Here is a 63514-nt window from a genome sequence, read left to right as displayed (position 1 = left end):
ATGATGTCAAACTTGTAACAGTAGAAGAACCCTTTTTGGTGCTATATAGAACCATTTTCATTTGGAGAATGTGCAGTAGATGGTTCTATATAGAACCTTTTTGAAAAGGGTTTATATAGCACCAAAAAGGTTCTTCTACTGTTACAAAGTCAAGCTTGTAACTTGATGATGCAGAGAACCCTTTTCATGATTAAAGAGTTCTCTGCATCGTGAAAGGTTCTTCAGATTGATGGAGAATGTGCTGTAGATCCATCCATCCATCATCTAAACCGCTTATCCTTCTGGGTCGCGGTGGGGTGCTGGAGCCTATCCCAGCTGTCATTGGGCAGAAGGCAGGATACACCCTGGACAGGTCGCCAGTCCATCGCAGTGCAGACAGACAGACATACACAATCACACACACACTCACACCTAGGGGCAATTAGCATGTCCAATCAGCCTGACTGCATGTCTTTGGACTGTGGGAGGAAACCGGAGTACCTGGAGGAAACCCACGCAGACACGGGGAGAACAGGCAAACTCCACACAGAAATGACCCTGGTCACCCGGTCGGGAATCAAACCCAGGCCCTTCTTGCTGTGAGGCGACAGCGTGCCGCCCGTGCTGTAGATGGTTCTTTAAAAAAAAAAAACCTTTTTAAAAAAGGTTCTGTTTAGGAGATAACACCCAAAGTTTTCCTTTTCAAAGGATTGTGAAAGAATTTTAAAATGGTTCCTTTTGAAAGAATTTTGCCTACAGTCATGATTTCCTCAGCACATCACTCCATCCCTCATTCTGTGAAATAAACTGGATTTTCATCATATCACTGTAATCTGTAGCTACTCAAAGTTGGATAAACTACATTACGATGGTTTAATCTCTTCTATCTCCCTTTATCAGCAGCTGTAGCGCTGTCTCCATTAATTCCAGCAGCAGGAGATGAGTCAACAGTAGAAAATTTGAGGTTGTGTAATCATCTCTGTTCATACATCACAAAACTCCAAATTCTGCAGTATTTGTGCATCAAAATCTAAAGTTTGTTTCTGATAAAGTGGCCAGTTAGTGGAAGCACAAGGTAGGTGTTTCTAATTTAGTGGCCAGTTAGTGGAAGCACAATGTATGTGTTTCTAATAAAGTGGCAATTAGTATACATATGGTTTTACATGTTCTACATAGTAAAAAGCCCTAGTAAAATGCCTTTTAATTATGTGAAGGTTCTTTAAACTTCACAAAGGTTCTTCACATTTGCACATCTCATTTATAAAAATGGCTAATTACAGAACCACTCATTGAATGGTTCTTTAGGGAACCATCGGTGGTTCTTCAATGACATTTCTACAAGGTAAGTGAATGTAATACACTGGACACTCAGTGAAGATATCGCCCTGAGTGCGAAGGGAAATTTGTAGATCTGTGTCATGATATTCAAATGAAGTGACAGGTAGTAAAACAGCAGTGTTATACTGAGCACTACTGAACGAGTGTCTCAATCAATCCATCTTTATTAGAGAGGAAAGAATGTGAAGAGAAAATAAAGGAAGGGAAATGAAGCTTATTCCAGCAAAAGTTCCACAAAGGAGAGATTACACACAGTAACTCAATACAACTGACCCAAACCGCTCTATAATTCTCTATTCACTCATTAAATTGGTCCTTTTATTCAAGTATAATGATGTTAATTGCTGGAAACAGTTCTAACTTATATCTTAGGATATATACTACTATATCTTAAAGTGACAATTAACATTAATTTTTCATAGTTACAAGAAATTATTACAGAATTTACTTAAAGATTCACAAGACAAATTAACACAAGTGAATGAACCTCAAGCGTGCACACACACACATATTTATCTAAGCCACTTATCCCAGCAGTCATTGGGCAGAAGGCAGGATGAATCTCAAGCAAACATTATGCAATATAAACTGGCATATTTTGAGCAGTTCAAGCAACCAAATCTCTCACAAGACTTTATAAAGTGTATATAAATATAGTTTATTATGTCAGTTACACATGTTCTATAACACATCTTATTCTTCAAATATTACTGCACTATAGCATTACATGGCACTGAACTTCATTTCTGAAAATTAATAAAGTAATTCAATCTGAAAATGAATTAATCAATCTTTATAAGAACCAATCAAATCAGATAAACACTACCCCTTAAAGTTTGGAATCACCAGTTTTTATTAAGATAAATTCTAAAGTTTTCAAATAATTAGCACAAAAACCTAAATAAAAATGAAGAAATGGGGTTAAAATAAAATGAATACCCAGAATGTATATTTGGTGATCAAACTTTTGAGGCAAATCAACAAATTTAACAAAAATGTATTGCAAATTGATGATTGATGATGTTCACGATATATTACTTAATCTGTTAATAACTTCTTTATAGTTTAGTTATATATAATATCAAAAATTTTAGCTGAAAATGTGATTCCAAATTGTTAAACAGTGGTGTATAGCTTTAAGCTAAAAAGTGCTGCATTTAATTTACTTAATTCAATTGTGTACATCATTTCAACACAAATAAACACTATTTTGTCTTTGAGATTACTTACTTAAGTAAGTAGTAATTGTGTTTCTGACCAATAACATTTTGTATCTCCAAAACCTTATAGAAGTTTCAATGTATGTCAATGTAATGGGTTTAATTAAAGTACTTTTTTGACCACTTCTATTGGTCCATATATCATTAAATTCTCACACAATGTAAAGGACAGCGGCTGCACTCATACTGTGTATTAAAATAAAAATTGAAAAAAAAAATTGAGTTTTGTTATTTTGATTATCTCCAAATTATTTCCTGTGCTTCATATTAATATTTTGATTATATGAACTTTTTTGACCACTTCTATCGGTCCATTCATCATGAAATTTTCACAAAATGTAGGGGACATTTTGTGTAGAAAAATAAAAAATGAAGAAAAAAACAACTTTGTTTTATTTTGATTATATTCAAATTATATCCATTGCCTCATGTTCATTTTTTTTTATTATATTAACTTTTTTGACCACTTCTATCGGTCTGTTCATCATGAAATTTTCATAAAATGTAAAGGACAGTGGTTCCACTCATACTGTGTAGAAAAATAAAAATTTAAATAAAAATTGAGCTCTGTTATTTTGATTATATCCAATGTTTTATATTCATATTTTGATTATATGAACTTTTTTGACCACTTCTATTGGTCCATTCATCATGAAATTTTCAAACAATGTAAAGGACAGTGGCTGCGCTCATTCTGTGTAGAAAAATAAAAAATGAAATAAAAAGAGCTTTGTATTATTTTGATTATATGTAATAATGTACGCATTTGAATCGAGCAAATTCAGCACAGGTTTTATGGCGTCATGATGGCATTATTGGGCACACAGTCTTCGTAGAAGATCTGAAACTTCTTGTCCACGAAGGTGTTCTGCTTGAGGAAGTTTTCCAGCTCCTGGACGGAGATCTCGTACACCTCCGAGCCCCTTTTGGCATTCAGTGCGCGAGAGGCAAAAGCAGGAAACTTGGATCTCTCCTCGAACGGGGCGTTGTGGTCGTAGTCGATGCAGCAGTAGGCCGACCACAGGAAGGTGGGGACAGCCAGCCGATCGATGTTGTGCCTGCGGATCATATGGCCGGACGTGGTGACTCCGGTCACTACGTAGGCCGTGCCGCGGCAGTAGTTGTTGAGGCGGCGGCGAATGGTGTGCTCGTGCTGCTTCCACAGGCCGATGTTGAACTCGCGGATCTGTGGCACCACGTTGGTGAGCGTGTAAGTGGACGCTTTGTCGTCCGGGTGAGACTGGTGCTCGTCGGGGTTCAGGTGGCCTCTCTCGAAGTCCACCGTGTTGGAGTAGTCCTCTAGCACCGCCTGGGCATCCTCAAAGCTTTTGTGCAGATTGTCTGGAGGAAACGGCTGCATTTCGCCAGAGCCCGTCTCTGTGGAGAGCTTTAATATAAAAAAAAACAAAAAAAACATGAGCATTAGGCTTATTATTCAGTCCTAGAGGGCACATGTTATAGAAAAGAGTGGGATCCACTATGGAACACGTTTCAATGTGTAACACTCACTCTCCAGTCAGTACAGTCCATATATGGGAACTATGCAGCAAAAACAGCCTGTTTTGAATTTGCTGCTTTTGTGATGTCACAAAAAACAACTCATATACAAGCGTCCACCAATGCAGCTTATTGCAGTTAAGCTCCACCCAAAGTGCTTTTAGAATGAGGCACAATACAGAGCAACCAATTAGAACTGAGTGCATTTCTGTAAGTCAAAGCATGCATCGCTGTTGTTGGAACAAAACCTCAAATTTCCAAAACTTTACAGGAGAAGGAAAAAACCTACTTTACTTTTAATGTAAGTCAATGGAACCAGACGTTTACCAAGTCATTTTGGGTCATTTCTGTTGGTCCATTCATCATGAAATTTACACACAATGTAAAGAGCAGCAGGCATTTTCAAACTATGTCAAAAACTGAAAAATGGAGATATGAGGTTTCATTCCAAAAGCTAACATATGGCTGTCCAAAGGAAACCATGTATCTCCATTTTCATCGATGTAGCCAGCTGTCCTTTACATTGTGTGAAACATTTCAAGATGAATGGACCAACAGAAATACTCTAAAATCACTTGGAATGAAATCTCTTTACATTGACTTACATTGAAAGGTAAGAGTGTTTTTGCCTTCTCCTGTAAAGTTACTATTTTGGAGATATTTGTTCTTCTTTAGACAGCGATGATATACGTAAATATCAAAATAATACAAAAAATAATACAACTATTATACTGAGGCTCAGTTTCCCGGACAGGTAATTAAGATGCAGGGTGTCATGAGGCAAATGAGTCCCCAAAAGAAAACTTATTTTCATATTTCCCACTATTTACCCATCTCCGAAAGACCCCTGTAGGCTCACTGGTCGTTTCTGGATAGGAAATAAAATGTCTATATTTGTGTTGTAGTCATGGCGACCCCTGGTTCCTATCACCACCACTGTAAAGACATCTGAACCATTTCACACCAAACCACTCTGAATCTCTCTGTTTGCTTTTCTTACTATATAATTATGTAGGGAATTAGGAGAAATTGGTGGACCCCTTTAAGAGCAGCACTATTTAGCCCAAAATGCCAGTGCATTTTAGCACTGTCAGTGTTAATGGTCCAGCTATCATATGGACTATTACAACTAGGGGTGGGCAATATGATGATATTTTATCATTATCGTGAAAAATTATGTCACAGTATCCTTTTAGAGCACATTGTGGATATTGTCAGTACCTAAAGAACCCTGACTAACTATGTTCCATTACAAAGTGAGCATAATCAGGCCTGTTTAATTGGATTTAGTGCAGTGTAGTATGTAAAACACTGAATAAAAATCATTTTAGTTGTAGGTTACTTATTATTTTCATTATTATGATATTTTATATGTTACACTACAGGTTCTATTTTGTCTGTTAGCACTTATTAAATCTCAGAAACACTTAATATTGTGATGTATATCATGTATCGTGAAAATGTATTGAAATATTGTGATATAATATTTTTTGCCATATCTTCCACCCCTCATTACGACTGACAGTGCATTGCTGAATAACATGGGTCCTAAACAGAGGCCTCAGAAGAGCCGGAACCCACACTCAAGTAAAAGTATCATTACTGTTGATCAATGCACTCTCAAAAACATGGTTCTTCAAGGGTTCTTTGGTAAAGGGAAAAGTTCTGTTTAGAACCATGAGTTCTATATAGAACCATTTCATGCTTAAATGGCTCTTTGCATAGTGAAAGAGTTCTTTAGTTTGATGGAGAATGTGTTGCATATGGTTCTCTATAGAACCTTTTTGAAAGGGGGTTCTACATAGCACCAAAAAGGGTTTCGTATTTGTTACAATGTTAAGCTTGCATACAATAGAAGGACCCTTTTTGGTGCTATATACACTCCTAAAAAAAGATGGTTCAGCAAGGGTTCTATAGAAAAGACAATGGTTCATATAGAACCATGAACATATGCTTAAATGGTTCTCTGCATGGTGAAATTGTTCTTCAGATTGATGGAGAATGTGTTGTATATGGTTCTATATATCACCAAAAAGGGTTCTGCTATTGTTATGATGTCAAGCTTGTTACGATAGAAGAACCCTTTTTTGGTGCTAAATACACTCTTACAAAAGACGGTTCTTCAAGGGTTCTATAGAAAAGACAATGGTTCATATAGAACCATGAACACATGCTTAAATCGTTCTTTGCATGGTGAAATGGTTCTTCAGATTGATGGAGAATGTGCAGTAGATGGTTCTATATAGCACCTATTTGAAAAGGGTTCTATATAGCGCCAAAAAGCGATCTTCTATTGTTACAATGTCAAGCTTATATCAGTAGAAGATCCCTTTTTTGGTGCTATATAGAACCATTTTCAAAATAGTTTTATATAGAAACATCTATAGCACATTCTCCATCAATCTGAAGAACACTTTCATGACACAAAGAATCTCTTAATCATGCAAAGGGTTCTTTGAGTGTTCATGGTTCCATATAGAACCATTTTCTATACTAAATGGCCCTTAAAGAACCGTTTTAATTGTAAAGAAATCATTTTAAGTGTGTATATGGTTTTAAATAGCACCAAAAAGGGTTCTGCTATTGTTGGAAGCTTGACAACGTAACAATAGCAAAATCCTTTTTGGCAATGTGTAGAACCACATTCAAAAAAGTTCTACACAGAACTAAATACAACACATTCTCCATCAATCTGAAGAACACCATGCAAAGAACCATTTAAGCATGGAATGGTTCTATTTAGAACTCATTGTTCTAAACAGAACCATTCCCTTTATTGAAGAACCCTAGAAGTACCAGCTTTTTGAGAAGGTGGTGAATATCACTGATGCGGCGGCTCTTTCAGGGACTCACTGACCTGTGGCTCATACATCCACGGCACGTCCACTTTCTTGGAGCCGTCTGACCTCTTGAAGGTGTAGGCGGAGTAGACGGGGATGTGGTCCACCACGTCGTACAGAGTCACGTACCGAGGCTTGCCGTTGTAGCGCTGGCAGATCTTCTTCAGGCCGTGGTCCTCCAGCCCCCTCGGGGGGAGTCCCCATGTACATGAACAGGCGGCACTCCGGGGAAAAGTCCGCCTGCACCTCAGCGCGCGCCGCCGCCGCCAGCAAGAGGCAAGCGAGCGCCTGCAGGAGAAGCGCGCACGCGGCCATCACATGCACCCAGAAACGCGCTGCAGAGCGAGGCGACAAATGCCTGCTTGTGCAGTAACCGGCCCGTCATAGTTCGCCCTCTCCCACTTTCTCCGGAACGATAAGCAAATAAGCACAGAGCCAGGCTTTGGTGCAGAAGATGTCATGTCATACTGACCGCCAGGTGGCGCCAAATACGCAGTTACACTTTCAAAAGGCCTAAAGTGGCGTTCCAATAAGCGCAGTTCCCTTCTACAACACTTGATTGGTGCGCACTCGTGTTATATGCACTATCTAGGCGCTCTAGGATACAAGTGTGCACCAACTAAACATGCTACGTGCAAGCTCAACATTCTAGAGTGCAAGCGTGATAAGCACTAGCACAGCCTTGACTAGAATACAAGTGTGCACCAACATGCTACATGCAAGCTCAAGCATTCCAGAATGCTTAGCTGTTGTTCTGTAATTATTTCTGGCATGTAAGTGTGTTCTAGAGTGCTTAGCTAGTGCATTTTTGTGTTCTAGAATGCAAGTGTGCACTAGCTAAGCTTTACACGCTAGAAAGAATTCTAGAACACTAGCTAAGTATTCCAGAACACAGGTGCACCTGTGTTCCAGAAGGCTTGGCTAGTGCACACTTGCATTCTAGAAGGTTGAGCTTGTAACATATGTGATTGCGTTCTAGCGTGTGTAGTTGCTGCACGTTTGTATTCTAGAGTGCCTAGCTAGTGTACCTGTGTTCTAGAATGCTTAGCTAGTGCACACTTGCATTCTATAAAGTTGAGCTTGTAACTTATGTGCTTGTGTTCTAGAGTGTTTAGTTGCTGCACGTTTGTATTCTAGAGTGCCTAGCTAGTGTACCTGTGTTCTAGAATGCTTAGCTAGTGCACACTTGCATTCTAGAATGTTGAGCTTGTACCGTATGTGCTTGTGTTCTAGTGTTTAGTTGCTGCACGTTTGTATTCTAGAGTGCCTAGCTAGTGTACCTGTGTTCTAGAATGCTTAGCTAGTGCACACTTGCATTCTATAAAGTTGAGCTCGTAACTTATGTGCTTGTGTTCTAGAGTGTTTAGTTTGTGCACACTTGTGAAAGTGCCCTAGCTAGTGTACGAGGGTGCAGGACGCAAGTGCGCCTATGGGAACACAGCCAACTGAAGAACGAGGATTCGAGCGAAAGTGCCGCCTCATTGGACAAACCTGCGTCACGTGGTTCACGTTGAACAGCCATTTTTTTAAAACACAAACAACAAGAGGAGTGAAGAGACGAATTCACGGCGAGTTCAGCGACTCAGAAAACAAACAAACAAACAAAACAATCAATCAGTTCGGTATAGCGCGGACACGGAACAGGTGCAGAGGACACGCACGGACAGGTCGTATTTGTTTGTTACCGCGAGGCGTCCGCGTGCAGACGGAGGAACACCGTAGAGCGGAGAGTCGAGCTGGAGAGAAAATTAGCTGGCTAGCTAGCCTGCTAATGCTAGCTAGCTAGCAGGCAGAGGATCTTTCTTTGCAGATTTTTGCTTATATAAGTAAAGAAATAAAGTAAAGGTAAGGTTGCGTTTCGTTATAACGTGTTAGTAAGTGATGTTTTGTATGTCTCGGTCCTCTGTTGTTGCGAAAGCGCCGTGCAGCGTCTCTCAGTCGGAAGGCCTCGACTGAATCCCCGAGATAAATTTTGGAGAACGGCCGCTTTAGAGCGAGCGGAACGCGGCTGCTGTGCGCTGTGTTTTTTGTCATTCATCCCCCCCCCGTTTGTCGCCATTGTGTGCTATTAAAAACACGTCTAGAGTGCTTTTTGAGGTTTGTAAACTACTATATTTCTGCTAATTAAAAGAAAATTTACCGATTTTTCAACATATTTGCATAATTCGGTGTGTGAGATGTAAACAGAGTGATTCAGAGTGGTTTGGTGTGAAATGGTTCAGATGTCTTTTCAGTGGTGGTGATAGGAACCAGGGGTCGCCATGATGACAAATATAGACATTTTATTTACTATCCAGAACCACCAGTGAACCAACACGAGTCTTCTGAGTTTATATGGAATGTTGATGATGGAAAATAGTGTGAAAATCTGAAATAATAAGTTTTCTTTGGGGACTATTTTGCCTCACAACACCCTGCATATGTATTCCTCCATCATGAATGAATTTTAAGATCTCAAAACTATCATAAAACAGTGTCTCAGTCATGAGGCAGTGAATTCATAACCATTTCATGTAGTAACTTTCTGTGAGGGAGCTTTTAGAGGTGGACGTCTGGTTCCTATCACCACCACTGTGAACGGCTCTGACTCGGTAAGTTTCTCTAGAGTAGAGTTTTTCACACCAAACCACTCTGAATGACACTGTTTACATCTTAAGAGTTTAGTTTTCACCACAAATTAAAAGAGGTGAATCGAGTTTTCACCACTGTGTCGAATTTATCTCACAGTTTATCAACCTAAAGAACCTGAGAGAAAGGTCAGGCTACAGGCTAAGCTAATGCTAGCTTTAAAGTTAAAGGGGAACCCCTCCGAATTTCCAAAATTTCTATTTAATTAAATGGTTAAGATGTAAACAGAGTCGTTCAGAGTGGTTTGGTGTGAAACGCTCTGTTCTAGATAAACTTACCGAGTCAGAGCCGTTTGCAGTGATGGTGATAGGAACCAGACGTCCCCCTCTAAAAGCTCCCTCACAGAAAGCTATTACAGGAAATGGTTATGAATTCACTGCCTGATGACTGAGACGCTGTTTTATGACAGTTTTGCCATAAGTTTTTTGGCTTAACGTGTACTTTAGTCTGTTCATGGTGGAGGGGTACATACAGGGCTTAGAATGGCAAAGTAATTTTTGCCAGTCATCATTCTGTCATTGTTAACAAGTAAACACTGGTTCATTGTTTTTTTTGGATAATAGATATGTATATACCGAATGACAACCACTCTGAATAGGGCTGAAAGAGAAATCCATTTTTTTATCGAAAATGCAATTTAACAGTGGAATTTTTTAAAACCACAGGAGCTGCAGTTTTTTTTTAATTGAAGTCTACATTATCAGAAACGCTGTCTTTTTAAAAGGGTTTTAAATGGGGAAATTTAACCTTATAACACAGACTTTGTGAACTGCCTGTAGATAAGTTAGGCCAATTAGATCCAACCAAACCCCTGGGTGTTGTGACATCATAACCACACCATAACTCACACACTACATTCAAGGTTGAAGCCTCAAGCCAGAAAAGGTTTAAATTGTGCTCTTGATGGCAAAAAAAACAGGTCGGAATCTTAATTTGTAGAATATAAAAGCAGTTTAACTTGCAGTGGCAATATTAGTTAGAAGAATTGCGATTGGATGTTTTACCCAAATCATTCAGCCCTAACTCGGAATGACTTTGTTTGCATCCAAACCATTTAACTGAGCTGAAGTTGTGAAAAATCGGCAGAATTCACCTTTAATTTATGGGCAAGGCAGGTACATTTCGTACACTGCGATCAATCAAAAATTGCTTCACATAGGAGAAAATATAGACATAATTCTTGAGCTGAAAGCAGCTCAAATAGGAACGTTTTCAGGCTGATTTAAAGTGTCCAGTGTTGGGGCTCTTCTAATGCTCTCTGTTAACTGGTTCCATTTAAGAGCAGCATAGTAGCCAAACGCTGCTTCTCTATGTTTAGTCTTCACCTTCGGCAGGACTAACCAACTAGTCCCTAATGATCTGAGAGTTCAGCTCGGCTCGCATCGCTGCAGCAGATCAGATAAATATGCTGCTCCTGCACCATTAAGACATTTATAAACCAGTAATAGCACCTTGAAGTGTATTCTGTAACAGACTGGTAGCCAGTATAAGAATACGTATGCAAAAATGTATAATGCAATTCATCTACGTGGATATTTCCTGCATTATCTCGCCACGTCAGTGCTGGTTGTTCACTCCCCACCACTCTTTCTGTTTGTCGTCCTGCAGGTGACAGGAATGCTGAAGGTGTGTCTGTGAAGGGTCAGCCGAAAAACGAGCAAGAGAACAAGAACTGGGGGAGAGCTTTGAGAGAAACTCCCAGCAATAGTACAGCGGAACTGCTCTGAAACACTTGCTCTTATCAATGCTGCCGCAGTTTACTTGCAAAGTATAGTTACATTTCTGAAATACTATTTCGTTTATATTTTTAAAAGTAAGAGCAGTTTGGGTGGCGTTCCCCTTTCTGAAGGTGATTGCATTAGTCTCGATATTCCTCCACCCCTCTCTGCTGTTCCCCCCTGAATTTGGCAGCTATTAATCCACTCATATAGAGCTCTAACCAAGCCCACCTCAGCACACTGATACAGCACCACTGCGTCAGCTTCCCCAGTCATCCTGTTCCTGTTCAGTCCTAGCGTTTGGACAAGGTAAGAAAAGAAACGTTGGAGTAATAACCTGCTGGTGTGAATATAAAGTCTGAAGAAGTTCAGATCATATAAAACTGTTTCTCTAATCCATACAGTCCATTAATGTAAACTAATCTCTGAACAGCCCGTTTTGAATTAGTTGTTTCGGTGGTGTCGGAAATTAGAATGTATTTACATACATCCGCCAATTCTCTCACTCTTAAAGGGCCCATATCCTGAGAAACTGACTTGTGTTTTAAAATAAAGGAGTTTGAAATAATTACATACTTGTTCAGGTTTCAAAACATACTATTAACTATTGTACATTCACCGATCAGGCATAACATTCTGACCACCTCCTTGTTTCTGCGCTCATTGTCCATTTTATCAGCTCCACTTACTGTATAGGTGCACTTTGTAGTTCTACAGTTACAGACTGTAGTCCATCTGTTTCTCTGATACTTTGTTAGCCCACTTTTACCCTGTTCTTCAGTGGTCAGGACCCCCATGGACCCTCACAGAGCAGGTACTATTTGGGTGGTGGATCATTCTCAGCACTGCAGTGACACTGACGTGGTGGTGGTGTGTTAGTGTGTGTTGTGCTGGTCTGAGTGCTGGAGCTAAACACCTCAGGGTCACTGCTGGACTGAGAATAGTCCACCAACCAAAAATATCCAGCCAACAGCGTCCTGTGACCACTGATGAAGGACTAGAGGATGACCAACACAAACTGTGCAGCAGCAGATGAGCTATCGGCTCTGACTTTACATCTACAAGGTGGACTGACAAGGTAGGAGTGTCTAATAGAGTGGACAGTGAGTGGACACAGTGTTTAAAAACTCCAGCAGCACTGCTGTGTCTCATCCACTCAGACCAGCACAACACACACTAACACACCACCACCACGTCAGTGTCACTGCAGTGCTGAGAATGATCCACCACCCAAATAGTACCTGCTCTGTGAGGGTCCATGGGGGTCCTGACCACTGAAGAACAGGGTAAAAGTGGGCTAACAAAGTATCAGAGAAACAGATGGACTACAGTCTGTAACTGTAGAACTACAAAGTGCACCTATATAGTAAGTGGAGCTGATAAAATGGACAATGAGTATAGAAACAAGGAGGCCATTATGCCTGATCAGTGTATATGTGCACAAATGTTCCAAATGGACAAAAATTAAAATGTGAAAACGTAAACTTTGAGCATTGAAGGGTTTGTTTTGCTCTTTGCAGGAAGTCGGCTATATTTGTAATACAGATGAATCCACTTCTGCTTTTGTTATGTGCCGTATGCTCAGTTGTGCTGCAGATTTGTTTGTCAGGATGTGGCTTTAGGCCATAGTTTCACTTAAATTTGTTTTATGTCAACAGAAACCTTTTGAGCCTGTTGGACGTGGAGAATATGACTGCTGAGACGCTCAACTTCGGTCCAGAATGGTAACTTTTTTTCCTAAAAAAACATCCCTTTCTTTATTCTTCTACAGCTTTCTCCACCATGTTTCTCGCTTCTTGCTCAAGTGTTCGATAATATTTTTGTGCGTGTGCTTCACTTCCCCATCGTAAGTGTCTAAATGAGGAAGCAGATGTTTCCTGATGTTCAGCATTTTGATTTAAAGAGAACTGATTGATTTCCCAATGACACAGAGAGGGTGAAGAGTGCAGGGGGAGGGTGATCGTTGTTTGTATAGCAACTTTTCTATTAGTTGCACTGTGTAAATGTGCTTTATGCGTGAGGAGACGAGTTGTGCGAAAAAGCTTGAGCACCCTGGTCAAATTATGTTTCGCTTGAATGATTTTCTAAATGAGAAATATTAGAGAACACGCTTCTGCACATTTTAATGTGCAGTTCCTCTTTATATACTGGGTTTAATATATCTAGGGAAAAATAAAACATAACGTGTGCGAAAGTCGTATTGTGTGTTCTTTTAGCAAATAAATAGAAATTGTTCACTTAAAATTAAAAGAAAAATGTCATAGTTAAGGTGCCTATACAGGTAGTGTTAACTTATTTTGAATCAGAAAACCAGCAAGACAGTGTAAATTGATGGGGTATTTTAGCTGATCCGACTGTATGGGGTGAGCAATACTACAAAAATATCATATTAAGCTATTTTTTAATTGGATATTATTTTTTTTGTTTGGTTAGAGTTCTTTATGCACTTAAGACATCCATAGTGTGCTCAGGAGAGAATATGGTTTATCGCATGAACAGCTTCCCACAATAGCAATAAAATATCATAATAGTACCCACAAAAATAACAAACATTCGTAATAAATATATGGTAGGATATAATACGTATAAATAAAGTAAGTATATGTCAAATACAAACATTAACTTACGTATTACTGCTGTTGAACAAAACCTTGTATCTCTAAAATGATGACAGGAGAACGAAAAAACGTGACGTTAGTCAATGGAACCAGCTCTTTTTTCCAAGAAATTTTGGGCCATTTCTTTTGGACCATTCGTTATTAAATTAACACCCTACGTAAAGAGAAACAAGCATTTTCGATTTTTCAAAAAGTGGAAAACGACAAAAATAAAGATAAAAGGTTTCGTTCCAACAGCAGCAATTTAAGTACTAAGTTTATAATAAGATATAATAAATGTCTTTGTTCACGAGAAGCATAATTCTTGCATTTACGACAGTAAGTAAAAAGCTTCGGTTGAAATTAAATAATACAGTTTCATAAAAGTAACCATGAAAGAACCGTGTTTGTAATCTGGAGTTAAGAGTACTTGGCGAAACCTGATGATGGCGAAGATAACTCTGATTTTGTGTCCTCTCTCAGGCTCCGTGCACTATCCAGAGGAGGGAGCATCACGTCCCCTCCTCCTTCCCCAGCAATGCCAAAGTCCAAGCTGGCCGACTACCGCTATGGCCGCGAGGAGATGTTAGCACTTTATATTAAAGATAATAAGGTGAGAGGCGACACTTCGTCGACAGAGACAAGCAGGGTAGCGCTGTCCTGCTGCCTGTGCTTTATGTGCTGTCCATTCACTCTGTATTGGTGTGTTTAGGTCCCAGAGGACATGCAGGATAAGGAGTTTGCTGCTATCCTGCAGGACGAGCCTCAGCAGCCCCTGGCCTTAGTGCCGCTGACGGAGGAGGAGCAGGTGAGTTTTTTGGTTTGATCGACACCACTGTGAAACCAGGAAGTCGAACAGTATGACAGTATTTTAATAATATCATGGTTAAATTGTACCAGTAAACTCTTTTAAGCATATCGTGGACATATTGTGTGTGCTTATTTACATAAAGAGCTAAATTAGGCTTGTTTAACCAGCTTTACTGTAGAGCACCGTATGAAAGTGTTCAGTGTAGTGTTTTAATATTTTTTATATTGTTAAAGTGTTCATTTTAAAGCTGTTATTTGCTGCTACTGATATTATAAAGATATCATTGTGCATCCTTAATATCTTTGGACCACCCTGTATGAATTAGAAAGATCAAACACTCAGGGTAAAAAAACAGGAGGTAATAGGTAAACAGGAGTGGACAGCGTTGAGATATAGTGGAAGCTGCACCGTGCATTATTCAACTCGCTGTTCTCAGGTGAACCAGAGACCACGCCCAGCTTTCACACTTAAACAGGCATGCCAAACATCAAAAAAAAACAAAAAAAAACAAGTGTGTAAACGTTATAAGGTACTCCTTTATTAGTCCCACAACTGGGGAAACTCACAATGTTACAGCAGCAAAGGGAAAGTAAGGCACTCAAGAAAAAGAATTATCAAGAAAAGAGTTAACAAACAAGGTATTAAACCTAGTTATTACTTAACGAGGTTACAGTATGGTACTTATTACTTTGTACATATATATCGCTGTTTTTGGAAGAAGACCATCTCCACATTTGACGTTTTTTAGTTTTTGACATCGACATTGTCCTTTACATTGTGTGTAAATTTAATGAGGAATGAAATGACCCAAAATTACTTTGAAAAAAGTCTGGTTCCATTGACTTACATTTAAAGTAAAGTATGTTTTTTCCTTCTCCTGTAACGTTTCCATTTTGGAGATATGTGGTTTTCTTCTGACAACAGCAAATATACGTAATACTAGAATAAATAATAATAATATAAAAATTCAAAGTAAAATTCCATTCTTCATAAAATTAACAATATAAACATTGTTATTAAGTGTATAATAGGGTGTAATAAACATGTCATGTATAAATAAATATATATTTAATATAAAGATGTATTTTACATATCAGTTCTGTCAGAACAAAACCTCATGTCTCCAAAATACTTTACTTTTAATGTTAGTCAATGAAGCCAGACGTTTTCCAAGTAAATTTGGGCAGTTTATTTTGATCCATTCAGCATTAAATTAACACACAATGTAAAGAGAAACAAGCATTTTCATTTTATGTCAGAAAGTGAAAAACAACAAAAACGGGGATATGAGGTTTTGTTCAGACAGCAGGAATTTACATATAAAGTTTATAATAAAATATAATAAACATCTTTATGAGAAGCATAATTCCTGCATGGTCTAATGATTACAGATATCATCCACAGCAGTGGTCTGCCTTCCTCTGGAGTCTAGTTCCAACCACAGTCTACAGTCTATTCAGCTACTTCACTTCTTCCGAAGTCTGTGATTCGCTGAATTGTGTCTGTTAGTGTTATGTAAGCGTGTCAGATGCAGGTTGGAACTAAACTCTGCGTGAAAGTAGATCTACAGGAGGAGGGTTGATGGCCTCTGCTCTGCTGCTTATGTTGGTGTATGTTGCTCTCAGTCAAGTGGTCTGTGACCCCTTTTCTGTCCACAGAGGAACTTCTCCATGTCTGTGAACAGTGTGGCTGTGCTGAGGCTCATGGGTAAAGGAAGCGGGGCAGCTCCGGCCGGCGTGTCCCGAGGCCGTGGAAGCACCCGAGGAGGGCGAGGTGAGTCTTTCTCTCACGCAGACATACAGGTACCTGAACAAACTGCTGTAAGGATGTGTTAAGACACGTTTCCATGTTTTTTTTTGACTGCAGGGAGAGGACGAGGCGAGGGAGGGTTCTACCAAAGAGGCGTGGACGAGGAGCTGGGCTTTGGCCGCAGCCGAGAAATGCACCGCAGCCAAAGCTGGGACGACAGGTTTGTGACAGGAGCTTTACTAAGCGTTTGATGGCTGCAACCAACAATTGTTATTGAAGTTAAAGCAGCACTATGTAAGATTTGTTGAAATTGAAAGAAGTATCATTACTGAGTGAAGAGAATATAAACAGGCTAAAATATGGTGAGTGAGCGCCGCTGTGAGTCGCCCTGTAAAACCTGAAATAATCATGTAAAAGTCTGAGGCGTCGGGTCGGGAGTTTTTTCACCACGTTGTTTGTCGTTATGTATTAACGTCACATACGCAGGCTCAAAAAGAAGATCTGGCTCGATGTTCAGGTCTAAAGTAGATATGTTGGCAATAATTGATAATTCACTCGCATGCTTGGAAGACACGTCCTTCACCAAGTTCTGACTTTGAATTAATTTGCTCTCCAAATCTCCAAAACGTACATATATGTACTTTAGATGTTATTCAGTTTGTTGATCAATTAAATCTGTTTTCTGTGGTTTCCATTCACTTTGCTGTCACAGCGCTGCCACCATTTATAGTTCTACCTGTGCAGCAAACGTTTTCTTATTTAATGATTAAACAAAACACTGGAACCTGTGGCTGAAGGATCAATTGTTGGTTACATCAGAATTGCAATTTGAAAGAGCAGTTTTCAAATCGCAAGAGCTGGGATTTTATTTATATTCTATATATTGTCATTGTCCAAAAGAAACCAAGTATCTTCATTTTTTTTTTTAGATTTTTCTGGCATTATTTAAACACAGAAGTCTCTGTTTACATTGTGTGAGAATTTCATAATGAATTGATAGAAATGCTCAAATTATTTAGAATAAAACAGCCTTATGGTAACTGGTAAGAAAAGGTTTTTTTGTTTTCTTCTCGAATAACTTAACATTTTTTTTGTCAGAAAAAACACAATTAGATATTTTCCTTAAACTTTCAGCCCTAGTAGAAGCCATCATAACGTAACTGCAGTCTCTACAAATAATATTTAAAATTAACCTAGAGCCATTATAGAGCTCTTTGTAGTTTTGAGTAACAGCTATTTAAATTAACGGCTGCCTCACTATATCAGGTAATTGTTGCAGCCCAAATGTTTACTGTAGTTATTGGAGATGCCACAGTTTTGCATTGATGGCTCTTTGTGTACTCTAAACAAGGATTTTGAGAAAATGGATTGTTGCCCTGTTTTGTGAATGTTTGTATGACTTGTGTGCTGTGTTTCAGGGGCGAGCGGCGCTTCGAGAAGCCCCTGCGGCGGGACGGGGTGCGTGGCGGGTTCGAGGACGGAGGCATAGGCAGGAAGGACTACACTCGCTCCGACAGCGATAACTGGCGCACCCTCCGTGAGGAGCAAGAGGAAGATGGGGGAGAGCCGGGGGGCAGCTGGAGGGTGGCAGGCGCCCGCCGCGACGGTACAAACACATGCACACAGAGTTATAGGCTAAGAAGGTAGATTATGTGTATTATAGAGAATTTACTTCTATGATGGTTGCTTCTAAAACCTAAAACGAGAGTCTTTGGGTTTCCTTGGATGACATGTGTGTGAATGTTTTTGATTTTGGTAAATATTCATGTTTATTTATGTAGCGCCTTTCATACACTGCTGTCATTCAAAGTACCTCACTAATGAGAACAGAGTCAGAAAATACAGAGTTGTTTACAAAAAATGAAATAAATGAGAATAGAAATTAAAAACACAGTTAAAACATGATTAAACAATAGATTTAAAAGAAAAAAAATCATTGCGCTGAGATCAAATTAGAAATTAGGATAGTTAAAAACATCAAGTTAAAAGTTAGATTAGGATTAAAAAAATATACAAAAAGGAATAAAAACAGGCTAAAATGTGGTGAGCAGGTGCTGCTGTGAGTCGCCCTACAAAACCTGAAATAATCATTTAAAAGTCAAAGGCGTCAGGTCTGGAGTTTTTCACACCTGTCGTACGTCTTTACGTGTTAACGTCACACACAGGCTCAAAAAGAAGATTCGGCTCGATGTTTAGGTCTAAAATAGATGTGATGACAGTAGTAGATAATTCACTCACATCTTCGGAAATTTATTTGGTCTCTCAATCTCCAAGAAAGTTTGCTTGCTAATGTTATATCGCTGTTTCTCGGGAGGTTTGCAGTAAACACGGACAGCATGTAAAGTAGGGAAAAATATTGTTTATTTGGAGGCACACCAGACAGAAAATCAGCACCACTTGCACAATAGCTCTAAATTAAAATTAAGAATATTGGATCTAACTTGAGGCCAAAATACAGAATCTAACACTAACGTCTGCACTTGTGGTTTTAACATTGCTTTCTTATTGATTGGAAAATGACGGATATCTCAAGCATTTAATTAGTATTTAACTGTTTGAGTTTGTGTAATGAATTGAGGTCTTAAGTGTGCATATTGTTTTATTTCTTCGTGCTTGATATTTTAATTCTGCCCTGTAAGACGGGGGTCCCCGATCTGCCGGCTGGCGAGACCACGGAAGCGGAGAAGGCCGGAGAAGGAAGTTTGACTTTGACTTCCGGGATGGAGATGTCAGCCGGCGGAGGTCTGGAAGCGATGGAGGAGAGGAGGACCGAGACGGGCTGCCCGAGTGGTGCACTGATGAGGAGGAGGGAGAGATGGGCACCTTCGACTCCACGGGGGCTTTCATGTGTGTCAAGGTGGGTCAAGACAACTCACTTTTCTTCTTTTTTTCAGTTTCAGCTGGCTGAGCTCTCTCACCACAGTCATTAGCTCGAAGAAGGAAACTGACTTTAGGCTGGTTTTCCACAGTGAAACTAACACGCAACTAGTTGAACTTTTCAACCACACAGTAAACCATCTTCTCTTTCATTTTCTTTTACACTGGTCCGGTGAAATCAGTGGTTCGATGTTATGTCTGTCAACATGATCACATGATATGTTATTAGTGTTTGTTTGCTGAAACTTGAAGCTGAGATGCTTGCAGCTGTTGCGGCCGAGTTTCAAATGACATGCAGGATCCTTTACATTATGCAACTCAAGTGCAATTTAGTTTCAAGTCAGTTTTAAGCAACTAAAGTTGCATGAAAATTTCATTGAGTAAAGCCAGCCTTAGCTAACATGACCTAAAGAAATTGTAGCTACGTCCCAGGTTGAAGTGGCACAAATCTGATTTTTTGCCCTAATGTGACTCAGATCTGATGTTTTCAGAGTTGTGTGAACATGTAAATCTGATCTTTACAAATCCGACCTGAGTCACTTTCATATGTGGTCCTTTTCCACTGCGCTGCGCCATCATTCAGCGTTACCATGACAGCAGCGCCAAACAGAAGTCAAAGCCTGTAAACGGTGGAAAAGCAGCTCATGTCACCTTTTTCTCCTTCGTCTCGCTCTAATAATGAAGCTGAGAGCTGATCAGAGTTAATTATCTTCTCAGCGAAGCTCGTTCTGCTCGTTAGTTTGTGCTGATGATGCTCGTGATTCATTCACGTGACGTTACTGAGTAGGATGAGCTCATGAGGGTCATTTCAGGACGCCGGTTCGTCACATTAATGACAGATTTGAGTCACTTACCTAAACGAGTGTGAACCATCGTGTCAGAGAGATCGGATTTGAGCAAAAAATCGGATTTGAGAAATGAGGCTTGTAATGTGAGTGTAGCTTATGATTTAAGTGTTAAGCAGTGACCTTAGCTTATGGTGAAGTCATTGTATGTGGATTAAATTTAATGTTACTATACCCATGTGATTCTGATGCCTTTTCCGTGTACTTTAGAAGTCATCAAGAGACGCGATCCCTGAAGACCAGGAGCTGGAGTTCGAGGCTCTAGAGGAGGAGGAGGAGGCTGGCCAGGAGAAGAAGGACAGCTCTGTTGAGAAAGGTGAGATGGAGCATGTTATGTTCTTGCATTCCCTGCCAATTTGGAGAGGTCTTCTGATTTATGTGACTCAGAGCACTTTTAGCTCCAGAATAATCCAGTCGTAGTCCAATAAAAATAGCTTGCAAGTCTTTTTACAGTGCATCCACAATGTGTTGGCAAACTTCACGAGACAGTAAAAAATATTTCTGCATTTTTATTTGTCTTAACTTTTATTACACACTTGCATAACCACAGCCAGCCTGGCTTTATAGTTACCGAACAAAACCTTAGGATGTAGTAAGCCTGGGATTTAAAGGGAACATTTTAATTTGACCTATTTTAAAGTTATGTACTTTATGAAATACGTTATGTTCTTTGCGATCTCTCTCATTCCTGCCTCTCTCTGTGCAGAAGATGCTGAATCTGCAGTACTTTCGGAAGGAGGAGACGTGAAGGCTGCTTCTCCTCCTGCTGCCTCTGCTTCTGCCCTCTTGCAGCCCTCAGAACAGGAGACACCCATACCCCCCATTACACTCCCCTCAAAGCCCAGCTTCCAGATTGGTGAAGGTATTCAGATCTGCTTAAAAAAAACAGTTCAGCCTAAAAATCTAATTTACACAGTTTTCCCACTTCAGCCGAAGCAGATTTGGTGTAAAGTTTGCTTCCTTAGTTGTGCGCTGGAGCTCAAGGTTAATTTAGTCAACAAGTAGTGGAAGATTTTAGCCACGAGTTTCACACACAACACTTGCATATGTAATTTCTGACAGTGTTGCATACTTTTATTGGCCATAGCCTGGTTAAAAAAGTGGTAACAGCCATCATGAAGCTTGATTTTGCTTTGTTGGTCACTTTAATGTAGATTGTAAATGAAAGATAATGTGGATTTCACTCAAGTGTCCAGATTGCCTCTGAACTGAAGGAATGTGTGTTTCAGATGCAGCTCCAGTAGGGGGCAGCAGTCAGCCCAGTCAGAATTCCTCAGCTGCTGTGGTCTCCCCTCCCCCCACCGCTGTTACTGAACTCCCACCACCAGGGGGAGACACAGAGGAGGAGGACGGCATGAAGCACCTTCAGCAGGTCAGTGAGGCTCTACATCCTGCCTCCATTTTAGATGGTTAAGGTTGTTACTGCTGCATTACTCACACCATGCATTTTACACATGAGAGGCAGGATAGAAATGGATGCTTATTAGGCTAAAACACTGGAAATAAAACACTTCTTACAGGGAATAAAACTTTTTTTTCCTCAAAATCTCAAAAAAATCCTCAAATTCAGAATTGTTCACAGTGGTGGTGATAGGAACCAGACGTCCACCTCTAAAAGCTCCCTCACAGAAAGTTCCTACATGAAATGGTTATGAATTCACTGCCTGATGCCTGAGACACTGTTTAATGATAATTTTGAGAAGATTTTGGCCAAAAAACTGTTTCAGAGAGGTAAATAGATGGCTTTGTAAGACAAAGTAGTCCCCAAAGAAAATGTTAACCACCATTTTACCGTCATTTGGTTCTTATTACCACAACAAAACAAAACAAAAAATGGCAGTTTCTGATTATGTTTCTCTGCAACAAACCATTTCACATCAAGCCAGTCTGGATGACTTTTTGTTTGCATCGGAATTATTGACTTGTACAGAAAATATGAAAATCTTGGTGTGATTTTTCCATTTAGGCTGATTAGTGGTTTACCATGCTGCCCTGCAAAGGCAAAGAAAAGTAACTATGATAACAAAGAAACTAAGAAAGACATCCCCCAAGTTCTGTTGTAGTGTACTAAAAGACTAAAAGGGCCATATTAAAAAATCTCAGTAAATCTGTGGGCTGTGTTTTTATTTCATTTTCTCTTAACATGTTGCTGTTACCCGAATGGGCCGTTGTTTATTCAAAACATGCCAAAACTGTGAAAGCAAAATAGGCTCTGAATTCTTATTTAAATTTCAATACTTAACAAAAATGATTCAAAATAAAAATGAATTGTTTTAGGTAGTTCTTTTAAAACCGCATATTCTCTTGAACTAGACACCAGACATCTCCTCTTTTTGTGTAACCACTGGCCCATAGATTGCTGTTGGGGAAGGGGGTCAAAACCCACACTGTGTTGCAGAGCATGCTGGGGACTGTAGTGCATCCCAGGGTTAAACGGGCTACTAAGAATAGATAATTAAAATCATTTTGCGGGCCAAATAGGACTGTGTCCCAGGCCTGACTTGGCCTTGTGTTTGACACGTGGGCTTTAAAGGGTCCATGTCATGGAAAACTAATTTCTTTGTTTGTCTGTATTTTTTCTTTTTTTTTTTTCTAATTAGAGTTTGCTGTAGTATGTAAACAGTTTGAGTTTCAAAATGTACCATTTATTCCCAAGTTCATATAGTCCAGTGCAGAAAAGTCTGTTTTGAATTAGTTGTTTTTCTCATGTCACGAAAAACCAACTCGTTTACAGATGTTATCCATTTATTCATTGGCCAGTAATGAAAACAGCCAGTTTAATTCTAGGGGATAAAGAAAGGTTGTAAAACGGTCATGTAAAAATGAATGATGGCTGTTTTTGGTATGTAAATCCACACGACCTCGGGGACAAAAATAAAATCGTAGGAAATCGACCCTTTTAAAACGAAGCATAGCTGAACCACAGATTGAAACGCAGACACTCCGTTTTGATCATAACTTGGCTGCTGTGTTTTGCTCTTGTTTGGCAGCGCAGCGAATGTGACCTGTGGGCCCTGTTTGTTTTTTTTAGGAGGCTGAGAAGATGGTTGCATCTCTTCAGGACACTTCTCTGGAGGAGGAGTGTTTCACACAAGCACTTCAAGAGAGCCACAGCGCTGCCGCTCACACACACTCCCACCCTTCCTCGCACACACACTCCCACCCAGCCACACACCCTCTTTCTCACTCTGCCAGTGCCTTGGCACTGAATCACGAGTCAGCCATGAAGTGGTTTTACAAAGACCCTCAAGGAGAGATCCAAGGTAAGCAGACACCTGCACAGTTCTCTGACTTCTATTTTTTTTACTATGCACAACTTTGTGTGAATAATCAAAATTTTCCACTTAAGAAACTAGATATCCAGTTTAATCCTGTTTAATCCTAACTTTTGACCACTAGATAGATACTAAAATTTGCACGGATCACTCAAACCACCAAGCCAGTAAATCTTGTGGCCAAAATGAAGAATTTGTTTCCAGAATTATAGAAACAAGTTTATCATTTATTCATTGTATTTTCAGTAAACAAACACGTCCAACCTCATTTTGCACTTTATTAAAAATTAAGTTTTTAAAGAAGTTACATTAATAAGAATGTTACTGTCACATTCACTGTCGCTGTGGTTGCGAATTAACTTTGACAATTTATAATTACCTGCTACATTAACTACAAATTTTTTATTTTTTTCTTAGGGCTTGTGCTGTATGTTAAATTACGTTTCAATAAGCTTTTCATATTGAGTCAGATCCCAGCACTAAAAGGACACTTTCCAGCTGCACGCTTTCACTAAAGAGCGTTAGAAGAGGCTCCCGTTTGGCGTATATTAGATTTCACTCCATTTCAGAAAATTTAGTTTAAATCCTGATGGTGCCAGGAGTTCAAGAGAGCTTAATTAGCTCTGCTTAACTAGACTCAGTGCTGCGCAGCATGTGAAACGTTGAAAAAAGGGTTAAGTCATTCTGCAAATAGATTTTAACAGCAGTTTTAGATTTTGCGCTGCTGGTGAGGTCTCACTTCTCCAGCTTGTTAAATATGGAGAGGTCCTCTGAGTCTGAGTGTTTCTCTGCTCTTCCTCCAGGCCCTTTCAGTCCAGTGGAGATGTGCGACTGGTTCCAGGCAGGCTACTTCCCCATGACCCTGCTGGTGAAGAGAGGCTGTGACGAGGGATTTCAGCCTTTGGGAGATGTTATTAAGATGTGGGGACGCGTGCCTTTCTCTCCAGGACCTTCACCCCCTCCCCTTCTGGTGAGAGAGAGAGACTCATACACATTGGCTGTTATTCATCAGAGTTGCATGCAGTCAAATCTGGTCGTAAAAAAGGAGCGCACACAAATTTTACAGTTTTGTTGTCCTTCAGTTTTGCCTTTGGCATACAATCTATGTAATCGAACAAGCGTCTGATAAAAGTACATATAAATTTGTGAAAAAAACTTGGTTTGATGTTAATAACCAAAACTTTTATCGTTATCGTTCATAATACTATCAATGATACAGTAATACTGTGCAATGCAATTAATACGAACAACAAAAGTAGACAATACTAATTTGAGCACACAGCAATTAATACAAAAAGAATGTACTTCGTGTATTTTACATTCATTTTGGTATAAACAAATGCTGCTTTATTCTGCGCTTTTGGTTTATGCTACTGACTCCACCCATAAAATAAACAGTCCAGTACACTATCAAGTCATTAAGGATCGTCTTTTTTATGCAGCTGTAACGAATAAGAGCCACTTTGTAGTAAATTGTAGTACATAAAGCCAAAATGGTGCTTTAATTTGGGTTTATGTGATTTAGTGTCATGTGGTATTTTATTTGCTGTTTCAGGGCAACATGGACCAGGAGTTCCTGAAGAAGCAGCTGGAGCAGGCGGCCACTGCTGCCCTCTACCAGCAGCTCCATGTGAGGTTCCAGCACTTGAACAGGTAACTGTCGACTTTACAGCACTCAAACAAATATATATAACGAAAGGCCAAAGCATGGAGGAGATGATGGATTGTTTTAGTTGTGGCTAGTGATATCATGACGAGAATGAGAGTGAATGAAATTTGGTTGCTGGAAAGTAAGATACCGTCATAACTGTGAACAGGAAAAAATAAAATCTTGCGATGGCATGGCACGCTGCTGCTGTATTAAAAATTAATTTATAGCTGTGTTGAGAAGAACAGTATAGAATATTATGCCTAGACGCTGCTAAAATGACCTTTTCCTCCAGTTTGGGACCTTCAGTGTTGCTGTCTGAAGCTCTGTTTCTTCAGAGGTCAACACTGCTAATGCAGTTTTGCTGTTAATCACCAAGGTTACCCTCCAAGGTTAAACCTGAAGCAGCATTTTTCAAGTCTGTGATGCAAAACTGATCGCTGCCATTCCGTTAGAAATGAGTGTAATTTTGCTTGTGACTCTTTAATTTCTTTAATCTTAGCTGATTTATGTATATTTGTGTCTCTCTGTGTGTGTGTGTGTGTGTGAACAGGTCCGTGTCTGTGCCGGAAGCCGGGTCCATGTGGGACTTGCATACCTCACCCTCACAGCCACCAGGTAAACATTACCAACCCTTAGTCTGATTACTTGACCGAAGCAATCAGACCTCCTTACTGTATTACAGTAACTCCTCTGCGAGATAATGCTATTTGCACAACTGTACAGATGTTACATTTCTGCAGATGTTTATACTATTCTGTAATATTCTGTGTATAATAGTTTTGTAGTATACGTCATCAGATTTGCATGTGCATAGATGTTCTTGTCTGAATATGTACAGATGTTCACACTTGTCTTTAGCTCCTCGATGGTTTTTTATTATTCATTATTCTTTATTCTATTTATCATATTTATTTAAATTTTCCCTAGCAGTTAAATTCTTGTTAATCGTCTGTTTGCGTGTCTAGTTTGTTTAGTATGTCATACGTGTGCGCTCACCAAGACAGATTCCTTATATGTGTGATACGTGGTGAAATAAAGTGATTCAGATTCTAAAACTGTCCTCAATCTGTGCTCTACAGGCAGTGAGGCTGGTCTGTGGGACTTAACCATGAGTAACTCATCTCAGGGTCCAACTCTCGAGCAGCTGCAGAAAGTAAGTGCTTGTTGTTGTTATTAGTATTGTTATTATTATTATTATTATTTTTATTACTACTGTTATTGTTCTCCTCCTTATGTTGTCTCTCTCACTTTCCTGTAGTGATTATATTGAAACTAATATTTTCTTTTTTTCCATTATTAATTTCTTTTTCGTCTTTATTTTCATTTTATCATATGTGCTGCTTAATCAAAATTGTCTGTGCACGTGTGCGTCAGCTCCAGCAGGAGAGGCGTGAAGCTGAACTCAGGGTGAAGAGAGAGGAAGAGGAACGGAAGCGCCGAGAGGAGAAGAGAAGGCAGCAGGAGGAGCAGAAGAGGAGAGAAGAGGAGGAGCTGTACAGAAGGAAACAGGTGAGTGCTCTTCACTTGAGTGTCTGATTAAATTGTAAGTATGGAAACTGTTGTGGGCGGTTATCTTCTGTCCGTAATATGACCCCCAGCCCAGCACAGCTTCATAACCATAACTGTAACGCCATCAATCTAGGGATGTAACAGTACAGCGAAATTACGGTTCGGTTCACACTGCGGTTTGGACATCATGGTTCGGTACGAGTTTGGTACAATGGGAAAAAAAGCAACAGGAACGACTGAATGCATAAGGCTGGCTTTCGATTATTTTGAACCGACAGTAGAGCAAGTTACAGTTTGTTCCACCTACTGTTGTCTAGTCCCTCCTGAGGTAACTTTGGTACAGCCAGGTCACTCACACTCGACGGGGAACGTCACTGATGTTAGCTGATCTGTGCAGTGATGGTTCAGCTTCAGTGGTGATTCTAAAGTTTGGAGCAGAGAAAACAGAAAAAACTAGAAAGATAAAGTTCGTGAATAAGCTTTAAGTTGGCCTGAAAAAGCCAGCTAATCGTGTTAAAACATTAAAATGGTGGAAGACTGTTGATGGTTTGCTAAAATATTGCTAACCGGATGCTACAGTATCCAAGGTGGATGGTAATGTTTTGCTAGGTGCCACCTTAAATGGAGTTCCACCTTAAATTCGGTGCCACCTTAAATTTAGTGCTATTTTAAATGCAGTTCCACATTGAATTCACTGCCGCTGTAAATGCAGTTCCACCGTGCCAACTTAATTTTAGTGCTGCCTTAGATGGAGTTCCACCTTAAATTCAGTGCAGATTTAAATGCAGTGCCACCTTAAATTCAGTGCAAAGCAGTTCCACCTTAAATTCAGTGCAAAACAGTTCCACCTTAAATTATTTGTGCTATTATTACCTTAAATTCTGTGCCACCTTAAATGTAGTTCCACCTTAAATTCAGTGCCACCTTAATTTTAGTGCTAACTTAAATGGGGTACCACCTAATTTCATCGTGTGTGTGTGTGTGTGTGTGTGTGTGTGTGTGTGTGTGTTTTTTTTTGTTTTTTTTTTATATATAATTCTCTCCTCTTACTTACCTCAATAGCTGCCTTTCCCAAATCCAGCCCCCTGTTCAGACACATCGAACTCGCGCCTCACAGCTGATCGGGGGTCAGGAGTTATGACTCTGCTGCAGTTATGAATCCCCGATACACTAATTCTTTTGTTACGTTAGGGACAGAAATGGTCCTCTGCGACCCACCGCTGCTAACGCCCTACAACTTCAGGTTTCCAAGGGGAACCTGTGCTTGTGAAATTTGGCTCTGCATTGCATTCATCAGTCTTCACACATACCATGCATTGTCCATAAGACTGCATGTACTGAACCGTAACGTCCTCACTGTTACACCCCTATCGTTAAAACAGTTTCCTAGTGTCACCCTTCAAAGCTGCTCTGGTGCTGTATTCTGCTTTGATTCTGCAACTGTAGCCCTCTTTTTCATATACAGGTTTTAATGGCAATTTCCAAGTTTTCCATAATGGCTTTCTTGATTAAAAAAGTTATTATTTCTACTGCAATGCTGTAGTACATCCAGTTTGAAGTATCATTTGCAAGCAAACACAGCTGATAATTCATCAGACTGCACTGCAGAGCTCGTGGGACAGCTTGGAGCTCCAGTTCCCCACGAGAGTCTCAATAACCCAGAAGCTGTGGAACGAGAGCGAGAGGCTACATTCACAGAAAAAATGGAGCCATTGACTGTATATGATACATTTCTAAATAATCATTGGTTGAAACATGTATTAACAGTGCTGTTCTTGCATGGATGTTTGTGTTCAGCAGCAGTGTCGTCAGCAGGAGCTCCTTATGAAGCTGCTCCAGCAGAGCCAACAGCAGCAGGCGGCGCAAGGGGGCTCCGGCTGGAGCGCGGCCCAGGCAGGGCCTCTGTCTCTGGGCAAAGCTCAGGGGAAGAACCTGGGTCTGCTGGAGCTGGAGGCTGAGAGGCTGCACAAACAGCAGCAGCAGAGAGTTCAGCAACAGCAGAGGGTAAATGCATAGACCGCTGTATGTAATGAAGTCAGTAGAATGTACTCTCTTTGTACCTCTTTCACTTTTTAAGCTAGAACCATAAAACTTTTAGGATCAGGATCGTAGAGTCTGTGCGAGAACAGTGCACTTGTGCCTTTGTTAAAAATGTAATCTCACTCCTTTTCTGTCTGCAGCTGGCGATGGGTCAGTGGGGTGACAGCACTGTGGGGATGTGGACAGGGCCAGGTTTGGAGGGAAAAGTTGGCAGTGCCAGCGCCGGAGGCATGGGCATGTGGGACGAGGCGCTGAAGAACCAGGCCAACCACCGCAACATGGGCATGAAGAACAGCCACAGCAGCCCCTCACTCAGGTAAACGTTTCTAGCAGGCGTTGTGATTATTGTGAAGTAGTTTAAACACCATGTTTTTAAAGTCATTAACGCTGTTCTTGTATATTAACCTTAGCTTTTGTAGAACTGGGTAAGACCGTCTGTATTTTATCACACTGTTTAAGATTAATAATTAGGACTGAGTATCAAAATTCAAAAGATTTATTGTGCCAGCCAGAATACTTTGGTATATAAAGTATGTAGAAAATTTTCATGTAATTCAGTACCACATTTCAGTACTTTAACATAAGGTAGTAAGTTTCTAGTGATTGGCTGTCTAAATTACATTCCATACACACATTATTAATGTCAGCATATGGCTGAAATATGAATTTTTATGTAGAAAATGCAATTTGAAAGAGTGCATTTTCAAATTGGAAAATCTGCCATTTTAATTTAAGCATTTATTATCAACAGTGTCACCTTAAGTTTAAGGTGGGGGCTTTTCACCTAATGAGATGGAGCTTGTGAACTGCCTGTAGATGAATTACACCAGTCAGGAGAATACCCATATGTTGTGACATCACAGCCCCAGCTAACTAACAGTAGCCACATTTACACGTAGCCTAATAATTTGTAAATAATCTGACTAATAGCTCAATCGGAATAGAATACGTCCAAGTCTACGCCACAGTCGAAATAGGTTAGTCTGATTGAGGCCATTTGGAATATAGTCTCTATCCGAATGATCGAGGTGGGTAATCCTGTAAATAATCTGTTAAATAGAAGAATAATATCCGTGTAAACGCCTGTATCTGATTACATTCCCTATCGGAAAGTTTAAGTCCGTTCTGATCATGTTCGTCTCATCATAGTGAAAGTTTATACCGTTCAACATGGCGGAGCAGAAACTGGTCTGCAGAGGAGACGAAGTTTATGCTCTGATCTTTAAAAGACGGCGGTGGGACGGACGTCCAGCTTATGTGTCTCAGAACACGACGTCTTCCTCTCGGCTTTCTTTAATAAGGACATGTGAAGGACGTTTTCCTGAGTCTCACATGATTTTAAAGCAATTAAAAACACAAGCGCTGCTCACTGCTGCTCATCTCACTTAGTAAAATTACCCAGTTCCAGCATCTCACACTTACCTCTGGTTAAAGTCACACTTTGATTATAATTTAAGGAAAAGTATTGTAGGAATGGGGTTGTTCAGGCATTAAAGTTGTTAAACTGTATGACTGAAAGGTACATGGACACCTGACTCACACCTATATGAGCTTGTTAGACATCCCATTCCAAAACCATGGGCATTAATATAGAGTTTCACCCACTTTTGTGGCTCTAACAGCCTCCACTCTTCTGGGAAGGCTTTCCACAAGAATTTGCCATTTCACACATGTGCACTTGACAGGCCTGTTCTGTGAGTTTGCGAGGTCTGCTGCTTTGAGGCTGAGCTGTTGTTGCTCCTAGATGCTTCCATTTCACAGTATTAGCACTTACAGTTGGCTGGGGCAGATCTAGCAGGGCAGAGATCTCGCAAACTGACTTGAAGTGATGCAAGGATGGCATCCTATGACATGTTTAAAGTCACTGAGCCCTTCAGTATGATCCACTCTACTGCCAGTGTTTGACTATGGAGAATGCATGGCATGTCCATAATTTCACAATCCTGTTAGCAACACCTAAACGCGTTAATTAGGAGGGGTGTCCACATTCTTTTGGCCATGCAACATATCTGGTTGGTATCAGTATTAAAAACTTTTGAATGACATCCAGTCCTAGTTAAAATATTTTTTACATTATGTTGCACTCTGAAAAGGTCAGTATGAGAATGCAGGATGTTCAGATTACACATAGTATTCAAGGCTGTACTGTTACTGTTTTGCTGTAGGTTTTTTTTTAGTACCTAATTGTCTTCAAGGATAATAAAATGTGGGTCAATGTGATGAGTCAACATCAAAAACAAGCATTAAACTTCTAAATATGACATTTTTTCCTATGAAAACAAAATATTTGTGTAATTATAATGTCTATTCATAGTGATCAGTACATGCTGAACCGTCGGAAGCGGACTGAGGAAGAGGAGCGGCTGCTGAAGCTGTTGCAGGGGATGAAGCCTCAGGACGGCTTCACCACGTGGTGTGAACAAATGCTGCACGCTCTCAACACCTCCGCCAACAGCTCCTCCTCTGGGGATGGTAATGCACACACTCTCTGAAACCGTCGGGCGTTTTCTGAATTCTGACATAAACGCATTCGAAATACAAGTAACATTGTAGACTCAAAACAATCCGCAGCATGAAAGAATGTCTTACCGAAGCTGTTCTTGTGACATTTTGGAGAAATTCTGGTCACTTTAAGAATTTCTCAGTCCTGGTCCTGGAGTCTCTCGTAGATTTGAATGATTTATAAAGGAAATGCGTAAATAAAGGAGAAGCTGGAAAACAAAAAAAAAATCATGCAACACATGAACAGAATAACTATAGTTTGCATAAAAACTGCCCTGCTTAAGTCCCATTATCACAGATATCAGCCCAAGGCTAGGAACTGATTGAGAATTGAGGTTGATTTATTTATTTTTTTTGTTTCTTTTTTTGTTTTGTTTTGTTTTGCAGTGGCCACCATTGTGGCGTACCTGAAGGAGGTGGAGTCGCCTTATGAGGTGCACGACTTCATCCGCTCATATCTGGGCGACACCATTGAAGCCAAAGAGTTCGCCAAGCAGTTCCTGGAGCGCCGTGCCAAGCAGAAAGCCAACCACCAGAGACAGCAGCAGCAGGTGAGGGAGGGGATGAACGTTTGCTTTATCCGTCCTGTGTAGTGATGGTTTATAGAATAGGACAGATTATAACATTTCAGAAAAGCATATGTTCGTTTTTTGGTTAAAAGAATTATTCTCACTTGTAAAAAGTCAAGAACCCTTGAACAGTAGAATTGATTCTTGGTGAAACAACACATTTTATAGTGCATTGAATTGTAAGTTAAAGAGCCATAATCAAACCAAATCTCGTCTCCGTAGCTGTCGAAAGAGGTTGCCGGGCTGAATATGAACTTCCCATTGCAGGTAGGTCCTCCTCTCAGTCAAATATGCTTTATGACTGTACTATAGTTTTCAATAAATAGAAAGTCCCACATAGTTTTTATGAAGCCTGTTTTTCTGTCATTTTCCCTTTTTATAAATTTATGTGGCTATCTATTAATTAATAACGAATCATTTAACTCCTAAATGTAGAACTTTTGTTACCGAGTGTTGGTGCTTTTGAAATGTGGCTGAACCATTAAAGTCCACGTTGTTGTTCTTATTTGTTCACAGTCCATGTTCCAGGCAGCCCATGTGAATAAAAGTAGCAGCATGTATGACAGTCAGGCAGCAAAGATGAAGAAGAAACCCAGCATGATGCTGCATTCTGATCCCAGCATCCTTGGTGAGTGGGACCGTGGTACATCTTTCACACTAAGGATAATCGTTCCAGTCTGATTTGACAGTCGGATTTGTGAGGCAGTATCAAAAAATACTCTTGTTTCTCAACATAAGCCAGCACATCAGAATAAGAGCTTCATGTAGGAGAGCTGTTCTAATTCTGCTGTGCTCTGCAGCTTCATCAGTGAATGTGTTTCAGACTACAGATGTATCAGTTTAATGTAGGCTAAAAATGTAAGCATGTCAGAGTTTTGGGTTATTTTGAGAAAGTAAAGTATTAGTTAAGATATCAGCAGTTAGGCCCAATCCCCTTTTTTATTTTTACGCCTACCCCTTGTTTTTAAGTGTCACTTTGCCCATTGGAGCTAAGATACAAGGACAGACGGTGGCCCTGGGCTGCTGTCCATTTTGGAAAAGTGAAAGTAGCGTGATGAGCTTCGTCTATTCATTCAGAAACTGAAATTTTGAGCTGTTTTTCATTTAACTCAATGTTTATAGCTCAGTTTGAGCTGCTTATAGAGATTCTGATCCTTTTAGCAGTCTTGAACAAGCTCTGTTGGAGCGCAGCTGCTCTGTTGTTTTGGTTGTTGTCAGTCAGTTTTTGTTCGTGGCTAAAGTTTGCAAAAATTGGACAGAGGGCGAGTAAAACTGAGTGTGTTTACGTGCACTTAATAATCCGATTACTGCAGAAATCACATTTTGTCAGTCATCCAATCAGCGCGTTTACCTGCTCTTGGGTAATCAGTTAATGGGGAAACTCCAGGTCTACATGAGTCAGGCAGTAATCAGATTTCTGCTTTGCGACCAGCCAATAAACTCACAGAAGAAGTGATGTAAACATAACGTAAAACTCAAATTTCATGGTGCAGTTTTAAACATCGAGCCACTTTACCTGAAAATATGGACATACGTTATGTAGAAAATAAAGAATATTTAAATTCTTCCTTTTGTCAAGCATGTAGTCAGACTCATTTATTTCCGGTCTGTTTTCACACATGCGCGGACTGAGAAATCTGAAAGAAATCAGACTAAGACTTTACATGCGCTGAAATCTGATTACTGAGTTATCCAGGCTCTTTGAGATTTCTTAATCAGATTTCTATGATCAGATAACTGCAGAAATCCAGTTATGATTATTGAGTGCATGTAAACACACTCGCTGTTGTGTTTTGAATGTTCTAAAAATTGTTTGGTGTGCAAGATCAGTTATACATGTCTTCAAATTAATTTACCGTCATCCGATTTAGTCGCGTTTGGTGTATAAAGGCCTTTAGACTGTTTGTTTTTTGTTCATTTAAAAAAAGACTCATCTAAAAGTTACTTCACAGGCCTTATTATTATTATTATTATTATTATTGTCACATTTTTAATTATACCGTAATTTCTTCATAATATTTCCTGTTTGCCTGAGCCTTTTCTCCACTGTGCTGAAACTGACCGTCTCTGTCCGGCAGGCTATTCGTTCCTGGGCTCCGGCGAGCGGATGATGCTGGGCGAGATGGAGGCGGTGGAGGATTACTGATCCAGCAGAAGAAAACAAAAAACCTACTTGAGTCTACCTGAGGCCTTAACCTGGAGCAAATTAGCAGATGAATGTGCACTGCTCAGCGAGAGAGAGAGGACGAGCCACACACGTCTAACACTCTCCCTCTCTCTCTCTTTTCCTCTCTGTCTCTCTGTCTTATGTTCTCTTCCTCCGCCACCCAGCGGAGGAGTGAATAACAGGAGGAACGGAGGGGACGGTGTGTTTCACACCTCTTTCAGAAAGCACCTTAACTAAGCTATTGCACTTTATTACCAGAGTTTCAATATTTGAAATTTTGTGTGAATCTTTTTTCTTTTTTTTATAATGCAAAAACGTGTGAATATATTGTTGCATATATTATGTGTAGAGTATTTGTATACAAACGTGAGCGAATACGCATCGGGAAGGTTCGGAACGCCTCTATGTGGAGCACAGCTGGAAGGCTGGTGGTGGTGGGAGGGGTCACATACACACACTCTGGCGATATAAATCCTGTTGAAAGACAAACACTGTTGTATTTTTTTCTTTTCTTATGAAAGGTAAAGCTATAAAAATATGAATTTGAAAACTTGAAGATTTGCACTTGTTTTAAAAAAAAACAGTTTAGATTAGTGGTTAGTATGATTGTAATCGAGTGCAAGTGTGGTAATGTGAAGAAAAGTCTGCACAAAGTTTATTACCGACATGTATAGAAGAAATGCCATGTTTTTATTTTGTTCAGTGGAGATTTTGTACTTCGTCAAGCATGTATACTAAAGGTTGTACGTGTGCGTGCGTGAGAAGCGACTGTGCGCGATAGCTCACTTGTAAATAGGTTCAGATTGGACAGCAAAACATTGCATGGCCAGCGTTCTGAGGCTGGGGCTGCAGTTCCACCCACGGCCTGCGGGGGCAGTGTTTTGCATGTTCTGTCTGTGGTGCTGTATCGGCCTTTTTGCCTCTGTTTTCGGAGGCGGTTTGGGTCTGTGGGAGCATGTTGGATATTTATAGTGTAGCTTTTCTGTTTTTCAAACACCATAAAACTGTGTAACTGCATTATCACTCCCTCTTTATGTCATTTTTGTCATTTTTTTTTGCCCCCCTCCTCCATTTGACTCAGTGTGGATCATTCTCGGCGAGGACGAGATGTGAACTTTATTGCCTTTTGTGCAGTACGAATGCGGATGTATGTGCTGGTTTGATGGCTGGTGTCCAGTCAGTCGCCATGACGCTGTGATCTGTATGTACGTGGGTGTGTGAGCGACTTGCGTTACTATTTTCATTGCTGTCGGGGGGGAAAAGAGACAAGAAGAAACGATAAGAGATTTATTTTTTTATCGTTACATACAAAGTATTTGAACTTCTATAATTTGGAGCACTTTTGAGGCTGCTACCTTATTGTATTTTTGTTTTCTGTGTAATGTTGTTTTATTCCTTTATTTCCATTGTTTTTGCCTCTTTGGGAAGTATATTACAAATGAATGTATTCCTAAACAAAGCAAAATGTATAACGGAGGCCAGACTCCACCCGTCTCTCCACCCAAGCGAAGGAGCGCGAGGAGAAAGACGGAAAGACGCGGTGGTCAGTGAAAATACGGAGTGTCTCCTCCTGCTGTTTCTTCCAGAAATTTTCTCCAGCAGCGGGAACACGGCACATCCGGACCTCCGGGCTCGAGGAGGGTCTTCATCCTGGCCTACAGAGCCAAGGACCTGCGGGGTGTAGCATTAGACTTACTGATGTTTGTGTTTTTGTTTTGTTTTCTGACAAATTAAGGATTTGGTTCCTTTTTTTATTTATTCTTTATGCTTTCTGTCAAATTTTGAACTTAGATATTTTTTTTCGAGAGAAATTAAGGATTAAGTCCTTGTTTTCTTTCAAATCTGCTGAAATTAGATTTTTTTTTCATTTTCTTAAGACTTTTTGCTACTTTCTGACAAAAAAAAATATTTTTTTCTTTTTTTTCACATTTTTTGTTTGTACCTTTTGAATTCGGCCCAGTTCTTCACAAAAGACGAGAAGAGACGGACTCTTGAAGACGAGGGCCGAGGAGTTAGCGGTACTTAATCTAGAGGAAACAATCCATGCTTTAAGCGTATTTTGCTCTTCGTCCTCGCTCTCGACCCTGGATTATATTTTTGCAAAATAAAGAGGAGGTGACGGAAAAAAAAACAGCCGATTAAGCTGAACGCTCCTCAGGAGGTCGAGGTCGTCTTGTTCTCACCTCAGAGCCTCTGTTTCTGGAGAGATGGACTTGAGTACTCTTTGTCAAATGAAGGAAAATCCTACACCATTCCAGAAAAATGGTTGGTTGAATGTTTGACAAAAAACCCTTTATAGTAGAGAAAAAATATTTTCAAATTGCCTTTCAGAAAAAAAATTAGCGTGTGGAAAAAAAACTGCGCTCGTCCAGTTGTTGAGCCCAGAGCCTTTAGACTGGTCAGAAACATGAATGTTTGGATTCGGACGCAGGAAGAACTTCCAGCCATTCCACATTCGTTCTCGTGGACTAAATCCCAGAGACTGCGGTCGTCAGTTTCATTCCTCGAGGAGGAGGAAGATTTCCACAACGCCGCGATCGGCTTACAGCATCGCAGAAGATGTGGATTATAAACCCCCTCAGGACCCGAGCAGGAAGATCAGGTAAGACACCGTCTTCTTAAGGTTTATGAGAAGCTTGTTTATGGAAAGGTTTATTGGGACATACTGATTTTTATATTACTGTATTTATATGGAATTGTATGTATTTTTTAATGTGCTTTTTATTCATATTTAGCCTTTTGTAATTGAATGCCTTCAATATATATATATATATATAATACACACACACACACATACATCTCTGCTGTCCTCCAAAATGGTAACTTTACAGGAGAGGGAAAAAACCTACTTTACTTTTAATGTAAGTCAATGGAACCAGACTTTTTTCCAAGTCATTTTGGGCCGTTTCTTTTGGTCCGTTCATCATGACATTTACACACAATGTAAAGAACAACAAGTACTTTCAAATTATGTCAAAAACTGAAAAACAACAAAAATGGAGATACAAGGTTTAGTTTATATATATATATAACTAATGTTTGATATGCACAAATGATTTGCACAGTTTGTAGGTGTATATATGTGTATGTGTGTATATTTATATATTTAAAACTGCAAATGGACAAAGTCAATGATACAAATTACAACTTTCTACAGGTTTTTTTTTATTTATTTGGAAAACATAAATCTAACCTCTTATTTAAGAAACAAATGCGAAATACACAATTACAAGCACTTTTCGCTGTACAAACAGCTCCTAACAGTGTTCATTGTGGAAACGCGCATCACGGTAGTGATGAAAATGCGATTTGTCATGCAGCCGTAATTTACAGAGAACCTGTGAGTATTTGTGATTTTGACTGGACGCCTCATCATAGCTCATCTCGTTTAGTCTCGCGGGATCAGGCATGATCTCGTAACGATAACACGTTTTGGGCCGACTTACTAAACTTTGGGTGCTGGATTGTGGTGAAATTTGCCGCTAAAAAAAAAAAATAAACCCCTTCTAAAAAAACCGTGTTCCTCCAGTCCGTACTCATCATTCAGAGAACAGTCATAACACAAGCAAAACTAGCGTAGAGCCGTCGCTAACAGACCTGTTTTCCCTTCTAAGAGAATCTGTTAAGTTTTACAGACGCTACTCGTTTAGTTTTTGGGGAGCTTTTCAGCTGCGCTAACTTAAGTTACATCCATGTGCGACAGACTCTGTTAGATGATAATACACCAGCGCCACCTACTGTGAGGTCCACCAGCACAAGGTTTTGGATTGATTCAGAAATTTCTTACATAATTTGTCCCCTCGTTAATAATTATCTACTCTTAAAAAAGATTGTTCTCCAAGGGTTCTTTGGTAAAGACAGTGGTTCTATATAGAACTGTGAACACTCAAAGAACCGTTTCTATGCTTAAATGATTCTTTGTATAGTGAAATCGTTCTTCAGATTGGGGCAGGATGTGTTACGGTTCTACATAACACCAAAAACGGGTTTTTCTATTTTTATAAGCTTGACATCGTAACAATATAAGAACCCTTTTTAAAAAGTTCTCTGTAAAATGTGCACAACACATTCATCAGTCTGAACCATTTCACTATGCAAAGAACCCTTTTAGCATGTACATTGTTCTTTGAATGTTCGTGGTTCTATGTAGAACCATCTTATTTTAAGTGTACGTTCCCCCCAAATTTCTCAGGTGATCCCCGGACGTTCTCGTTACGAGATCACGCCTGGCCCCATAAGCCTGAAACTAAATAAAGTATAAAATGTTTTTTAACCTTTTTTTTTTGTTATTTATATTCATGTTTATTTCTGCTCTTGTCTCAACAGCTCCCTTGTGGGCGTGGCCTCTGCTCTGAAGCTCCACTCTGCCCTCCGGTGGCCGATGGATATAAAGACTAACGCCAGGATTCAGCTGCCATTCGCCCAGCATGAGCGAGACTGAACCTGAAGCCTCTCTCACTCGTTTCTCTCATACATGCTTTCTTTCTCTACTTCACCCTTTCCTTCTCTCCTTTTACAACATTCTACCCCCCTTTTCTCTTCATCTCTCCTTTTTAGACTGGTGGTTCTCAAACTGGTCCTCAGCCACTCCGTGTTTTTGCTGTAACCCAGCTCCTGTTGCACCTGTACGAGGTAGTCAGTGCTCTGAATGACTTGATTCAGGTGTTTCAGGAAATGAGCGAGAGCAAAAATGTGACCCGGCTTGGGCGGGGGGTGCTGAGGACCACTGCAGTAGACCACTCTTTTGAGACTGTTCCTGGCAGAGTGAAGCTATGAGAGCCCTGTTTACACCTGGTTGTTTTGTGTTTTTGACTTGCATCAAGAGTTTAACCACATGCATTTACACTTAGTAATCAAATGCGTCTTCAGTTAGATTGAGGCGTGATTTCTGTTTGTGGCGCAGTATGCAAATCAGGCCATATGCAGCCAATCACCTGTGTTGTTATTAGTTTTTCCTTTTCTATTCGAAATATGGTTATCACTTTAAAAATCTCAAATTTCCATGGCGCTATACTTTCCTCATGTCGATGTTTACAAGAAGACGACCGTGTAGAATAATCAGCCTCCTGTATTAGTCATCAGAGTCATGAGCCACCTGCGTTAAAGCGTGATGTATTGTAGCGAGACAAAGTAAAGTTTAACCAAACCGCTGCTTTATTTTAACCAGCTTGGACCAGGCTGCACGATCCGACTCGGAGGAGGAGCTCACATCTGAATTGAATGCCTCTGTTTAGTATCAGCGGTCAAGGAGGCTTTGTTTTTCCATATGCAGAGCAGCAAAGGGTGGACTCGTGATTGTGTCTTGGTGAGACAGATGCATTTGCATCTGGTTAAAATGTTCCTCCTCCTGAAGTGGTTTGAGGGATCTGTTTTAAATGTACAGGGAGATTCACTCGAAAGAGGCCCCGAATATTCTGTAATAACTCTCTCCAGGACGAAGCAATCTGAACAAAACAACACGCAATGAGCTCCTCAGTATATGGAGCTTCTAACAAGCCGGGATGCCCCTGCACTGGAGCGATGAGGTAGGCGCCGGACAGCCGTCGCCACATCTAACCTCCGATAGCAGCTTCCGGGTGCATAGCCCCCATACGCCTTCATGTGTCTGGCAGAAAACGGAGATCACTTCCAGCTTCGCATGTAATGCAATCGATGACATACATCAAGGTATGCAGAATATTTCTTTGGTTCAGATTGCTTCATCCTAACGGGGGTTACAACAGAATATTCGGGGCCTCTTTCGAGTGAATCTCCCTGTATCTTGGGTTTACACTTAGATTTTTATGTGGATAATCTCTGTCTGGATATCTCATGTTTTAGACTACACCACAAATGAGTGCTGATAAACCGATGTACAAACAGTGCAACCACGCTAAAGTTCGCCCCTTTAGAGTCAGGAAAGTTTGTCACATCTTAAATGAAAATGTTCCTCTGTCCCCTCTCGTTTTATCTAAGGTAGTCCAGTTTGTTTTCAAGGCAGTGGACACAAAGGAACAGCCATCTTTTTTGGGATCAAGCCCAAAGGCTGCCTGACTCAGTCAGCTGCATAAGACAATGATGATGTGGCCTCAGGGTTGTAACCTGCTAAACAGGTCGTGGACCAGCTGGTACTGAAGAGTGAATGACTAATGTTTTCCAAATTTAGGTCGGAGGGCCGAGCGTACGCGACACGTGAGACGAATGACTTGGAAAAATTAGACTAAGCTGAAGTGACGACTTGTTCGAATTTCTCGTTGCACCTTAAGTGCTGCAGCAGGTACATTCAGGCCTGTGCAGGTGCCAGAATGTAATTGCGGCTCCATTTAAGGTGGATTGGAAAATCGGATCTAACAAAGCTCCCTAATAAGAAACCAACTGGTTGAAATTCGGATGTAAAACAGCATTTAGCCCCGGGCCGGCCGAGCTAGCGTTAGAAAGCAGTATTGACAGGTTTATAAGAAATTTTTTCAGCTTAGTTTTTATTTTGCGCAGTAGAAATATTTACTTTAGAAGTGGTTCTTATTAAAAAAGTGACAGTCACAGAATAATTACTGCTACAAAAATAGGTTTACCAAAAAATGCGTACCGTAAAACTAAAAATTTTAATTATACCATGATATTAATTTTTTGTAATACCGCCCAATACAAACCAGGTGTAAACAGGATCTGAGAGTGTGTATTTGTGTCTGTGGAGAGGCTACATGCGCACAGGCGTGTGTGTGTATTTGGCTCTGAATGCCATGTAAATAATGTAAATGATTAACGTCCCTGTCTCAGTTTCAGTAACCTCAGTCCTTTTTTTTCTCCCCTTTTGGTTTGTTTTTCATGCCTTAACTGTACAGAATAGAAGTACAATGGACAATTTTAGCTTAACTCGCTAATCCGCACTCATTAGATTAAACAGATTCTCTTCTGTGTACAGTGCTCATCTCCAGTATGTGTTCCCCACTCAGCAGAGTGTGTGTCTGATTCTGGAGCTGGAGAACACCACACCGTGCTGTGGAACCATACTTTCACGTTGCTCTGTATGTATTGTTCCTCTGTTTAACGTGAAGCAGTTTTTGAAACATACGGACTGATGACTCCTGATGTATTATCAAGTTTGAAAGAGTAATTTTAGCGTTAAAAATAAAGACTGATATAGACCTCCCTCTGGAAGAGCCAGCAGACGAGAGGACGTCAGAGAGGAGGGAGGAGAGCCTGGTGGATAAGCGGGAGTAGTTTTTGTGTTTTTTGAGAAGATCAAAATATGTTAAACTGATAATAAAGTTTTTAAGTGGTGGATTGTGCTTCTGTCGATTGTGTTTCTCAGGTTTGTTACTCTGGCCCGGCTCCTGATGGGCTGATGTGCTGCTGCACAGTCAGGTACAAAAACTGACCTAAAGGAGAACCCAACAGACCTTGGGGTTCTAGTTCCAGTTCAGTTTTGGCCTGTGAGAGACAGCTAGAACCATCATAACCACTTTCAAAGAGAATTGCACCAGTTTGTCATTTTCAATCGGTGCATAACTGAGTGTGTGAGATGTAAACAGAGAGATTCAGAGTGGTTTGGTGTGAAATGGTTCAGATGTCTTTACAGTGGTGGTAGGAACCAGGGGTCGCCATGACTACAACACAAATATAGACATTTTATTTATTATCCAGAACCACCAGTGAACCTACACGAGTCTTCTGAGTTTATATGGAATGTTGATGATGGAAAATAGTGGAAAATCTGAAATAATAAGTTTTCTTTGGGGACTATTTTGCCTCATAACACCCTGCGTATTATGTATCCCTCCACCATGAATGGATTTCAAGGCCAAAATCTTCTCAAAACTGTCATAAAACAGAGTCTCAGTCATCAAGCAGTGAATTCATAACCATTTCATGTAGTAACTTTCTGTGAGGGAGCTTTTAGAGGTGGACGTCTGGTTCCTATCACCACCACTGTGAACTATTCTGACTCTGTAAGTTTATCTAGAACAGAGCGTTTCACACCAAACCACTCTGAACGACTGTTTACATCTCAACTGTTTAATTATGCTGATATTTTGAAAAAGCAGTCAAATGTCACCTTTAAGGTTCTTCACGCCTGCACGTCTCATTTACAGATGTGGTTCATCCATTGAAAGGTTCTCTAGGGAGCCAAAAGTGGTTCCCCAAATACCTCTTTTTGGCACCTTTATTTTTAAGAGTGCCCTGAAAAAAAGCAATGCATGTAAATGTGTTATATTTCTACATAAATGGAATATATTATGAGGCAACATTGTCGGCTAATATTACTATTAGGTAATAATTGCGTTGATATATCTATTACATTTGAAATTGCATCAGTTTTTTTAGTATGTAGTCTCATGTGAGAGTACATAGTTGTGCCACACAGTTGGGCAATATGATATATGAAATTTGATATTTGTGATAAGATGCTTTTGCTAAAAGATGTAAACAGAGTGATTCAGAGTGGTTTGGTGTGAAATGGTTCAGATGTCTTCACAGTGGTGGTGATAGGAACCAGGGGGCGCCATGACTACAACACAGATATAGACATTTTATGTGCTGCACTCTCAGAAAAAAAGTACTAAAGCATCACTGGGGTGGAACCCTCAGGGGTCCATCTCAGTACCTTTAGTCAGGGAACATAACTGAAACATAATCCACTGAAATGATATGTTCTAAGCTGTACTGACTCCACACACCCCGTCTCGTCTCCAGGCTTTTATTTTACTGTTCTGTTTAAAACATTCGGTTATGAAAAGGTACAAATACAAACTTTTCACCTGGAGAAACTTATTTAAGGTTCACAATCAGACCTTAAAACCACTGTTGGAGCTTTGAGGGAACATTTACACTGTTTGTACCTTGATGAACGAAAAATGTACCTGAACAGAACCTTTATTTCTAACAGGGTACATATCAGTGATCTAACTATGAAAGACTTTTTCAAAATATTGGTGGAATTCCCCTTCAACAGACCAAAATCTGTAGCTGTAGCCTAAACCCTGACAGAGTGCATCCAAGCTTTTATAGGTGGATGTCTGGTTCCTATCACCACTACTGTAAATGAGTGCTACTTGATTATTTAGTCTAGATTTAAGCCTTTGATATCCGGCCACTCTGAATGACTATGTTTACATATTAGTGATCTAACGATTAACTTTTTTTTTTAATATTGGTGGAATTCCCCTTCAACAGACCAAAATCTGTAGCTGCGACAGAGTAAACAGTCCCAGAATGATGCTCAGCCAAAAACAAGCCTGTTGATTGGCCACACCCTCATTGCCTGGCTTTCACACTTCTTGTTGGGTTTCATTCTGTTTTTTGCCCTTAAACATCATAAACCTTCATACTGCAGCTCTGTTTACTGCATCTTGACCTCCGACTGCCTCCTCGCTGCACTTCCTCAGGGCAGTTTGTCTCGTTTCAGAGAAAACTGAAGATCTGTCTGTCATGTTTGGATAAACATTCTCATGTCGTGTCTCCTCGTCTGATGAAAACATATCTCTGCTATGCATTAATATCTTTATGTTCCCTTCCTTCACTTTTTATTACTCATTCCAGATTATCTTCACGCAAAGTTGTAGTTTCATATCTCATTTTTTTTCATGTATAATTTATTTCTAAACTGCTTTAGTTCTTATTTTCTCTGTGATTTTATATACAGAATCATTGAATATCCCTGATACCGCACATATTTTAGAGGAGTGAATGAGTTCAGTTTACAGTGTCTTTGATAATCTATAATAGACGACTCATGAAAAGGACCTCAAACAGACATTAATGAGAGTATTTTAATGATTATTTTTCAAGGTGAAGTATAGTTACAGTGCATTGAGAGGGCTTTTAAAGAGGAGCTCCACAAATCTTTTAACATTTCTGTATGATTCAGTGTGTGAGATGTAAACAGAGTGATTCAGAGTGGTTTGGTGTGAAATGGTTCTGATCTCCTGGTGGTGATAGGAACCAGGGGTCGCCATGACTACAACACAAATATAGACATTTTATTTACTATCCAGAACCACCAGTGAACCTACACGAGTCTTCTGAGTTTATATGTTGATGATGGAAAATAGTGGAAAATCTGAAATAATAAGTTTTTTTTGGGGACTATTTTGCCTCACAGCGCCCTGAATATTGTGTATCCCTCCACCATGAATGGAGTTTCAGGCCAAAATCTTCTCAAAACGATCATAAAACAGAGTCTCAGTCATCAGGAAGTGAATTCATAACCATTTCATGTAGTAACTTTCTGTGAGGAGCTTTTAGAGGTGGACGTCTGGTTCCTATCACCACCACTGTGAACAGTTCTGACTTGGTAAGTTTCTCTGTACTCTGAACGACTCTGTTTACATCTTAACCACTTAATTACACAGACAATTTGGAAAAAAATGTGTATTTGTGATTGTGAATCTACTGCTAAATACAAAAAGCTAAAAGAAAACATCCTTTTTCAATCAAAACTTAAAAAGAAGTCTTACTTATGACCAGGACACTTTCCTAAGTGACTAATCCCACTTGTGGGGCCACTTGTCGCTCTCTAAGCGGCTGCATATACACCAACACTCATTGTCCATTTTATCAGCTCCACTGACCATATAGTGTCACTCTGTAGTTCTACAGTTACAGACTGTAGTCCATCTGTTTCTCTGCATACTTTGTTACCCTGTTCTTCAGTGGTCAGAACCCCCACAGAGCAGGTACTATTTGGGTGGTGGGTCATTCTCAGCACTGCAGTAACACTGACGTGGTGGTGGTGTGTTAGTGTGTGTTGCGCTGGTCTGAGTGGATCAGACACAGCAGTGCTACTGGAGTTTTAAACACCTCACTGCTGGACTGAGAATAGTCCACCAACCAAAAATATCCAGCCAACAGCGTCCTGTGGGCAGCGTCCTGTGACCACTGATGAAGGACTAGAGGATGACCAACACAAACTGTGCAGCAGCAGATGAGCTATCGTCTCTGACTTTACATCTACAAGGTGGACTGACAAGGTAGGAGTGTCTAATAGAGTGGACAGTGAGTGGACAGTGAGTGTTTAAAAACTACAGCAGCACTGCTGTGTCTGATCCACTCATACCAGCGCAACACACACTAACACACCACCACCACGTCAGTGTTACTGCAGTGCTGAGAATGACCCACCACCCAAATAGTACCTGCTCTGTGGGGGTTCTGACCACTGAAGAACAGGGTAACAAAGTATGCAGAGAAACAGATGGACTACAGTCTGTAACTGTAGAACTACAAAGTGAAACTAATTTGTAATTGTAATTCTACGTTGCGTCCACAAGGCGGCGCCGGCGCTGTGGCGCTGCAGCACTGCAGAGGGTTTCTAGCGCGTCAGAGCGGAGAGAGAGTCAAACAGCAGCTTTTACTGCATTCATTTAAACTCTGAGCGCTGAAATGATGAGATTTTGAGTGTTGAGCTGCACTTTCGGTGTGTTTATCACACAAGTTAAGCCTGAAATGATATAAAAACTGAAATAAATCAAATATGTGCACGAGCTGGGGGGTCTGAGAGGGGCAGAAAGTGGACGGTGGGCAAAAAAAAACAAAAAAAAACAGGCTTTCTTTCTTCCTTTTTTTCTTTCTTTCTTTGTTTCTTTCTTTGTTTCTTATTTATTTATTTTGAGATATGCTCCACTGTCCAGCCACGAGCGCGAGGCGGAGTCTGTTCTCGTTCTCTCTCTCTCTCTCTCTCTCTCTCTCTCTCTCTCTCTCTCTCTCTCTCCACGCGAGGGGTTGAGTGAGCTGAGCTCCTGACACGAGCTCTCCTTCCTCGCGTCGCCCTCCGCGCTCGTGCTCGCCGCGCTTTTCCTTTGTGCGTCTTTTTTCCTCCTTTTTTTTTCTTCCTCCGGATGAAACCAGGATGAGTCTGAAGGCGCCGCGTGGGGCAGAAGATCAGCTGGAGATGTGAAGGAGAAGAAAAGTGCAGCAGCACAACTTCAGTCCTCCGGTCTTCATCCAGGAAGAGGCTGGAAGAATAAACCGTGGAGGGATTTTTCCACCCCAAAAAAGCAGGGAAGCTCCTTTTTCCCAGGACAGAGGATGGATCGTGGAGAGAGGGTCCCTGTTTTAGGCTGCTGCAGCTGCTAGTGGAGTATTTCCCCTCTGAAACGCGCACAGCGGAGCTGGAGAGCATCAGTCAGAGTGAGTGCGGCACTGAGGGATTCAGTGGAGCTTCTCGGCTCTGGTCGATCAGACGTTCTGCCTCTTTTTTGCCATGTTTTTGTCTGCTTTGCTTCTTTGGATCCCAGTGAGCCCCACTTCTCCAGCTTGCTCTTGAATCGCTATCCCTTGTCTTTCACTTTCCGACACTCCTGAAGCCCTCGAATGATCCTGCTATGAGTGAGGTGTCCAGAAATGTAGCTGAATACAAGCACTACAGTGTCAAGTCACCCACCTGCAGCCTATGCAATAGAGTTTGGGGGTCCGCTGGGCTGCTCTGAGCACCTTCCCACTGGCTTTGGTCTTGTTTTTACTCCTGCTGCTGCTCAGATGTGGAGGTTGAAGTCAGGCCATATCTTCACACTTTGAAGGAGTCCTGTAACTTCACCCCTTCCTCCTTTTTTTTGGTCTCTGGACGCTCCTCTCCTCGTCAGAGTGTCCTGCTGGAGGGAGATGGGCGCTCATGCTTTGGGATTTTTGCTGATTTTCCTGCTGGAGCGCACATGGGTCGAGGCGGGCAACATGGAGCCCATCTACTGGAATTCCCTCAACAGAAGGTATGTGATTGTGCCACAGGAGCCGTGATCTGTTTCAGGAGGAAATGAAATGGCACAGGCACTTTCACCCGGTCCCTAAACGTCCTTCAGTAACTTATACACCTTTCCTGAGGTTCCGTAAGCTTTAATGGGGATTTCCAACAAAACAGAGTGGTTTGGTGTGAAATGGTTCAGGTGTCTTTAGAGTGGTCGTGATAGGAACCAGGGGTCGCCATGACTACAACACAAATATAGACACTTTATTTACTATCCAGAACCACCAGTGAACCTACACGAGTCTTCTGAGTTTATATGGAATGTTGATGATGGGAAATAGTGGAAAATCTGAAATAATAAGTTTTCTTTGGGGACTATTTTGCCTCACAACACCCTGCATATCATGTATTCCTCCACCATGAATGGATTTCAAGGCCAAAATCTTCTCTAAACTATCATAAAACAGTGCCTCAGTCATCAGGCAGTGCATTCATAACCATTTCATGTAGAAACTTTCTGTGAGGGAGCTTTTAGAGGTGGACGTCTGGTTCCTATCACCACCACTGTGAACAATTCTGACTCTGTAAGTTTATCTACAATGGAGCGTTTCACGCCAAACCACTCTGAACGACTCTGTTTACATCATAACTGTTTAATTATGCTGAGATGTTGAAAAATCAGTGGAATTACACCTTTAAGGTTCTTCACGCTTGCACATCTCATTTACAGATGTGGTTCATCCATTGAAAGGTTCTCTAGGGAGCCAAAAGTGGTTCTCCGAAGAACTCTGAAAAAAAGCAATGCATGTGAATGTGTTGTATTTCCACATGAATAGAATATATTGCAATATTATTAGCTAATATGATTACTAGGTAATAATTTTTGATGTAATATCTAAGTTATTATAATTTATCAGATTAGAATAAAGAAAATTCCATCATTTTTTAGTATGTAGTCTCAGGTCAGAGTATGTAGTGGTGCCACACAGGTGGGCAATATGATATATGAAATTTTATCATTATGTGATATGTTTTTCTGAATTTACAAGGCCTTTATCCTGCATTTCTGTCATATTTTAGTTTTTTCTACAATTATGAGATCCATTTATAACATCGCTGAAGCTTTATGCACCAAAAACAGTCATAATTCAATTTCATGTGTCCGTTTTCCAGCCTCTCTTTATCACTTAGGGCTCAAATCAAATCAGGCTGTTTTTGTCACCGCGCCTTTAAGACTGCTATATGTAAATGAGCCACGTTCTGATCTCATTTAAAAAGCAGTCCAGGATGAAACACTCCTTATAACTTCACAGTGAGTGGGCGGAGTTAAACTGCTGTAGGCTGAATAGGCGGATATATGTAAATGGGTTGTTTTCCGTGACAAATACTTTTTTCATATTCGTTTACATTTTCTTAAATGGACTCTTTGGACTTGAACAGCGCTTATATGAAACTTTAACTTTAAATACTACATCAAACTCAGTTTTCTAAGATTTAGGTTCTCTAAATGACGCCTGATTAGTCCTGTTTGAGGAAAAACAGAGCAAACTGGCCGCCTCAGACTTGACCAAATCTAGCGGAAAATGTAATCAGCATGTCTGGACACATTTGTTCGTCTCTCTTTGAAACGCCTGCATGAGGAAGAGAAGAGTTTTCCATGTAAACAAACCACAAACTGCACATTTAAGCTCGTTTGCTAGTTTTCATACTCAATGCGGTTTAGAACGCGTCCACTTTGTCCTGAAACTGAACGAAAGGCTCCGTACATTCAGCCCTGAGAGAGTAGGGGTCACTTCATGCCCCACTGCTTCTTCGTTATGCCGCTTATTGTCCTGTACGGGCAAAAAATTTATGTTGCCCCTCAGGCATCAAAATCCCAGCAGGCTCCGCCTCCTCTGTGGGTCTCCACACAAGAGGTCACATCAGTGAAAACAAGTGCCCTGGACTGAGACTCTGCTGTCCTTTTCTTCTGAAATGAAAGGTATTAATAGTGATTTTGCCCCCCCTTTGCTGCAGTAACAGCCTCTAGTCTTCTGGGAAGGCTTTACACTAGAGGGTGAACATTGCTGTGAGGATTTGATTGAGCATTAGTGAGGTCAGACACTGATGTTGGATGGTCAGTTCTGGGTCACTCCAGCTCATCCCAAAGGTATTGGATGGAGCTCCATCACCCTGTTTCGCAGCCCAGTGCTGGGGGGCTTTATACCCCTCTAGCCCACGCTTGGGCTCATGTGCTGCTGCTCTGGAGTGACCCATTCTATTGGTCAGCGCTTTCCTATAGAGATTATACAAGATTTCTGTGCACAACTGGACGACTTGTTTGTTTGTTCACAGTTCATTTAAATAAAAATCTAAAAATGGGCATTTAAAGACAGTAAGAGGCTCAAAAAGCCAGCAGATACAGATCAAGGAGTTTATTCATTCTTAAAGACCTTCCAGGTGCTTTCTTTCAGTTTCTTTGCAGTTTCAGTGATTTGCTCTGGATAAGAGCATCTGCTCCAGTAGAAGTCTCTCAGGCCGAGTCCCATCTCTTATTTTTAACCATACCCCTTGTTTTCGAGTGCCACCTTGCCCCTTGGAACTGAGCTACAAGGGGTAGTGGTTCTGTAGGTGACCCTGCCAGTCTGCAGTGACAGCAGAGGAGGGTAAAGTTCAGCTCCTCACTGCTGGGCTTTAGTTACATTTAGGGCATCATATGACTTCAAAGAGGGGGGCAATTATTTATTATCACCCCCCCTAATTCTTCAGTGATATGAAGCTGAAGTCAGATATTCGGCTGATTCTCGTTCAAATTTTCCTGTTCCACCTTAAATGCACCTGCACCTTACATGCCACAATGTAACTGCTTCACCATTTGAGGTGGAACAGGAAATTTAGCTAACTAGCTACTGAGACATCAGCATAGCACTAACAATTTTTTAAGCTTGTTATGGAAGAAAATACCATAATACACTGAAACGACATTAAACTAAGATAAAATGATGGTTATCGTAATTTTTCAGCCATCTTGCCGGTTTGGAGTCTCTTTAAAACCTCTGTTTGGAGGGTCATGTAGCCCCAACACTCAGCCCTACCCCTCCGTTTTGCACGTTCACATCTAGGGGTAGGGTGTCCCGATTCTTGTTGAGATAGAGGGGGAGGGTGAAGTTTTGGGGCTACATGGCCTCCAAACGGAGGTTTTTCAGAGACCCCAAACAGAGATTTATGAGAAAAAAAGAAAAACCGGCAAGACGGAGAACAAGAGACCAAAGAAACCCACAAATGTGAGAATTTTCTCTGTTAAAAACTATGATAACCATTGTATTTTCTTAGTTTAATGTCGTTTCAGTGTATTATGATCCTTTTCTTCATAACAAGATTAAAAAATCGCTAATAGCATGCTGATGTCTCGGTAGCGTGTTAGCTAACTTTCCCGTTCCACCTTAAATAGTCCAGCAGTTCTGACGCCTGAAGCACCAGACTGTAACTGCTGCTACATTTAAGGTGGAATGGGAAAATTTGAACAAGAAGCTGGTGAATATCTGACTTCAGCTTCAAATCAGTGAAGAATTAGGGGTGGGTAATAATAAATAATTGCCCCCCTCTTTGAAGGCATATGATGCCCTAAATGTAACTAAAGCCCAGCAGTGAGGAGCTGAACTTTACCCTCCTCTGCTGTCACTGCAGACTGGCAGGGTCGCCTACAGAGCAGCGCTGGTAGCTGTTAATGAAGTGATACTCTTTTTTTTTGAGGGTTGTTTCTGTTTCATAGGGGAAGATCTCAACCACAACCCTGTAATTCAGTTCCAAGGGGCAACACTCGAAAACAAGTGTCAACAGTTTCACATCTCGCTGTCCACTTATGGTCAGATCACTCGAGAGGGACGCTAATACCAAGTGTGAACAGGGCCAGAGAAATTTCGTTTTTCTAGCTTTTTACTCTGTTTGTGTTTCTTCATTGTTAAGGATATTTTTTCCATATCTGACTCGGCTTAATGATCTTCAGGTCACACATCTTTAGGATCATTGAGATATTTTAAACATTTGAAATTTCAAAGCCAGTTTAAAGGAGAGGAAAGCTGGAGAGGAAAGACTTGAATCGACTGAGCCAGTGTTGGTGGGGAGACTCGCGGCGCGAGTCGTCGGGCAGCCGTGCCGGGTGAGATGTTCTTCAGGTACCTGAAAAGGTCAACTTGTTTACACACGGCCCATCAGCCAGGCCCTTCGGCCAGACGCGCGCTAACCTGAGCCTTTTTTGCATTCCTCCTGTGACTCGTGCCTCTGTTTGTGCTTGCAAATGCAGAGGAACTTCAGAAACGCCTGTAGCTTAAGGGCCCGAGTTCAGCCCAGCAGCATTCAGATGCTGTACTTTCTGCAGTTTTTGAAGTAAATATGTGATTAGAATGATTTAAGTGTACCTGCTGGTTTGAGAGCGGATGCCTCCGCATCAGAGAGAGAGATATTGATGCTCGATGGGTCAGGGAGGGCGTCACGCCTGGCTGTGTTTGAGGAAGCGAGCAGCGCTGCTTCTTCTTCTTCTTTTTTTTCTTAAACGCTCGGTAAACGAGTGTAAGCGTTTGTGAGTGCAGGCTGTCTCTCTGCATCGCTCCAGGGGAAGTTGTTGTACAACTCTCCGCCTCAAATGCACATTAAAAATTAATCCTTCACAGCCTCGCTCAATATTTAATGAATCAGTTGCTAATTGGAGGCAGATAAAAGCTCGTTTAACTGGGTTAAGCGTTTCGAATTAAAACGTTTTAAGGAAAGGGAAGGAAAAAAGTAAAAAAATACCAAACAGTGATAGCAGAGTCTGCCTTGCTGCTTTGGAGAGCGATTAAGAAAGGCCTGTTGGACCTGGGATTCACGCTGCCTTGTCATATTCCTGAAGATGCTTGTCATATTCGCTCTTGGATGTCAGGAAATGTGCATGTTTGGGAAGCGTGTGCTACTTTGACCGCTATTGTTAGGTACTTAGTAACTCAGTAACTGAGCCTACATTCACTGCCAACCGTAGATATCTATACCTGGATGCCGAGTTGTCTGTTATTCTCTATCTGAGGTGATACGTCTGAGCGTCCGCCATATTGGAGAGGTCACGATCCGCTTGTGAACAAATTCACTTGTATTGAGAGACGAAGAGTCTCAGGATTAAATCAGCCACAACTTCCTTATTACTCAACCGATCTTCACCAAATCTGTTTAGTTATAATCCTCAGACACAGATTAATCCAGGCTGCACGGATCTGCTCTCGGTATCTTTTATTGCATTAATAACTGATGGTGATAATTAGCCGTCCAGACCAGCAGGAAAGTATTCAGTCTGCACCTGACGTTAAAAACAGAGTTTAGCACGAGAAACACAAACATACACATCAGCAAATCCATCAATGTGTGAATCACTTCTAATCTTAATCCACATAAACATAAAATAAACCCCCCAAAACACAATAAGAGGGACGAAGCTGAAGTTCGCCAACTTCTTGTTCGAGTTTTCTCGTTCCATCTTAAATGGTGCAGCAGTCACTTTCTGAGCCTGAAGCTGCACCATGTAAGGTGGAATGGGAAAATTCAAACAAGAAGCTGGCGAAAAAGAAGCTGACTTCAGCTTTGTAGTTGGAAAGATCACGGCTATCGCAGAACTTGTTGTGTGTGTTTTTGGAAAATTTACTTTGGCCGCTAACATTACCTACCTAGCCGGATTTATTTTTCCAACAGTTTTTTCAAGTTGCTTGGAGTGGGAAACATGGAAGATATCAGGACGTTAGAGAAAACTTTGGTCGCTAACGTTAGCTAGTTACTTCTTTACTATCTTCCTTACATTTCTAATGTAAGCAAATGTCTACGTTCTGATCGGTGACTACAAAATTAAGTCGCACTCAGAACAGTAAACAATGCTGAAACAGCCCTTTCCCCCATCATCAAAGATCAAAGATCGGTAACAAGTCGGAAACTTCGGTTTCTGGATTGTTTACGGAGCTTCCTCCTGTAATTATGACTTGAAAGCAGGTTCGTACGGGAACTCGTGTTTATGATAATTCCAGCAGCACATGAAGGCAGCGTTGGAGCTGCTCTTACAGTCAGAGAGGCGTTTGGTAAACTAAAGCTGATTGCGAGGTTTGAGTGGGAAAAGGCTGCTGTTGATTCCGGACGGGACCATACACCATGCTTTGTTTACTCGTCCAACTGCGGAGGACAGTTTGCATCCCAAACATCTCCAGCAATGAATACCACATGGCCCACTTTGCTGTGTGTCTGTGTGTGTGTGTGTGTGTGTGTGTGTGTGTGTGTGTGTGTGTGTGTGTGCTGGCGGGTCTAGTCTCAGGTGTGTAGGTGTCAGCAGCCGTGAGCTGATTTGCCTCATAACTATAATTCAGGGATGCTTTTCTCCAGAGGCAGAAAGGCCGAGCAGATGCTCCTAAAGCTGTGATTAAGGCTTAGAAGACTGGAATTCTACAACTAGAATGGCTGTTTGAATTATATATAAAAATAATACAAAAATAATTATACACTTGTTGTGTTTGGGTGTGGCTTAAATGTCAGAATGATAGATTTAAATGTTTGATTATGATTTATTAGTTAGACCACATAGGTTTAAACATTTAACAGTAACTCTGTGAATCCGGCGAGGACGACACTGAAGAAAGAACGTGGCTCCTGCAAGTTCGTCCCCGTTTGCAACGGTTACATCATTCTATTAAGCTCAGGGTGTAGAACCGGTGCTGCCTGTGTTCCACCAGAGCCGGTTTAATGGGAGCCTGGTCACTTTCTAATTCTCCTGTTGTCAAAAATATGACTGCATAAAGCTAAAGGGGGCCTGTGAGGGAGTCTTCAATGAATGGGGTGAATGGAGCTACTGAGAGCTGATTGGTTGGCATTACTGCTACTGAGTGCTGATTGGTTAGCATTACTGCTACTGAGAGCTGATTGGTTAGGATTACTGCTACTGAGAACTGATTGGTTAGCATTACTGCTACTGAGCACTGATTGGTTAGCTTTACTGCTACTGAGAGCTGATTGGTTAGCATTACTGCTACTGAGCACTGATTGGTTAGCATTACTGCTACTGAGCGCTGATTGGTTAGCTTTACTGCTACTGAGAGCTGATTGGTTAGCATTACTGCTACTGAGAACTGATTGGTTAGCATTACTGCTACTGAGCGCTGATTGGTTAGCATTACTGCTACTGAGTGCTGATTGGTTAGCATTACTGCTACTGAGAGCTGATTGGTTAGCATTACTGCTACTGAGCGCTGACTGGTTAGCATTACTGCTACTGAGTGCTGATTGGTTAGCATTACTGCTACTGAGAGCTGATTGGTTAGCATTACTGCTACTGAGCGCTGATTGGTTGGCAGTACTGCTACTGAGAGCTGATTGGTTGGCATTACTGCTACTGAGAACTGATTGGTTAGCATTACTGCTACTGAGCACTGATTGGTTGGCAGTACTGCTACTGAGAGCTGATTGGTTGGCATTACTGCTACTGAGTGCTGATTGGTTAGCAATACTGCTACTGAGAGCTGATTGGTTAGCATTACTGCTACTGAGAACTGACTGGTTAGTATTACTGCTCCTGATTGCTGACTGGTTAGCATTACTGCTACTGAGTGCTGATTGGTTGGCATTACTGCTCCTGATTGCTGACTGGTTAGCATTACTGCTACTGAGTGCTGATTGGTTGGCATTACTGCTACTGAGAGCTGATTGGTTGACATCACTGCTACTGAGAGCTGATTGGTTAGCATTTCTGCTACTGAGCGCTGATTGGTTAGCATTACTGCTACTGAGCACTGATTGGTTGGCAATACTGCTACTGAGTGCTGATTGGTTAGCAATACTGCTACTGAGAGCTGATTGGTTGGCATTACTGCTACTGAGTGCTGATTGGTTAGCAATACTGCTACTGAGAGCTGATTGGTTGGCATTACTGCTACTGAGCACTGACTGGTTAGTATTACTGCTAGCGCTGATTGGTTAAGATTACTGCTACTGAGTGCTGATTCGTTGGCATTACTGCTACTGAGCGCTGATTGGTTAGCATTACTGCTACTGATTGGTTGGCATTACTGCTACTGAGCACTGACTGGTTAGTATTACTGCTGAGCGCTGATTGGTGGCATTACTGCTACTGAGCACTGACTGAGTGCTGATTGGTTGGTGAGCTGATCAGCTCAGCTCAAAATATAAAAGCAGTGTTTTTATACTGTATTATAGAGTGATATACAGTAAATTCATATTTCAAGCCATGATTTTGCACAAAAGCTACATACTAACCCATTCATTTTCCATCATCAACATTCCATATAAACTCAGAAGACTCGTGTAGGTTCACTGGTGGTTCTGGATAGTAAATAAAATGTCTATATTTGTGTTGTAGTCAATGTCAATGATTGAATTATGCAGGACTTTAGAAAAAATGGTAGGAATTCCCCTTTAAAGAAAGGGTTAATTTGATTTCTGTATAATTATACACCCCAAATAAAGGAGATGCGGTATTTTAATCATAGTTTATCACCTCTCAGTCGCGGCTGATTCTCCTACAGCTGTGACAGCGCGCTGTATCAAACGCTGTGAGTGAAGAGGGGGTTAGCGTCCTCCTCTGCGTGCTGTAATGCGCTTCCCTCTCAATCAAATACAATTGAACTGCCTTTCTCCGCAGAGATAATGGCCTGCAGTAAACGTATTGTTGTTAAAGACAGATTTTGATTGCGGCATCAAATGGATTGTACCACTTGACCCCAGATTACAGGGGTGTCAGTGTGGGCGGATAATCCAACCCTTCCATTAGGCCTTCATGTGGAGCGCTCCGGCATCAGTCAGCCAACAGAGCCGTCTGTGAGGGGATTACACACACACACACACACACACACACACGTTTGTTTTTGTGTATTGTGGGGTCTTCTACTCATTTTCCGGAGACTTAACTAAACTTTAACTATAACTACTACTAGCCTAACTTTGACCATAACCTTAAAACATGTCTTTACCTTAAAACTTAACGATTAACCACAAGTTGGTCCCCATGAGGAAGAAATGTCCCCACAATGTGGCATAAACCTGATACACTCACACATACTCACTCTATTCCACTCTGAAAGGTTAAGGAGTTTCTCCCCCTTCGTCACTCCCCTCATTCCTCTTGTCATCCGTTCATTTTTCTGTCTTTTAACACTCTCCCTTCTTCCTCGCCCTGTTTCATTACAGCGTTTTCTCTCCTTCTGCTCCTTTCCCCCTTTTCTCTCTCTCTCTCTCTCTCTCTCAGTCTTTCAGTCTCTCATGAAGTGCTGGTTTGTCACTCTTCGAGCGAGATAAACTGCGCTGAAAACGGAGGAGGCTTATTAGACCCTGCACTCATTGTTTGTCCAAGAAATGTCCAGTTCAGATTGTCTGCGCTTTCATGTTTTTCTTGACATTTACTTTTTCTCGTTTCGAGCGATGCAGTGCCAGACGAGATCGGTTTCAGGTTTTAAAGGGCCCGTATCACTGAAAACTGAACTCCGTATGTTCACATGTGGAAACTAAGCTGCGAGAACAGCCTGTTTTGAATTCAGTGTTTTTGTGATGTCACAAACATTTAAATACTTCTGTGTATTCAGCTTACAGCCTTTCAGCTCAATCCCATTTCACCCCTCGCCCCTCCTACTTAGCCCTTAGTCCTCCGTTTTGCGCGTTCTCCTCTAGGGGGGGTAGGGTGTCCCGATTGTTGTTGAGATAGAGGGGTGGGGCGAAGTGTTTGGGCTACATTACCCTCCAAACAGAGGTTTTTCAGAGACTCCAAACCAAGTGGTATTAGAAAAAAAAGACGTTTAATAGTTTATCCTCTGATTCTCCAGGGTATATTTTGGTTTTTCCATCTGAATTTTCATGACCAAATCGTAAGGCAAATTATTCAGTAACTGCATGAAATAAATGCACATTTTTGTTTTATTTATTTATTTTTTGTAAAAGCTCCCCTCAAATTAACAGAACATGTGTTTTATGATCACACATATCGCTATATGCTTACAATTTACTGCTGAAAGCCAAAAATCTTAGACGCTCTTTGTGTTATTTTATAAAAACAATATTTACAGAGCAGATCACTGAAGAGATGCCATCTGTTTATAGTTTATAGCCCAGATTTGTGGAAAAATGGGTCGACTTTCAGTAGAAAAAAAAAAAAATTCAGTTCAACTTCTTTTTATAAGGGTTTAAAATTACATCACCCATCTATTTGACTGGAAAGAAGACAGTTACAGCTCTCATACGACCCCCACCTTTAGAATGTAGCTTATGACATATGAAAGTTATGAAGAATATGATTAAGTGTGTTTTGGATCCACCGGTGGTCTCAAGGAGTTGAAAAGGTTAAAGTAATTTCAGTGTATTATGGTCCTTTTCTTCATAACAAGCATAAAAATTTGTTAATACTATGCTGTTGTCTCAGTAGCTAGCTAGCTAAACATGGTTGTTATTACAAATTATATAATAGTAAATACTAAATATATACAGTAAATAAACAAAAATAAGTTTTCTTAAGCATCTAGTAAATATAATCCAAGAAGTAAATGCCATCTAGAAAAGCTGAGTGTGTTTTATTTGTGACGCAGAACACAGATTTCACCAAAATAAAATATTTTACAAATGTAACTGTATAAATATGCAGGACTTATACATGAGTCAGGTTAGATAGAGTTAGTATCGGTAGCAGTACTTGGTATCGGCCAGTACTTAAGGATTAGAGAGGGAAGAAGTGGTATCGGCGCATCTCTATCGTTTAGGGCTTTAAAAACCAGCAGCAGAGCTTTAAACTCTCTCTAAAAGATCCAGGCGGTCAGTGCAGAGTGTAAACAGGGTGATATGAGCTCTCTGTGTTGGTGCTGTGAGGATCCGTGCTGCTGCTTTCTGTACGGGTTCTAGAGGATGGACGGTTTTCTCCAGTAAGAAGATCATTACAGTGATCAACTCTGCTGAACAGACACAGCAACAAGTTTCTCTGCTTCACTCTGAGACAGAAAAGGCTGAACTTTTTGTGATTTTCTCACATGATAAGAAGCTACTTTAGTGACTGAGTTTACATGCAGATAAACCAGAGCTCAGAGTCTAAGATCACACCCAGGTTTCTACGGCAGGTTTGGTATATGAAGATAAAGAGCTGAGTGTCTCATAAAGCAGCTTTCGGTTTCATTATTTCAGTTTTTTCTTGATTTAGTTAATAAAACCTTTCACAGCTGCTAAGCCTAATTACTTTAATGCAGTGGTGAATACAAACCATCTCAACTGAATTTCAAACGCCACATATATAAGCAGGAAAGCAAAGGCAGCAAAAAACAAACCTGAAGACATGAGAGTCTTAAATTACACCCGTCTAAATCGTCTACACCTACAAACGAAGCCGAGCGTGGGGGGTGAAAGAAAGCAGGGACTCCTACTGTGGTTTTACTGTTTGCTTACATTTACTTTCCTGCTTAAACACACGACATTACAGTGACACCGAGGCTGAGTTGGTCTGTACTTAAATATCTAGTGAGATGTGTTACTGTGTCCTTTTCAGCAGGAGCAGAAATCCTCAGTGATTCTGTATGAAAGTGGAGAAATAATAGAAATAGAAATAATGAAATAATCTTAAATCCACAATTAGACAAAAAAAATTACATTTTTTAAAACTTGTTTAAACCGTTGTGGGGTGTTCAGGTCTGTGGGACCCATTTTAAATGTTTACCAAAAGAAAAAATGATGATTTATTATTATTATTCCAACCTCAAATTCTTGTCCTATATAATATAAAATATATGGTTTATAAAATAACCCATTTTCAGTGTCTTCACTCTGTTCACCCCCCACACATTTATACTACACATGTGGTGTTGGGCTGAACCCGCGGGGAGTAAAAGTGTGGAGGTGCTGTGTCCTTCACTCTGTTCTCCTCCTACATGGCCTGCTGTCTGTGTGTGTGTGTGTGTGTATGTGAAGGTGGTCAACATGGACAGGCTGCTGACTGGCTACAGCTGCTAAAGGAGAACCCTACGCTGGACACTTGTGATATTTTAAACATCTGGTATTTTTACATAAATTGTCATGGTTATAATTTAAATAAACAATAATGTGGTGAGTCCAGCAGACCACTGAGTAACAAACACATCAACATCACACACGGGATAATTTAATTAGTTTTATTAGTGAAATTATTACTATATTGGCAGATAATAAATAATACAGTGAGATATTTTGGTGCAGAGTAATGTAGAAGTGAAGTCATGAGTAGTGAGATTACTTTTCCAGCATGTAATAAACAGCATTTTATTAACTTGTAATAACTTTTTGAGTAATTACTCAACGCTGAGTTATTATCTATACTAACAGTAATGCTGGCGTTATGTACCGCTGAGCCTGTTCGGTTCTTGGTTCTCTCTGTAAAACAAAGTCAGCTCTGGGACTGCAGACTTTTTGCTCTCCATTCTCTTGTTGTTGTTTCTCTGCTGCACTTGATTAACTTTATTTGATTTTCTCTCTCAACACTCAAAGAAACCTCCTCTGAATGTAGACTAACACTTAATTGCCTTGTTTATACCGGTCTGTCTTTACGCACACACTTAAAAAGAAGTTCCTCAAGGGTTCTTTAGTAGCTCTACTTGGAACCATGAACACTCTAGAACCCTTTGTATGATTAAAGGGCTCTTTGCATCATGAAAGCGTTCTTTCGAATTGATGGAGAATGTGCTGTAGATGGTTCTGTACAAACTTTTTTGAAAATGGTTCTATATAGCACTCAAAAGAGTTCTTCTATTGTTACGGTGTGAAGCTTATAACAATAGAAGAACCCTTTTCAAAAAGGTTCGAAATAGAACCATCTATAGCACATTCATGCACATTTTCCATCAATCCGAAGAACCCTCATGATGCAAAGAGCCCTTTAATCATACAAAGGGTTCTTTGAGTGTTCATAGTTCTATATAGAACCGTTTTCATTATCAAAGAACCCTTGAAGAACCATCTTTTTTTCAGAGTGGAGGTGATAATGAAAAAAGGAAAAAAGGCACCGTACCTGAAGATATTTGCACGATAGGTGATACAAATCACGATATCGCACAAGCAGAATAACAGCGCCGCTTTAAAAAACACACTACTTTAGTCTACTTTTGTAAAAGTCAACCATTTAGGAAAGTATAGAAAAATAGATGAATAGAATGTAACAGAATCCAATCAGCTGCTTGTTACTATGCAGTTTCTGCATGACTTTACACTGAGTTGTTGTTTACAGGCTCTTTATGTAACGGATAGCTCAGCTCCGGTTCAAAGCCGTTGTAAAATCCACAATATACACACACAGACCGCCTCACAACAACTGAACTGTGTATCACTGCGCCACGGCACAAAACCACTCTTGTGCTGTTAATGGAGTAATCTTTGACTCTAACGCTGCTACATGGCGCACCGAGTGTACTGATGAAGTAAGAACCTGTTTTTTGTTTAAACTGAGGGGCTGACAGCTCATGTTCTTATCTAGAACCAGGCCGGTCAGTCAGCTAACAGGCTAAAAGAGCCAACAGCCTAAACAGCTCCATCATTAATACCACAGGCTTGAATTAAAGCACTTACGGTATGATTCACTGTAAAACTGCGGTATAAAGTCTAAAAATGGTCACTTGAATGTCTTAAATGCTTCAAATGTCCGTGTTTCAGTCAGAAGTCACGTCAAACCCAGGCTGAATCCCAAACGGCCCTGTATTCCCTAAATAGTGTTCTAGATATGGAAGAGTAGAAATTATAGCCTCTACAGACAAACAGTGCATCATTTATCGAGTGTGGATGTGTCTGAATCCCAAATGACTGTTTGTTAGCTGTATTTTGCTCTGTTGGGCTGCAGGATCCAGTATTTAAACTCCTACGTAGTGCACTATGTAGGGAGCAGGGAGCCGTTTGAGATTGAGCCCCAACGTGAGAAGAGGAGCGCCGCTGGATTGGTGTTAAATACGACTCGTGGTGGAGATTTGGTGACCAAAAGTATTTATAAAGTGAAAGTTTCTGTTTTAAACAGTGCCGTGTTATCATATGTTAACATACAACGATGGGCAACTGAACGTTCTCCTCATTCAGTGGTCCATGGTTGCTTTCAACGTTACCGTACTCTAAAGGAACTACCTTTCTTGGCGGAATACTTGTTTATGTTGATTGTTATTAAAAATAACAAATTATTTTCTGAAAAATTGCGTATTTTATCAGATTTTTTTGTTGGTCTCAGCAATAAACCACTTGAGGCTGTGCGTTACTGCGATTTTATCAGAGGGAAGGGAGTTTTACTCGCCCTTCCCGCGATGAAATCGCAGTAATGCACAGCCTCTCGTGGTTTATTGCTTTTATAATTGGTGATTTTTATGATCTGTGCAGTTGTTCAGTGTCTAAAAGTTCTGTGACAACTCTGTTTGTTTTTGTTGCTGGTGTCTTCATATCGCCCCGTCCCTACTGACACCTCGCCGGATTTGAATATATCCGGCCGCGAGGAGTTCAGAGCAGCTCCAGTCTGTCTGAAAATGCTGCTTGACACTCTGTAAAAGGTTCAGAGTGAGGAATCAGGGCGTTGAGGAAAAGCAGACAGGTGTAAGTTTCAGGCGCGTGTTCAGGAGTCGGTGCGGGTCGGGCGGTTTAAGTGTGTGTGGCAGTGAGCTGTGACTCGCAGACACTTTCTCTCTTTCCTCAGGCGCTTTTCCTGGTTTGACACAAAGCTGAATACCTTTATGATTTCTGATGCCGCTCCTCCAGACACATTAGAAGGCGCTGCTGTCTCAGCCAATGACACCAGCTATTCAGTTGCTTCTACCAACCGTTAAACGTCTGAGCTGTTTTTAGACAGAAACTGACATTTGGGTCAACTTGCACACTGAAAGAGAAATGTGCACCTCATTTCCACACGAATGAAACATATCACATCAACATGAGCACCAAACGTAAGCAAACCCAAAAGCGTACATGTGATTATTTCTGAATGCCTTTTATAACAGAAATATCAGCTGCTGGTAACCAGTGTTGATAGTGCACTTAATCAGAAACACCCGCCTTGTGCTTCCACTCACTGGCCACTTTATTAGAAACACCTACCCTTGTGCTTCCACTCACTGGCCACTTTATTAGAAACACCCTACCTTGTGCTTCCACTCACTGGCCACTTTATTAGAAACACCTACCTTGTGCTTCCACTCACTGGCCACTTTATTAGAAACACCCACCTTGTGCTTCCACTCACTGGCCACTTTATTAGAAACACCTACCTTGTGCTTCCACTCACTGGCCACTTTATTAGAAACACCTACCTTGTGCTTCCACTCACTGGCCACTTTATTAGAAACACCTACCTTGTGCTTCCACTCACTGGCCACTTTATTAGAAACACCTACCTTGTGCTTCCACTCACTGGCCACTATATTAGAAACACTTACATTTTACCTCCAATATATAGATATAGAGTTGTAGCCCATCTGATAGTACTTAGCATATCAGCCCCCCTCTACCACATTCATGACTGGTCTGTTTCTGGGCTAGAGGTTCAGAGGATGACTACCACAAACTGTGCGTCAGCAGATGAGCTATAGTCTCCGGCTGTACACCAGCAAAGGGGGGTTTCTGATAAAGTTGCCAGGGAGTAAGTTACTGTGCTGTTTTATGGTACATTTAATACACTTGTATCAAACCTGTCTTCAGCTAAATGGGTGTTTCTGATAAAGTGGACAGCCAGCGTATATTTCTTTGTAGTTGTGATGTAGAAGTTTAACAGGATGACAACTGTTTCGTGTTTTCTCTCCCTGCTTTATGGTTTTTCCCACACAGACTCTCTCTCTTTGTTCCGGGTGTGTAATTGCACGGCCGTGCCTCAGTTTTTCAAGCTCCTGCTCTGGGATCTTTTGGTGAATCCTCCCCCTGTTGCTGAGCTGTGATTTAATTTTCAGTTTCAAAGGTGCTTCTCTGGCGCTCCTTCAAAGCCAGGGCCTGCTGCGGAGCGGGCGGCGTAATTACGGCCTTAAGATTACACTGATGAGAGGGTGTTGGAGGGTGGGTTGGGGCGGGGGGAGTTACCCCTCTCCGAACACCAGCACCTCCGCAAATTCACTCACATGGTGCTCAGGAGCAGCAGACTTGTCTACTGTTGTAGCAACTCGTAGACTCTTAAAGGGCCCATATCCTACATTTCTCCGTAGTTTATTTCTCCCCTGAGGTCCACTAAAGGCATTTGTGTCAGTTTATGTACCTAAAATGTCAGTAATTATGGTCTGTCGTTTTGTGGCTGAGTTGTTGTTGCTCCTAGATGCTTCCATTTCACAATAATAGTACTTACAGTTGACTAGGACAGATCTAGCAATGAAGAAATTTCAAACACTGACTTCCTGTGGCGTCCTATGACAGTGACATGTTTGAAGTCTCTGAGCTCTTCAGCCCAGTAGCCATGTTTACATGCAGCCTGATAATCTGTTAATAATCAGACTAATAGCTCAATCAGAATAGAATACGTCCCTGTAAACACCTCAATCGGAATAGTCTAGTCCGATTGAGGCCATTCGGAATACAGTTTCTATCTGACTGATCGAGGTGGATAATCCAGTAAATAATCTGTTAAATAGAAGAATAATATCCGTGTAAACGCCTGTATCTGATTACATTCCCTATCAGAAAGTTTAAGTCCGTTCTGATCATGTTCGTCGCGTCATAGTGAAAGTTTATACCGTTCAACATGGCGGAGCAGAAACTGGTCTGCAGAGGAGACGAAGTTTATGCTCTGATCTTTAAAAGACGGCGGTGGGACGGACGTCCAGCTTATGTGTCTCAGAACACGACGTCTTCCTCTCGGCCTTCTTTAATAAGGACATGTGAAGGACGTTTTCCTGAGTCTGACATCATTTTAAAGTCATTAAAAACACAAGCGCTGCTCACTGCTGCTCATCTCACTCTGACTGGACTCACGTGATGCTGGTTGTCATGGTAACGTCTACACTAAGCGGTTCTCTACGCATGCATGTCATTTTGGATCTGATTACTTGTAGTGTGAATGTGAACAGATTTTCCTTCAGATTGTTGAGTAGAGTGAGAATAAACACCT

General features: G+C 40.8%; 3 protein-coding genes and 1 long non-coding RNA gene across 5 annotated transcripts in view; 3 read left to right on the top strand and 1 right to left on the bottom strand.

Moving 5' to 3' along the window:
* Positions 1-3221: 3221 nt before the first annotated feature.
* Positions 3222-7189, bottom strand: zgc:172339 (uncharacterized protein LOC564384 homolog). Its single transcript, XM_036595503.1, is given in 3 exon segments — positions 3222-3924; positions 6892-7068; positions 7070-7189. Coding segments are annotated over 3 exon segments (891 nt in total). The 3' UTR covers positions 3222-3330.
* Positions 7190-8391: 1202 nt separating this feature from the next.
* Positions 8392-34252, top strand: gigyf1b (GRB10 interacting GYF protein 1b). 2 transcript variants are annotated; one of them, XM_036594309.1, is made up of 25 exons: positions 8392-8719; positions 11111-11529; positions 12879-12944; positions 14301-14430; positions 14530-14625; positions 16287-16401; positions 16495-16597; positions 17796-17983; positions 19017-19234; positions 20310-20415; positions 20806-20961; positions 21329-21471; positions 23131-23362; positions 24178-24344; positions 24930-25027; positions 25576-25640; positions 26105-26178; positions 26400-26534; positions 28332-28538; positions 28715-28890; positions 30889-31046; positions 31464-31627; positions 31868-31912; positions 32162-32273; positions 33724-34252. In XM_036594309.1, exons 3-25 carry the CDS (start codon positions 12910-12912, stop codon positions 33789-33791), a joined length of 2991 nt encoding a protein of 996 aa, XP_036450202.1. In that variant the 5' UTR covers positions 8392-8719; positions 11111-11529; positions 12879-12909; the 3' UTR covers positions 33792-34252. The 2 variants fall into 2 exon arrangements, with proteins under 2 accessions (XP_036450202.1, XP_036450203.1); XM_036594310.1 differs by having other exon boundaries at positions 28335-28538; positions 33724-34055.
* A 161-nt stretch (positions 34253-34413) lies between these two features.
* Positions 34414-41073, top strand: LOC118824281. The gene is made up of 2 exons (XR_005008597.1): positions 34414-36414; positions 38139-41073. It is a non-coding gene; the product is annotated as an uncharacterized LOC118824281 (long non-coding RNA).
* Positions 41074-45519: 4446 nt separating this feature from the next.
* Positions 45520-63514, top strand: part of efnb3a (ephrin-B3a) — an 80733-nt gene continuing 62738 nt past the window's right edge. The window contains exon 1 of the mRNA XM_036595684.1: positions 45520-46495. Within this exon, the coding sequence (XP_036451577.1) occupies positions 46392-46495 (104 nt within the window). The 5' untranslated portion in view covers positions 45520-46391. The remainder of the gene's footprint in view (positions 46496-63514) is intronic.

The sequence above is a fragment of the Colossoma macropomum genome, unplaced genomic scaffold (genome assembly GCF_904425465.1).
Source record: "Colossoma macropomum unplaced genomic scaffold, Colossoma_macropomum, whole genome shotgun sequence".
Taxonomy (NCBI): Eukaryota; Metazoa; Chordata; class Actinopteri; order Characiformes; family Serrasalmidae; genus Colossoma; species Colossoma macropomum.
Note: the sequence above shows the minus strand (reverse complement) of the source record. Positions and strands in the feature narration are given on the sequence as shown.

What these genes read in the sequence shown, in the direction of transcription:
- gigyf1b (XM_036594309.1), top strand. Translation starts at nt 12,910, where the DNA reads ATGACTGCTGAGACGCTCAACTTCGGTCCAGAATG. An exon ending in CGCTGACGGAGGAGGAGCAG is followed by an intron (nt 14,626 to 16,286) that starts GTGAGTTTTTTG and finishes TTCTGTCCACAG; the next exon opens with AGGAACTTCTCCATGTCTGT. An exon ending in GCATGAAGCACCTTCAGCAG is followed by an intron (nt 21,472 to 23,130) that starts GTCAGTGAGGCT and finishes TGTTTTTTTTAG; the next exon opens with GAGGCTGAGAAGATGGTTGC.